Here is a 72,089-nt window from a genome sequence, read left to right on the forward strand (position 1 = left end):
AACTCAGGGGGAAACCTAAGGCTTTTCTGGTTCACTGTGTGTTCTGTGCGGGTTTCTTTCCTGGGATGTTCAATTATAAGTTTGTCATCATCAAAAAGGGGGAAATTGATAGGTTACAAGTACCTTGCTTTATGTTTTGATGATCTAAGAAACTTACTATCAAGAACCAGATAAGGAACCAGTTACATATCCTCAAGACCTTAAGATCGAAAGGTTTTAGCTTGGAATATGCTTCGACTCTTCAGAGTTAGAGGAATAACAGAGGGAACAAATAACTATCGTTTCCCGAGGAAACTGTATAACTCAACTGCCCCAGCTATAAAGTTGCTGCCTGCACATGCTACAGTGTAGAAACAGTGCAGCAATCAACTTTATGGGGAGTGTCTTTTACCTACCTTAGTTACATCATCCCAAGTGATGTCACAAGTGCATTACTAACATCAAGGAAGGTAAAACAAAGGACTTGTTCACTTAGAGAATTCATCGAAGCTCCATCACGATCATTGATCATCAAGCAATCAATTCTTAAGTGCATGAAGAACAAAGAGCAACACTACTACGGACCAGTTCCCCACAGTAAGTCATTGTATGTCCTTAGTTGAGTTGTAACTTTGTAATAGTTCTTCAATTATAATTCCTACTTAGCTTGTTTAGATGTATTCTATAGGAAACCCTTTGTAAACCTTAAACCTTTGTGTTTGAGTCTTGGCTAGAGTTAGTCGAATTGTAAAGTCTTTGTAATAGAGTTATTACAAAGTGGCTTGTAATAGAGTATTACAAGTTAGTGAGGGATTAAGATATTAATTCCTACGTTGCAGAGGTTGTAATCTAAAAGTTGCTCAGTAGTGAAGTTGAAATCCTACAAGGGTAGATCGTGGTTTTTAATCCCGTTGAGCTGGGAATTTTCCACGTAAAAATCCTCTTGCCATTTACTTACTGCAGTGTGAGAGTGTTATAGTGGAACTGATAGAGAACTTGATTCTCTATAGAGTTTGGTAGACCCTTATATTCTATCACTCTATATATACATTGACACTATGAGGAGCAAGTCTACGTTCATCGTCTCCTACAGGAAATCAAAACTCTAGTTATGGATGACATCCATCATACAAAAGTTTGAACCGTCCCTCATGTTCTCGTCTTCCCTCTTACCATACAAATTAAAGGAGTCCAGAACCCATTTGTTGTTCTTCCCTCTTACACGAAAATGCGTGTAAAAAAAAGAGCTACCTAACTATATATAACGCTCTTTGAAAGAGCGCTATACCTTAACGGACATTTTGGGCGTCAAGGTATAGCGCTCTTTAAAAGAGCGTTATACATATAACACCTTTAGGAAGAGCGCTATATATGTATAGTGCAGTTATAAAGAGCACTATATATGTTTTGTGGGCGCGCCAATAAGTCTCCTGCGTTTAACTGACATAACAATAAGTCAAATGTGTATAGCTCCCTTTAAAAGAGAGCTATACCTAAAAAAATTCAGCCCCCCGAGCTACGCATTGCCTTATTTAAAGGCGTTAGGATTTTACAAAAATCCATTCAAAAATATTCCTAACTCCCATTCAAATTTTTCTTCTTGTTAAATTCTCAAGCATTTTTTCATAATGTCTGAAGAGCGAAAAGTAAGGGTTTCATTATATTGGGGGGGGGGGGGTGAGGTTGTGGTGGCGAATAACTCTGTGAGCTATAGTTTATCTCCACAGTGTCATGTTAAGTTGCCACTTACAATGGAGTACGATATATTGGTATCGTTGTTATGTAATAAAATGGATGTGAGGAAACGTTCGGTGAACCTTAAAGTAACCGGAAGATATCCGTATTCCGTCACTCATCAAGGGGTTGCTTGTTACGCTGAGTTAAACATCGACGATGATGAAACTTTGAGGGATTTTTTGAGGACTTCGGTTGAATACCGTGAATTTCTTGTGATAAAAATGTTGGAAATATATGTCAAGGTCGAAGATGTTTGCAATAATGAGGTTGCGCATAGTAGGGATAACCCTCAGTCATCGGGTGGTTATTCTGGAGCAGTTTTTGCTGGACAGGTTTCGGATGAAAGAGTTTGCCCTGATTTAAACTTATCACCACCGACGAATGAGGAGCGAGGAAATAATTTCTCTCCTGCATTACATAATCCACAAGACGAGTGGTAAGCTTAAATTCTCCTTTGTGTTACAATATATATTTTTATTGTATTGAATTTGTATTAACGCTCACATATTTCATAGGGAGTACTGGCCAGATATGACTTTTACAAGTTATGAACCCACAGCCAGTTGGAATATGCATAGTTCTAGTGTGTTGGATCATGATGGTCCATCCGGGAGTCATCACCAACAGGATAATGTCCATCAAGGAATGTCAGCACATTACGACTTGTAAGTGAAGTGATACAGCTATATGGAAAGAACTTATTAATTTCAGTAATGATGTTTATTTTGTTGTTTCTGCAGTGAAAACGAGAAAGTTGAACCACCTGTCCTGACTCAATTGCCCGAAGATGACATATTAAATTGGGATCTGGCAGATGCACAGACTGAGGAAGAGAACAGTGATTATGACAACAATGTCGATGATTCCGGAGATGACACACCCTTCCCTCGTAAGGATGGTGATGAGGAGGAAGAGAATGAAGGACCTGATTTGACGAGGGAGTATGATCCACCCCCCGTTAGACCAAGAGTGTGTGAGTTCCAAGTGCCGTTTCATTCAAGGAAGATTCCCTACCTTGGTCATTTTCCAAGTATGCCGGATGTGGATGCTCTGACAAGGGATTTTGATGAAATTCGGACAACAATGTCTGGCAAAGGGCATGCTTTTTCCTGATAAAGTGCGCCTAAGCAGGGCGGCGAATATGTATAGCGTAAAAGAGTGTCGTGAGATGACGGTATGGGAGTCAAGTCTGGATGTATACAAGGTTGTTTGCCGTAGATGGTTTACGGGTTGTCATTGGATGCTGCGTGCGAGCAAGAAGAACACAGGTCTGTAGAAAGTGGGTAAATATATTCCCACGCACAGATATGAAATGGACACATTCAATGTGAATCACTACAACTTGGATATTGACTTGATTTCTCTTGTCCTTATTCCACACCTTGAAGCGTCCATAAGGTATAAAATCAAAGAGTACATTACATCAGTCCACCAGGAATATAGCCATACCATTACCAAAAGAAAAGCATTTCTCGGACGCAAACGTGCGTTTGAAATTGTTTATGGTAATTGGGATAAGTCATTTGCAGCTCTACCTAGGTACATAGCCACTCTGCAACACTTTAACCTCGGGACGGTTGTTGAATGGAAGCTTGAGTGGAGTCCGGGAAGACCATAATATATATTCAATTACATGTTCTGGGCATTTAAACCAACAATTGATGGTTTTCCAAATTGCCGACCGGTAATATCCATAGACGGCACTCATGTCTATGGAAAGTATGATATCAAGCTGTTGATCGTCGTTGCAGTAGATGATAATGGACAAATATTTCCTCTAGCTTTTGCTATTTGTGCCAATGAAATCCAAGAGACGTGGACGCTGTTTTTGAACCATTTGAAAGAGCACGTTGTCAAATAGCATTCCGGTATTTGTCTAATATCTGATCGGCATGGTGGTATCTTAAGTTCTGTACAGCATTTGCCCGAATGGCAAGAACCTTATGCCTACCACTGTTACTGTGTGAGGCACCTGAAGGCCAATTTCCAGAAGGCACATCTCAACAAGGATCTGCATGATTTGATGTGGATGGCAGCAACAAATCACCAAGAGCATAAATTCCGGAGGCACATGGAATCTATCAGGCAGGAAAACGAGAGAGCCTATGGTTGGTTGATGCGACATGAGGAATCTATCCAGCGTATGAAGGTCACCCGGCAGATCAGCATCAACATCATCAACAGGGGCCTCAATGCCCCCTTGCTGGGGACCACCTTCTCTCCGCCCACCACGACCCCGTAGGGCAGCCCTGCCTCGTGGGGCACCCCTATCTCGTGGGGCACCCCTACCTCGTGGGGCACCTCTACCTCGTGGGACACCCCTACCTCTCTGTTACTGCTCTGGCGCCACATAAGCAGGGTCGTGTCCTACGCGCTGATCCTCTTGGGCTCACTGTAGTGTCCGGGCAGCCACCTCTGCAAGCTGCCGACCATAATCGTGCAAAGCGGCCGGTTTCTCGCCTACATGCTACTGCATCTGCAATCCCATCTGGTAGACTATATTTAGGCCAATAGCCTGCAGAACATATAAAATATAAACTACAGAACACTATGTTATAGTTATATAAGTAATAATACCAGAAAACATACCAGTGCCTCGTGCCGCCCGGCGTATGGAACGTACCGACCGCTAGCTCGATGAATGGGATTCCCGATGAAAAGTCGGGTAACGCGGCGTTACCAGGGCATATACTCATGAATGGTATCTGTCTGGCTCTGTGAAAGGGGGGCTGAATCAGGTCAGCTCGCTGGTCCCAAGTATCGACCTGTGCCTCTAGCCATGCCACATGTGCGTCGTCCACCCTAGAACGATCATCCCGCTGATAATGTGTGGGCTCCCATGTGGGCCCTCTCAGTACAAGTTGCGGACGGCCAAACTAGCGAAGTACCTACTCCGTGGCATAATTCTCCACAATATCGAGGCACATCAGCAGGACGGAAGTGCTCCAAATCAGTCGGCCGACCGAGCAATAATCGGGAAGGTCACCTATCAAGTCGTCATTGTATGGCATCCAGATGAACTATTAAATAACAACAGAAAACGTGAGTATGCGCAACACATGTGAAGCTATACCAAGTAAACTTAGGTATACATTTACATGTGCGCCCTCCAACATATCGAACAAATCCCTGCAAAGGGGGAGATTATGCAGAGCCTCGTAGATATGTACATATCTCCAAATGTTGTCGAATAACTGTCAAACTTATGCTACTGGCCCCTGAGTGTGTAGTCTCATCCTGTGGCCTGAAACCAGTGAGCTGCTGCAACATGTCCAAATACTGCTCACGCGTCATCTCTCTCATGGCCTGAGGCAGTGCAACGGGCAGTCTATCAACGGGCAGCCCATATAAAACCTCCACGTCTTGCAGCGTTATGGTGGCCACACCAATGGGCAGGTGGAATGTGTGCGTCTCCGGCCGCCACCGCTCTATCAGGGCTGTGACCAAAGACCAGTCGAGTTGCAGCCACCCGATCTCCAAAATCCTGTAGAAGCCCGTAACCCGCAGGCGATGGACTACACAGGGATGGAGATCTCTTTCCTTCATAAAATCCCACATGTCGTCCACTCTCCTGGAGCGGAGAGTCTGGGCCAGTAACTCTCCCTCCCATACGTGAGCGGACCTATGATCGCCCTGTAACACTAATAGCTCATCGGAGAAAGGTCCTGGATGCATAGGCGGCACATCCATGTCGTCTATTGTAAATTAAACAACATTAATTGTATGTTTGATCTGTAAATTAAATAATTAATTTTTAAAGTTATACAATATTTAATTGGACAGAGTATATTTCTATGGGTTCCAGGCTCGATATTTGAGGCCTAGTAGCACCAAGCTATCCTGAATTCTTGTATGTGTCAATTTTATTAGTTTTATCTTAGGAACCGATTAGTCTATTTTGCTTCATGCATGCCATAGACTCTATTTATTATGAACTTTATTTTATTTGGAGAATTAGCAGTTGAATATAACATTTAGCTTTGGGTCAGCAAATACACTTGACAATATTTTGCAAATGAATTATCACTTGAACTTCAAGTACACATTTTCTCATACGATGATCTAGATATACTCATAATAATTCATTACATGCATTCCTTTTTCAGCTGCCCATTTTCTCTCCTATTGTTGGGATCACCAACATATATCCCTACCCTTATTTGGGGATCCATCTTTGTGCATTGTAGTGGAACAATTTAATCATATAGCACATTCATAATTCTAGATGAAAATTATTTGGTTCCTGACCTTGAACCGATTGTGATAGATTTTGGTAGTTTTGTTCTCATAACCAATGGTTTAGTTATAATTGGAGGCATATAATTTCTGCTAAACCAATTTGGATTTAAACCAGTATTATCAAGATAAATTATCATAATTTATATTCTGGAATTGTGCTCTAATAATTTGAGCAATCAATCTTGCAAAAGCCAAACTGCAAGTTAATAACAAATGCACATGTGACCATAGAATAGATGCATATATTAAAATCATATAATAGTAAACATCCCACATGGTAGGTGACTAGGCCCATATATTTATCACCTTTTATTCGTTCCAGAAACCAAGGGACTCAATCCCAACCTTAATTGGTATATCATGAGAATAAGCAGCATAAGTGAATTCTTGAAGAATCTTATATTTCTTCAATATATGCCACTGTAATTCTCAATTAATTGTTCGCATCATAATTGAACCGAGATGGTCAACCGGTCATGCCAACTAATATTTGTTTCAGTAAACCTCTAGTTTACTTGTGACATATGATTCTATCATCATGCTTATATTTGTATAGTACAAATAGAAAAGAAATCGGGTAATCTTTCATATTTACCCGTTATGATTATAGAAACATGAAGATATTCAATATTCATTTCATTTATAGTCTCAATATGCCAACCACTTTAACTTATACATTTGAAACTCAAAACGTTTCTTTTGAGACTTTACAATATCAATGTCGTGAATAATTTTATTCATCCGGGTAGTAACAAATTAATTTTTCTGGAGCTCTTAATAACTTTTGTACTACAAGATCTTTTGTCACACCATTCATATAGTAAATGTCTTCTTCACGGAGAAAATTATATCATAATAAATTATCATGGTCAAAATCATCATAAGCAAAATCATTTCTTGCTTTAATTTTTGCCTTTAATAACCTTTTATAAGGCACAACAAAATATTTTTTGGTATATCACATGTACGCGACCAATGACATATTCATGTAACCAAATAATAATATTTATTCTCTTTATTTCACTCAAACTTACCTTAAAGGTGAGTTGTGTGGTATTCATCTAATCATGCATTTGTGATGACCCAAAATATCATCTTTAAATTAAATAGATAATTCTGTGTTCTAAGACCTCGAAAAGCACTGTTTATCATTCCTCGACTTGCGTGCACAGTCCGTAAAATTTTCTGGATAGTTTTTACGTGAAAAATGGATTAAAATATGAATTAGAGATTTAAAACTCAACTTAGTTGACTTTGGTCAATATTTTGAGCAAACGGACTCGGATCAGTGTTTTGACTATTCCGGTAGGTCCATATCGTGAATTGGGACTTAGGCGTATGCCCGGAATCAAATTCGGAGGTCCCTAGCCCGAAATATGGAATTTTAATGACCGGATGTCGAACTATGTGCAAACCACCTCAGAAAAGAATTTTGATGATTCCAACAGCTCTGTATGGTGATTTTAGACTTAGGAGCATGATCGGAATTTTATTTGGAAGTCCGTAGTAGAATTAGGCTTGAAATGCCGAAAGTTAAATTTTTTGGAAGTTTGACCGAGGGGTTGACTTTTTCATATCGGGGTCGAAATCCGATTATGAAAATTTGAGTACCTCCGTTATGTCATTTATGACTTGTGTGCAAAATTCAAGGTAAATCGAATGTGATTTGATAGGTTCCGGAGTCATTTGTACGAATTAGAAATTTCAAAGTTCATTAGGCTTGAATCTATGTGTGATTCGTGTTTTAGTGTTGTTGGATGTGATTTGAAGGCTCGACTAAGTTCGTATGATGTTTTAGGACTTGTTGATACATTTGGTTGAGGTCCCAGAGACCTCGGGTGAGTTTCGGATGGTTAATAGATCAAATTCAGACGTAGAAGAAATATCTTAAGTTTCTGCCCTATGTTGTATTCGCACCTGCGGAAACCGTATCGCAGGTGCGAGCTCGCAGATGCGAGCCTGGCAAGCGCATATGCGCAAATGGACTATGGGGCAATGGTCGCAGGTGCGAGGGAAATTCCACACCTGCGTGAGCGCAGATGCGGAGGGACCCGCGCAGAAGCGGTTTGCGCAGGAGCACAAACAGGCGCGCAAATGGGGGACTTCTTTCGCACATGCGGTTGGCGCAGAACTGGCCAAGTTGCCGCAGATGCGAAAATCCCTGGACAGTACAAAAACAGAGGGGTTCCGAGCTTTTGCCATTTTTGGGCATTTCAAGCTCGGGTTAGGGGATTTTGAGCAAGGTTTTCACGGGAAAACTTGAGGTAAGTCCCTTGTGATCATTTCTACTCCATAATATTGAATTATCACTAAATAATGTTTTTGAGGTGTAAATCGGGGGTTGGAACTTAGGGATTTGAAAATAAGATTTGAAGCTTTGAGGGTCGAGTTGGGGCCAGATTTTGATAAAATTAGTATGGTTAGACTCGTGGTTGAATGGGCTTTCGGATTATAACTTTTGTCGAGTTCCGAGACGTGGGCCCCACGGGCCATTTTTGAGTTAATTTCGGATATTTATTGAAAAATATAGTAATTGCTTACAGAATTAATTCTATAATTTTTGTTGACTGTATCGAATTAATTATGACTAGATACGAGTCGAACGGAATCGGAAAATCGAGGAAAAAGCATACTACTTAGTTAAATTGGAGCGAGTCGAGGTAAGTGAGTTGTTTAACCTTGTGAGGGGGAAATTTACCCTAGGATTGGTATTAATTGTAATGAGATGAAAGTCGTGTACACCAGGTGACGAGTGTGTACACAAACTAAATGTGAAGGATTATGTTTTTAAATTGTGAAGATCACTGTTGCATATTAATTAATTTATTAAATCTTGTTATATTCTCCATCATTGATTTGATTTGTATACTTTAAATTTGCTTGACCTTTTCTTGTTAATTGTTTTACATGTTTGAATGAAACTTGGTTTCTTTTATTCTGTGCATTATTTGAAATTGATTTTCCTTAAATTAATTATTATTAATATGAATTATTTGACATTTTAAATTTGGTATTGAAGCAACTTATTAAAGATTTTGAAATATTATTTTGCTAAATTATTTATTCCTGAATATTTTTGTAAGATTTTTCTACTCATTGTGATGGAGCTGTGGGCTCTTTATTGTGGAAAAATAATATTATAGATGATTTATGTTGGCATGAGCCGTGAGCTCTTTATTGTGGAAAATATCGTTGATTTATTTTGGCAAATTGAAATATTTGGGCACTTGAGGTGAAAATTGTGATATTGTTATGCATTCGGTGGTATAAGGTCTGGATAATAAAATACATGCAGTGAGATAAGGGTGGCTTGATACGCATGGTTAGTAGGGGAAATTACTAGAAAGATGGCTACAACGTGGGATTCTATTTCGGGAAATAAATATTTTCTTTAAAATAAATTGTGAAGGCTCCCGCGGTGAGATAAGAAAATGGGATATTGTGAATTTATTTATGATTTGGGACTACGAGGCGGTACCTCGGTAGTGCCCTTGTTGATATTGATTTATGGCCATAGTTGCCTTCGATTAATTGTTGTGATTTTTATAAATTTGAAAGGAATTCTGTTTTGATTCCACGAGATATTATTTGCAATTATTTGGTGTCATTAAATGCGACATACTATTTGATTCATTTCGATAGTCATTTTATCTTATTAAATTATTTAAATATTTTTCCATGTCATTATCTATTCTCCAATAGGGCCTGACCTAACCTCGTCACTACTCTATCGAGGTTAGTCTTGGCACTTACTGGGTACCGCTGTGGTGTACTCATACTACGCTTCTCCATATCATTTTGTGCAGATCCACGTACATCTTACCAGTCTAGACGTCAGTGAGTTACCTGCGCACGGAGACTTCGAGGTATATCTGCCAGCGCCCGCAGACTTCGGAGTCCCCTTCTATTATTTTATGTTGCTTCCTTATTTTTCTTTAGACCTTGATACATAGAAACATTGAGAATAAATTTTTAGAAGCATGTGACTTATTTCTACCGGGTTTAAGGAGTTGTAATTATTTGAATTATAGTTTATTTATTTCAGATATTTATGATTATTCCGCATTGATAGGCTTACCTAGTCTGCTTACCTAGTCTTAGAGACTAGGTGCCATCACGACCTCCTACAGAGGGAATTTGGGGTCGTGACAAGTTGGTATCAGAGCACTAGGTTCATAGGTGTTATGAGTCACAAGCAGGTTTAGTAGAGTCTTGCAGATTGGTACGGAGACGTCTGTACTTATCTTTGAAAGGCTATGGAACTGTTAGAAAATATTCACTTCTTTGATTCCTTATCGTGCGCCTTTGTTGATTTCAAAGTTCTAAACAATTGTCTTTCTATTCTCTCATAGATGGTGAGGACACGCACAACTGGATCTGATGATCAGACACCCGCGCCCCCTATTGGAGCCGTAAGAGGCCGGGGTCGGGGTAGAGGCCGAGCCAGAGGTTGAGGAAGACCACGTGGTGTAGCCAGAGTACCTGCACGAGCTGCTGCACTAGAGCCACCGGTAGCTCCAGTTGGAGAACAGGCACCTAAGATGCCTATTACTACTCCTGCACTTCAGAAAACTCTTGCCCAGTTTTTGAGCATATTTGGCACTCTAGCTTAGGCAGGGTTAATTCCACTTGCTCCTGCCACATCTCAGGCTGGGGTAGAGTGCAGACTCCCACTGCCCGTACTCCAGAGCCACGGGTCCAAGTTGACCATGCCCCAGAGGTTAAACCAGTGCAACCATTTGTCCCAGTTTGGCCTGAGATTAGGACAACAGTTTCAGAGGGGGAGCAGTTTAAGCTCGAGAGGTATAAGAAGTACCACCCTCCTACTTTCAGCGGTTTAGCTTCAGAGGATGCTTAGGGTTTTCTGAAGGAATGTTACTGTATCCTTCGTACTATGGGTATTGTGGATTCCAGTGGGGTTTCTTTCACGGTATTCCAGTTTAGAGGAGCAGCCTACCAGTGGTGGCAGGCATATGTTCTTAAGGGAGTATGTTCCTCAGAGTCTTAGGTCATGGCGAGCAGAGTTTGAGCAGTTGCGCCCGGGTTCTATGACCGTATCAGAATATGCGGTCTGATTCAGTGATTTGGCTAGGCATGCACCAGCCTTAGTTGCTACTGTTCGAGAGCGGGTTCGCAGATTTATTGAGGGTATTCACCCTAGTATCAGATACAGTATGGCCCGAGAGCTAGAGATGGACATTACATACCAACAAGTGGTGTCAATTGCTAGGAGATTGGAAGGTATGCGGACTCGGGAGAGGGAAGAGAGGGAAGCTAAGAGACCCCGAGATTCTGGCACATATAATAATTCTCGTGCCCCAGTTGCAACCCATCATGGTAGAGGTTATGTGAACCGTCCTATTCATTCAGCACTTCCAGCTTCCAGTGGTATTCCGACTACTCCCAGACCTCAGGTTCCATATTATGCACCAACAATGTCTTCTGTACCTCCTGTATGGGGTTCTTTCAGCGGACAGTCTAGTCGATCAGGTCTGAGCTAGTCCCAGCAGCCACGTCCTCCGAGGGCTTGTTTTGAGTGTGGTGACACTCATCATATCATGAGGGATTGCCCCATACTTAGGAGGGGTTCACCTCCACAGATTTCTCAGGACCCACCTATTCTACAGGGTCCTCAGGCTTCTCAGGCCATAATTATTACACCAGTTGCTACTCCACCTGCACATCCAGCTAGAGGTGGAGGTCGGGCAGGTAGAGGTCGCCGTAGAGGGGGAGGCCAGACAAGATATTATGCCCTATCTGCTAGGACAGATACGGTTGCATCCGATTCTGTTATCACAAGTATTATTCCGGTCTGTCATAGAGATGTGTCAGTCTTATTTGATCCAGGCTCCACTTATTCTTATGTGTCATCTTATTTTGCCCCGTATTTGGGCGTATCACGTGATTCCTTGAGTTATTCTATTTATGTATCTATTCCCGTGGGGGAATCTATTATTGTGGACCGTGTGTATCGGTCGTGTTTAATTGTTATCAGTGGTTTTTAGACCAGAGCTGATTTATTATTGCTCAGTATGGTGGATTTCGATATTATTTTGGGCATGGACTGGTTGTCGCCCTATCACGCTATTCTTGATTGTTACGCCAAGATGGTAACGTTGGCTATGCCAAGTCTACCATGGCTAGAGTGGAGAGGTACGTCGAATCATGTTCCTAGTAGGGTTGTTTCATTTCTTAAAGCTCAACGAATGGTTGAGAAGGGGTGTGATGCGTATCTGGCCTATGTGAGAGATGTTAGTATTGATTCCCCCATTTTAGAGTCGGTTCCTGTAGTAAGGGAGTTTCCTGATGTATTTACAGTGGATCTTCCGGGTATGCCACCCTACATGGATGTTGACTTTGGCATTGATTTATTACTGAGCACTCAGCCCATTTCTATTCCACCATACTGTATGGCCCCAGCAGAGTTGAATGAATTAAAAAAATAGTTACAGGAATTACTTGATAAGGGTTTCATTCAGCCTAGTGTATCGCCTTGGGGTGCTCCTCTCTTATTTGTAAGGAAGAAGGATGGTTCTATGCGGATCTGTATTGATTACCGCCAGCTGTACAAGATTACCGTGAAGAACAAGTATCCATTGCCACGTATTGATGAACTATTTGATCAGCTTCAGGGTGCCAGAGTATTCTCTAAGATCAACTTACGTCCAGGCTATCATCAATTGAATATTCGGGAGCCTGATATCCCGAAGACTACTTTCAGGACTCGGTAGGATCATTACGAGTTCCTTGTGATATCGTTTGGGCTGACCAACGCCCCAGCAACATTTATGCACTTAATGAATAGTGTATTTCAGCCCTATCTTGATTCCTTCATCATTGTGTTTATTGACGACATTCTGGTGTATTCCCAGAGTCGGGATGATCATGAACAACACCTGAGGACTGTGCTTCAGATTTTGAGAGAAAAGAAGTTATATGCAAAATTTTCAAAGTGTGAATTCTGGCTTAATTCAGTGGGATTTTTGGGTCATATAGTTTCATGCGAGGGGATCAAGGTAGTTCCAAAGAAGATTGAAGCAGTGCAAAGTTGGTCCAGACGGTCCTCAGTTATGGAAATCCGGAGTTTCCTTGGTTTGGCTGGGTATTATCGCCGATTTGTAAAGGGTTTCTCTTCTATTGCTGCATCTATGACCAAATTGACCCAGAAGGGTGCTCCGTTCAGGTGGACCGAGGAATGTGAGGAGATCTTCCAAAAGCTCAAGACAGCTTTGACTACAGCCCCAGTATTGGTATTACCTAGAGGTACAGGATCTTATACTGTGTATTGTGATGCGTCGCGTATTGGTCTCGGCGCAGTGTTGATGCAAGACGGTAGAGTGATTGCCTACGCATCCAGACAGTTAAAGGTGCATGAGAAGAATTATCCTATATATGACCTGGAGTTAGCAATTATTGTTCATGGCTTAAAAATTTGGCGGCATTATTTGTACGGTGTCCATTGGGAGATCTACACCGATCACCGGAGTCTACAACATCTGTTTAAACAGAAGGATCTTAATTTACGACAGTGAAGATGGTTGGAGTTGCTTAAGGATTATGATATCACCATTCTCTATCATCATGGGAAGGCCAATGTGGTGGCCGATGCCTTGAGTCGTAAGGCGGAGAGTTTGGGCAGCTTAGCATATTTACCGGTAGCAGAGAGGCCTTTAGCCTTGGATGTTCAGGCCTTGGCCAACCAGTTTGTTAGACTAGATGTTTCCGAGCCGAGTCGAGTTTTGGCTTGCATGGTTTCTCAGTCTTCTCTTTATGATCGTATCAGGGAACGTCAGTATGATGACCCCCATCTACTTGTCCTTAAGGATACAGTTCAGCACGGTGATGCCAAGGAAGTCACTATTGGAGATGATGATGTATTTTGGATGTAGGGCAGGCTATGTGTGCCTAATGTAGACGGTTTGCGTGAGTTGATTCTCCAGGAGGCTCACAGTTCGCGGTGCTCCATTCATCCGGGTGCTGCAAAGATGTATTAGGACTTGAGCCAGCACTATTGGTGGAGGCGAATGAAGAAAAACATAGTGGGGTATGTATCTCGGTGTCTACATTGTCAACAGGTGAAATATGAGCATCAGCGACCGGGTGGATTACTTCAGAAGTTAGAGATTCCAGAATGGAAATGGGAGCGGATCACTATGGATTTCGTTGTTGGGCTCCAACAGACTCAGCGGAAGTTTGATGCAGTTTGGGTGATTGTGGATAGGCTGACCAAATCAGCTCATTTCATTCTTGTGATTACTACTTACTCTGCAGAGCAGCTGGCTTAGGTATATATTCACGAGATTGTCAGACTTCATGGTGTACCGGTATCTATCATCTCTGACCGGGGTACACAGTTTACCTCACGGTTTTGGACGGCAGTACAGTGTGAGTAGAGTACTCGGGTAGAGTTGAGTACAGCATTTCATCCTCAGGCGGACGGGCAGTCCGAACACACTATTCAGATACTTGAGGATATGCTTCGTGCGTGTGTGATAGATTTTGGGGGTGCTTGGGATCAGTTCTTACCACTTGCGGAGTTTGATTACAACAACAGTTACCAGTCAAGAATTCAGATGGCTCCGTATGAGGCCTTATATGGTAGGCAGTGCAGGTCTCCAGTGGGTTGGTTCGAACCGGGCGAGGCTAGACCATTGGGTACAGACTTGGTTCAGGATGCCTTGGAAAATGTTAAGTTGATTTAGGATCGACTTCGTATAGCCCAATCTAGACAGAAGAGTTATGCGGATCGGAAGGTTCGTGATGTTGCATTCATGCTTGGTGAGCTGGTATTGCTCCGAGTTTCGGCTATGAAGGGTGTGATGAGGTTCGGGAAGAAGGGCAAGTTGAGCCCTAGGTATATTGGGCCTTTTGAGATTCTTCAAAGAGTTAGAGAGGTGGCTTACAGACTTGCGGTACCACCTAGCCTTTCTGCAGTTCATCCGGTATTCCATGTTTCTATGCTTCGGAAATATCACGGCGATCTATCTTATGTTGAGGAACCAGTGGCTATTTTAGATATGCAGGTTCGAAAGCTGAGGTCAAAGAGCATTGCTTCCGTGAAGGTTCAATGGAGGGGTCATCCGGTCGAGGAGGCGACTTAGGAGATCGAGCATGATATACGCGGCCGTTATCCAAAGTACTATTTATCATTCCTCGACTTGTGTGCGCAATCCGTAAAATTTTCTGGAAGGGTTTTATGTGAAAATTGGATTAAAATATGAATTAGAGCTTTAAAACTTAACTGAGTTGACTTTGGTCAACTTTTTGAGCAAACAGACTCGGATCAGTGTTTTGACAGTTCTGGTAGGTCCATATCGTGAATTGGGACTTGGGCGTATGCCCGGAATAAAATTCCGAGGTCCCTAGCTCGAGATATGAAATTTTGATGAAAAATTAAAAATTAAAGTTCAAATAGTGACCGGATGTCGAATTATGTGCAAACGACCCCGGAATAGAATTTTGATGATTCCAACAGCTCAGTATGGTGATTTTGGACTTAGGAGCATGATCGGAATTTTATTTGGAAGTCCGTAGTAGAATTTGGCTTGAAATGCCGAAAGTTAAATTTTTTGGAAGTTTGACCGAGGGGTCGACTTTTTGATATCGGGGTTGAAATTCGATTCTGAAAATTTGAGTACCTCCATTATGTCATTTATGACTTGTGCGCAAAATTCAAGGTAAATCGGACGTGATTTGATAGGTTCTGGAGTCATTTGTATAAATTAGAAATTTCAAAGTTCATTAGGCTTGAATCTATGTGTGATTCGTGTTTTAGTGTTGTTGGATGTGATTTGAAGGCTCGACTAAGTTCGTATGATGTTTTAGAACTTGTTGGTACATTTGATTGAGGTCCCGGGGCCCTCGGGTGAGTTTCGGATGGTTAACAGATCAAATTCAGACTTAGAAGAAATATCTGAAGTTTCTGCCCTCTGCTGCATTCGCACCTGCGAAAATTCTATCGCACGTGCGAGCTCACAGATGCGCAAATGGACTATAGGGCAATGGTCGCAGGTGCGAGGGAAATTCCGCACCTGCGTGAGCGCATATACGGACGGACGCACGTATAAGCGGCTTGCGCAGGAGCACAAACAGGCGCGCAAAAGCGGGCAAAGGCGAAAATGCGGGACTTCTTCCGCACATGCAGTTGGCGCAGAAACGGCCAAGTTGCCGCATATGCGAAAATCTTTGGACAGTACAAAAACAGAGGAGTTCCGAGCTTTTGCCATTTTTTGGGCATTTCAAGCTCGGGTTGGGCGATTTTGAGCAAGGTTTTCACGGGAAAACTTGAGGTAAGTCCCTTGTGATCATTTCTACTCCGTAATATTGAATTATCGTCAAATAATCCGACTAGATTACATGTTTTTGAGGTGTAAATCGGGGGTTGGAACTTAGGGATTTGAAAATATGATTTGAAGCTTTGAGGGTCGAGTTGGGGTCGGATTTTGATAAAATTGGTATGGTTAGACTTGTGGTTGAATGGGCTTTCGGATTTTATAACTTTTGTCGAGTTTCGAGTCGTCCATTTTTGAGTTAATTTTGGATTATTATTGAAAAATATAGTATTTTCTTACAGAATTAATTCTATAATTTTTGTTGACTGTATCGAATTAATTATGACTAGATACGAGTCGACTAGAATCGAAAAATCGAGGAAAAAGCATACTACTTGGTTAAATTGGAGCAAGTCGAGGTAAGGGACTTGTCTAACCTTGTGTGGGGGAAATTTCCCCTAGGATTGGTATTAATTTTAATGTGATGAAAGTCGTGTACACGAGGTGACGAGTGTGTACATGGACTAAATGTGAAGGATTATGTTTTTAAATTGTGAAGATCACTGTTGCATATTAATTAATTTATTAAATCTTGTTATATTCTCCATCATTGATTTGATTTGTATACTTTAAATTTGCTTGACCTTTTCCTGGTAATTGTTTTACCTGTTTGGTTGAAACTTGGTTTCTTTTATTCTGTGCATTATTTGAAATTGATTTTCTTTAAATTAAATATTATTAATATGAATTATTTGACATTTTAAATTTGGTATTGAAGCAACATATTAAAGATTTCGAAATATTATTTTGCTAAATTATTTATTCCTGAATATTTTTGTAACAATTTTCTACTCATTGTGATGGAGCCGTGGGCGCTTTATTGTGGAAAAATAATATTATAGATGATTTATGTTGGCATGATCCGTGAGCTCTTTATTGTGGAAAATATCGTTGATTTATTTTGGCAAATTGAAATATTTGGACACTTGAGGTGAAAATTGTGATATATTGTGATATTGTTATGCATGCGGTGGTATAAGGTCTGGGTAATGAAACGCATGCGGTGAGATAAGGGTGGCTTGATACGCGTGGCTAGTAGGGAAAATTACTAGAAGTCATGCGGTGTGATAAGGATGGATAAAACGCGGGATGCTATTTCGGAAAAAAATATTTTCTTTAAAATAAATTGTGAAGGCTCCCGCGGTGAGATAAGGAAATGAGATATTGTGAATTTATTTATAATTTAGGACTACGAGGCGGTACCTCGGTAGTGCCCTTGTTGATATTGATTTATGGCCATAGTTGCCTTCGATTAATTGTTGTGATTTTCATAAAGTTAAAAGGAATTATGTTTTGATTCCACGAGATATTATTTGCAATTATTTGATGTCATTAAATGTGACATACTATTTGATTCATTTCCACAGTCATTTTATCTTATTAAATTGTTTAAACATTTTTTCATGTCATTATCTATTCTCCAGTAGGGCCTGACCTGACCTCGTCACTACTCTACCGAGGTTAGGCTTGGTACTTACTGGGTACCGCTGTATTGTACTCATACTACGCTTCTCCACATTTTTTGTGCAGATCCAGGTACATCTTTCCAGTCTAGACGTCAGTGAGTTACCTGCGCATGGAGACTTCGAGGTATATCTGCCAGCGTTCGCAGACTCCGGAGTACCCTTCTATCATTTTTTGTTGCTTCCTTATTTTTCTTTAAACCTTGATACATAGAAACATTGAGAATAAATTTTTAGAAATTTGTGACTTATTTCTACCGGGTTTTGGGAGTTGTAATTATTTTAATTGTAGTTTATTTATTTCAGATATTTATGATTATTCCGCATTGATAGGCTTACCTAGTCTTAGAGACTAGGTGCCATCACGACCTCCTACGGAGGGAATTTGGGGTCGTGACAGCATTGCATGTCTTTATTCATTACTTTTATCACATATTGCCATATTCACCTTTAGGAATGGGTCTTCATTCTCAATGCTTATCACAAGTCACATTCTCTTCAATGAATGGATCATAATCAACGGCGTGCTTTATTATTTTTCATACCAATTTGATGGTAAACATTGCCTTCACATTTTGAAGGACTATTTTGAGAACCCTTATTATTCTCCTCATAGTGATGATTATTATTATTTTGATCTTTGGAACGCCCATGTTCATTATTCAACCACTTGTCTTTATTTAGATTAATTATGTGCCACTACCATATTCACTTTAAGAATGGAGAAAATCAAGTGGGACAGATTTCATAATTTTTATCAAAAAAAAAAAAAATTTGTTCCCCTCATTCATCATCGTATAACCAGTTTGGTGCAATGGGACCTGAACCCAATTGTCACGACCCCAAATTCCCTCTGTAGGATGTCGTGATAGCACCTAGTCTCTAAGACTAGGTAAGTCTATCAATGCGGAATAATAATTGAAATATAAATAAATAAATCTGCAATTCACATAATTACAACTCCCAAAATCCGGTAGAAATAAGTCACAAACTTCTAAAATTTATCTTCAATGTCTCTATATATCAGAGTCTAAAGAAAATAAGGAAGCAAGATAATAATGATAGAAGGGGATTTCGGAGTCTGCGGTCGCTGACAGATATACCTCGAAGTCTCTGTACACAGGTAGCTTACCGATGTCTGGGTTGGTAAGATGTACTTGGATCTGCACAAAAAGATGTACAGAAGCATAGTATGAGTACACCACAGTGGTACCCAGTAAGTGCCAAGCCTAACCTCGGTAGAGTAGTGACGAGGTCAGGTGAGGCCCTACAGGAATAATAAACGACAAGGTGAAATGTTTAACAATATAATAAAAATATAATGACAATGGAAATGAATCAAGTAAGTAGTATGTCACCAATTAACTATGCAAAATAATGGCAAATAATACCTCGTGGAAACAAAATAAAATTCTTTTGAACTTCAAGAAAACCACAACAATAATCAAAGGCAACTGCGGCCAAAAATAAATATCAACAAGGGCACTCCCGAGGTACCGCCTCGTAGTTCCAAATCATAAATAAATTCACAATATCTCATTTTCTTATATCACCGTAGGAGCCTTCACAACTTATTTTAAGGAAAATATTTTTCCCGAAATAGCATCCCGCATTTTAGCCACCCTTATCACACCGCATGACTTCTAGTATTTCCCCTACTAGCCACCCTTATCTCACCGCATGCGTTTCAAAACACAGACCTTATACCACCGCATGCGTATCAATATCACAATATATCACAATTTTCACCTCAAATGCCCAAATAATTCAATTTTCCAAAATAAACAACATCAATAATATTGTTCCACAACAGGGAGCTCACGGCTCAATCACAACGAGTACAAAAAATCTCACAAAAATATTCGGGAATAAATAACTCAACAAAAATAATATTTCAAAATTTTTAATACGTTGCTTCAATACCAAATTTAAAATGTCAAATACTTCATATTAATAATATTTAAATTAAAAAAAATCAATCTTCAGATAATGCACAAAAAAAAGAAACCAAGTTTCAACTAAACAGGTAAAACAATTAGTAGAAAAAGGTCAAGCAAATTTAAAATATAAAAATTAAATCAATGATGAAGAATATAACAATGGAAAATTATTTAATTAATATGCAACAATGATCTATACAATTTAAAGACATAATCTTCCACATTTAGCCCGTGTACACACTCGTCACCTCGTGTACACGACTTTCAACACATTACAATTTATCACTTCAATACCGATCCTTGGGGAAATTTCCCCCAAACAAGGTTAGACAAGTCACTTACCTCGACTTGCTCTAATTTAATCCACTAGTAGGCCTTTTCGATACAGTCAACAAAAATTATAGGAATTAACTTCATAAGAAAAAACTACATTTTTCAATAAAATACGAATTAAACTCAAAAATCGCCTGTGGGGCCCACGTCTCGAAATCCTGCGAAACTCAGAAAATACGATAACTTATTCAATTACGAGTCCAACCATACCAGTTTCACTCAAATCCAACTGTAAATCGACCACGAAATCTCAAAAATTCATTTCTAACTTGGCCTCGATCCTCTGCTTTATAACTTACAGTGTTGTTAGGTTGCCCTCGGCTTTCGATCCTCGACCTTAGATACTGCGCCTTCGATCCTCGGCCTTCGATCCTCAGCCTCCATCCTCGGCCTTCGATCCCCGGCCTCCATCCTGGACTCGATCTTCGTCATTCAATCATAGGCCTCCGTATTCCGCCTTCGATCCTAGGCCTCGGTCTTTGGCCTTCGATTTCTGCCCTCAAAATTTCCAGCAGAAAATACTGCAGCAGCTTTTGCAACAGCTGTTTAACTCCAACTTTTGAACCGTTAACCATCCGAAACTCACCCGAGGCCCTCGGGACCTCAACCAAATACACCAACAAGTCCCAAAATATCGTACAAACTTATTTGAAACCTCAAATCACATCAAACAACACTAAAATCACAAATCACACCCCAATTCAAGCTTAATGAAACTTAAGAATTTCCAACTTCTACATTCGATGTCGAAACATATCAAATCAAGTCCGATTGACCTCAAATTTTGCACACCAGTCATAAATGAGATAACGAAGCTATGAAAATTTTCAAAACTGGATTCTAATCCCGATACCAAAAAGTCAACTCTCCGGTCAAACTTCCAAACTTAAATTCCTATTTTAGCCATTTCAGGCATAATTTAACTACGGTCTTCCAAATAAAATTTCGAACACGCCCCTAATTCCAAAATTACCATACGGAGCTGTTGGAATCATCAAAATTCTATTCCGGGGTCGTTTGCACATAAGTCGACATCCGGTCACTATTTGAACTTAAGCTTTAAAACTTGGAAATAAATGTTCTAATTCATTCCAAAACCTCACCGGACCTAAAGCAATTACTCCGGCAAGTCATATATCAGTTATAAAGTATAGAATGAGCAGTAAATAGGAAAACGGGGCTACAACTTTTAAAACGACTAACTAGGTCGTTACATCCTCCCCCTCTTAAATAAACGTTCGTCCTCGAACGAGTTTATAATTATACCTGGAGTCTCAAATAGGTGTGGATATTTTCTCTGCATCTCCCGTTCAATCTCCCAAGTAGCTTCTCCTTCTGGATGGCCTCTCCACTGCACCTTCACGGAAGCAATATTCTGTGACCTCAGCTTTCGAACCTGGCTATCCAAAACAACCATTTGTTCCTCAACATAAGATAGATCCTTGTCCAACTGAACTGAACTGAAGTCTAACACATGAGACGGATCGCCGTGATACTTCCGGAGCATAGAAACATGGAATACCGGATGAACTGCAGAGAGACTAGGTGGTAGTGCAAGATTGTAAGCCACCTCTACAACTCTCTCAAAAGGCCCAATATACCTAGGGCTCAACTTGCCCTTCTTCCCGAACCTCATCACACCCTTCATAGGCGATACCCGTAGCAAGACCCGCTCACCAACCATGAATGCAACATCACGAACCTTCCGATTTGCATAACTCTTCTGTCTAGATTGGGCTGTACGAAGTCGATCCTGAATAAATTTAACCTTTTCCAAGGAATCCTCAACCAAATCTGTACCCAATAGCCTAGCCTCGCCCGGTTCGAACCAACCCACTGGAGACCTGCACCACCTACCATACAAGGCCTCATACGGAGCCATCTGAATAATTGACTGGTAGATGTTGTTGTAAGCAAACTCCACAAATGGAAAGAACTGATCCCAAGCACCCCCAAAATCTATCACACAAGCACGGAGCATATCCTCCAGTATCTGAATAGTGCGCTCGGACTGTCCGTCCGTCTGAGGGTGAAATATTGTGCTCAACTCAACTCGAGTACCTAACTCCTACTGTACATCCCTCCAAAACTGTGATGTAAATTGCGTACCCCGGTCAGAGATGATGGATACCGGTATGCCATGAAGTTTGACAATCTCGCAAATATAGACCTGAGCCAGCTGCTCAGAAGAATAGGTAGTCATCACAGTAATGAAATGAGCTGACTTGGTCAGCCTATCCACAATTACCCAAACTGCCTCAAACTTCCGCTGAGTCCGTGGAAGCCCAACAACGAAATCCATAGTGATCCGCTCCCATTTCCAATCCGGACTTTCTAATTTTTGAAGCAATCCACCTGGCCGCTGATGCTCATATTTTACATGCTGAAAATTGAGACACCGAGCTGCATACTCAACTATGTCTTTCTGCATCCCCCTCCACCAATAGTACTGTCTCGGGTCCTGATACATCTTTGTAGCACCTGGATGAATAGAGTACCGCGAAATGTGAGCCTCTTGGAGAATTAACTCACGCAAACTATCTACATTAGGTACACATAGCCTGCCCTGTATCCGTAAGATACCGTCATCTCCAATAGTAACTTCCTTGGCATCACCGTGTTGAACTGTGTCCTTAAGGACAAGCAGATGGGGGTCATCATATTGACGCTCTATGATACGATCATAAAGAGAAGACTGAGAAAGAACATAAGCCAAAACTCGGCTCGGCTTGGAAATATCCAATCTAACAAACTGGTTGGCCAAGGCCTGAACATCCAAGGCTAAAGGCCTCTCTGCTACTGGTAAATATGCTAAGCTACCCAAACTCTCCGCCTTACGACTTAAGGCGTCGGCCACTACATTGGACTTCCTGGGATGATATAGTGATATCATAATACTTAAGAAACTCCAACCATCTCCGCTGCCGCAAATTAAGATCCTTCTATTTAAACAGATGTTTAGACTCCGGTGATCGGTGTAGACCTCACAATAGACACCGTACACAGAATGCCGTAAAATCTTCAAGGCATGAACAATAGTTGCTACCTCAAGGTCGTGGACCGGATAATTCTTCTCATGTACCTTTAACTGTCTGGACGCGTAGGCAATCACCCTACCGTCTTGCATCAACACTACACCGAGACCAATACGCGATGCATCACAATACACATTATAAGACCCTAAACCCATAGGTAATACCAATACTAGGATTGGAGTCAAAGTAGTCTTGAGCTTTTGGAAGCTCTCCTCACATTCCTCGGTCCACCTGAACGAAGCACCTTTCTTGGTCAATTTGGTCATAGGTGCAGCAATAAAAGATAAACCCTCTACAAATCGGCGATAATACCCTATCAAACCAAGAGAACTCCGGATCTTCGTAGTAGAGGACGGTCTGTACCAACTCTGCACTGCTTCAATCTTCTTCGGATCCACCTTGATCCCTTCGCATGAAACTATATGACCCAAAAATACCACTGAATCAAGCCAGAATTCACACTTTGAAAATTTTGCATATAACTTCTTTTCTCCCAAGGTCTGAAGCACAGTTCTCAAGTGCTACTCATGATCCTCCTAACTCCGGGAATACATCGAAATGTCATCAATAAATACAATGACGAATGAGTCAAGATATGTCTGAAATACATTGTTCATCAAATGAATAAATGTTGTTGGGGCGTTTGTCACCCCAAATGATATTAAAAGAAACTCATAATGGAAATACCGAGTCCTAAAAGCAGTCTTCGGGATATCTGGCTCCCGAATCTTCAACTGATGATAGCCTGAACACAAGTCAATTTTAGAGAATACCCTAGCACCCTGAAGCTGATCAAATAGGTCATCAATACGTGGCAATGGATACCTTTTCTTCACTGTAACCTTGTTCAGATGGCGATAATCAATACACATCCGCATAGAACCATCCTTCTTCTTCACAAATAAGACAGGGGCACCCAAGGCGATACACTAGGCCGAATGAAACCCTTTTCAAGCAACTCCTATAACCGTTCTTTTAATTCTTTCAACTCTGCTGGGGCCATACGATATGGTGGAATAGAAATAGGTTGAGTGCCCGGTAACAAATCAATGCCAAAGTCAATATCCCTCTCGGATGGCATACCCAGAAGATCCACTAGAAATACATCAGGAAAATCCCTTACTACAAGAACTGACTCAACGGTAGGAGTATCAATACTAACATCTCTCACATAGGCCAGATACACATCACACCCCTTCTCAACCATTCGTTGAGCTTTAAGGAATGAAACAACCCTACTAGGAACATGATACGAGGTACCTCTTCACTCTAGCCACGGTAGACTTGGCATAGCCAACGTCACCGTCTTGGCGTAACAATCAAGAATAGCATGATAGGGCGACAACCAGTCCATGACCAAAATAATATCGAAATCCACCAAACTAAGCAATAATAATTCATCAATGGTCTCAAAACCACTGATAACAATTAAACACGACTGATACACGTGGTCCACAATAATAGATTCACACACGGGTGTAGATATATAAACAGAAGAACTCAAGGAATCACGGGATACGCCCAAATACGGGGCAAAATAAAATGACACATAAGAATAAGTGGAGCCTGGATCAAACAAGACTGATACATCTCTATGACAAATCGGAATAATACCTATGATAACAGAATCATATGCAACGACCTCTGTCCTAGCAGGAAGGGCATAATATCTGGCCTGGCCTCCCCCTCTAGGGCGACCTCTACCCGCCCGACCTCCACTTCTAGCTGGATGTGCAGGTGGAGTGTTAACTGGTGCAGAAATCATGGCCTGAGAAGCTTGAGGACCCTGTAGAATAGGTGAGGCCTGAGAAATCTATGGAGGTGCACCCCTCCTAAGTATGGGGCAATCCCTCATGATATGATGAGTGTCACCACACTCAAAACAAGCCCTCGGAGGATGTGGCTGCTGGGACTGGCTCGGGCCTGATCGACTAGACTGCCCGCTGAAGGCACCCCGTACAGGATGTACAGAAGATACTGGCGGTGCATGATATGGGACCTGAGGTCTGGGAGTAGGCGTAATACCACTGGAAGCTGGAAGTGCTGAATGAATAGGATGGATCACATAACCTCTACCATGACGGGCTGCAGCTGGGGCACGAGAATTATAATATGTGCCAAAATCTCGGGGTCTCTTAGCTTCCCTCTCTTCCCTATCCCGGATCCGCATACCTTCCAATATCCTAGCAATTGACACCACTTGTTGGTATGTGATGTCTATCTCTAGATATCGGACCATACTGAATCTGATACTAGGGTGGAGACCCTCAGTAAATCTGTGAACCCGCTCTCGAACGGTAGCAACTAAGTCTGGTGCTCAAACTCTGTGCGCCATGCATCTCTAAGACTCTGAGGAACATACTCCCTTAAGTACATATCTAAAAATTGAGTTCAAGTAAGTGAAGCTGCCTCAACCGGACTATCCAACAGACATGCACGCAAATTTTCGTGTACTCTACTAGTGTGTGTGCCAAGACCTGGTGTCACAAGTGTATGAGCATCTAGTAGATTATACAAAATTATAAATATTGTCTGAAAGGAAATAGATAGAATAAAATCCCTAGAAGAAGCATTAGTTGCTGCAGAACGGCTCAAAAAGTAGCTCACCACTAGGCCTCTGGATAACGCGGGTGCACGCCGATAGGTCCAACGATAGCACATGTCTCAGGTTCTACACAAAAAGTGCAGCAAGTGTAGTATGAGTACGTAAACAATGTGTACCTAGTAAATATCAAGCCTAATCTCGAAGAGGTAGAGACGAGATGGTCGACTTTGACACTCACTAAGGGTCTCGACTTGCGTGCACAGTCCGTAAAAATTTTCGAAAAGTTTTCATGTGAAAAATAGATTAAAATGTGAAATATAGCTTTAAAACTCAACTAAGTTGACTTTGGTCAATATTTTTAGCAAACGGAACCGGGTCAGTATTTTGACAGTTCGGATAGCTCTGTATCGTGATTTGGGACTTGGGCATGTGCCACGGGGTTGACTTTTTGATATCGGAGCTGGAATCTGATTCTGGAAATTTGAACAGCTCCGTTATTTCATTTATGACTTGTGTGCCAAATTTGAAGTCATTCCGAATTTATTTAATATGTTTTGGCACGAGATTTGCAAATTGAAAGTTAAAACTCAAAGTTTGAATCGGGGTGTGAATTGTAATTTCAGCGTTGTTTGACGTGATACGAGACCCCACGTAAGTCCGTATTATGTTATTAGACTTGTTGGTATATTCGTACGGGGTCCGAGTACCCCGAGAGTGATACAGATTGAAATCGGATCAAGAACTGGACTTAAGCAAAATCTGTATTTTTCCTTCTGCTGTAATCGCACCTGCAGATTTTTCTCGTAGGTGCGAGCTCGCAGATGCGACCGGGCGTGGCTGGGCAAAAATCCACAGGTGCGAAAACCTGCACGCACCCGCGCGTCCGCAGAAGCGGACCAAATGATCGCAGTAGCGAAGGCAGCGCAGGTGCACATTTTTCCTCCGCAGGTGCGAAGCCTCGTCTGGCATCCCCATTTCGCAGATGCGAGATTTTTCTCGCATGTGCGAGCCCAGGCACCGCAGGTGCGGAAATGCCTGGGCAGTGTCTATATCGAAGAGTCCGACATTTTTACTCATTTTGATCATTTTGAGCTCGGTTAAGGCAAAAGTTTGGGCGATTTTCATGGGAAACATTGGGGTAAGTATTCCTTATCCTATATTGATTATATTTCATGATTCCATACTCGTTTATATCATGAATCCGTGAATTTAGGAAAGAAAAATCAGATTTTTCTAAAATCTTCCAAAAACGAGAGATTTAGATTTGAAGGTCCATTTGGTATCCGAACTAGACAATTTTTGTTTGGTTGAACTGGTATCTGAACGGGTGTTCGGATTTTGTGTATTTTTTCGGGATTTGAGACATTGGTCCCACTGTCGAATATTTAAATGAATTTCTAATTTTTATCCGAAAAATTTGTAAATTCATATGGAATTAATCCCTATGATTAGTATTGAATATATCGAATTGTTTGTGAATAGAATTGAAGCTTTCGGAGACAAATTTAAAAGGAAAAGTCACGGTTGAGTAATTGATTGGAATTTTCAAAGCAAGATAAGTGTCGTGGTTAACCTTGACTTGAGGGAATAAAATCTTTAAATTATTTTTTTATTTGAATTGCATGTGAACGACGTATAGGCAAGGTGACGAGTGTCTATACGTCGTCAAATTAATTGTTCGCCTGCTTACTTGAAAAATCATAAATTATTTTAAATCATGAATTAATTATTATAATAATTATTTTTCTCCTATTCTTTATCAAATATTAATTCTTGAAATTCCTGCAATAATTGTTACATGCTATTTGAATTATGTGCCTTAATTGTTATTTGACATTTAGCATATTAAGTATTAGACTGCATATTTTCTCTCTGATTTTCATAATAATTTGCTATTTGTCATTGTTTGTTTCATAATTAAATAATAATTATTGTATGCTTATTGTCTTATAAATTTTATATCAATTGTTGCATTTATTTGGGAAATTTCTTCTATAAGAATTGGTAAATGAATATGTTGGAGGAGCGGGTTGCATGCCACAATAGAATTGATTATTAAAAGTCCATATTGGAGGATCGGGTTGCATGCCGCAACAGACTTATTAAAAAGTTCATATTGGAGGATCGGGTTTAACACCACAATAAACTTATTAAAGTCAATATTAGGGGATCAGAATGCCCGCCACAACAGACTTATTAAAAAGTCTATATATAATTGATTGAAATAAATATATGACAGACTTCATTAAAATAAATATATTGGAGGAGCGGGTTGCACACCGCAACACAACTGAATGTGAATATATTGTGAGAGCGGGTTGCACGCTGCAACAAAATTGAATGTGAATATATTGTAAGAGCGGGTTGCACGCTGCAACAGAATTGATGAAAATGATAATTGGTTATGACTGCTGAGTTGGTTTCAATTATTATGAATGAGTTACCTGAACTATTTCTATTATTGTTGTTGTTACTAATATTGCGTACAGGTTAATGTAAGTGACCCGCCTTAACCTCGTCACTACTTCGTCGAGGTTAGGCTCAACACTTACCAGTACATGGGGTCGGTTGTACTGATACTATACTCTGCACTTCTTGTGCAGATTTCGGAGTTGGTCCTAGCGGCGCACCATAGACTTGCTCGGATTTCAGCTACCAGAGGAGACTTGAGGTATAACTGCATTGCGTTCGCAGTTTTGGAGTCCCCGTCTATTTAAATTTAGCAGTGTATTTATTTCCAGACAGCTTATTTTATTCAGACCTTTATTTGTATAATTCTAGAAGCTCGTGCACTTATGACACCAATTCTGGGATGGTATTTAGACATTGATATTTTTATGAATTATTCACTGTATTTCAGACGTTACTTCCGTAATTGTTCTTTGTTATTAATAAATTTTAAAATTATTTTTAAAATGGATAATAGTAATCTAACATTGGCTTGCCTAGCAAGTGAAATGTTAGACGCCATCACGGTCCGAAGGTGGGAATTTCGGGTCGTGATAGTTGGTATCAGAGCACTAGGTTACATAGGTCTCACGAGTCACGAGCAAGCTTAATAGAATCTGAAGGATCGGTACGGAGACGTCTGTACTTATCTCTCAGAGGCTATGAAGTTTAGGAACAATATCACTTCTTTATTATTCTGTCGTGCGATTTTATTCTATTATCGATGATTGAACCATTCTACTATTATTCACTCGCAGATGGTGAGAAGACGTAATACCTTTACCGATGGACAAGGACCAGAACCCCCAGTGGAAACTATGGCCAGGGGTAGAGGTCAAGGCCGAGGTCGTGCTAGAGGACGAGGTAGAGCTCAGACCAGAGTTCGAGTAGCTGCACCTGTTGAAGAACCTCAGGTGGACCTTCAGGAGGAGGTTCTAGTTTAGAATGTACTGTTGGACTAGTTCAGGTCCTGGAAGGATTCATAGCCACTCCAGTACTTCAGGACGCTCTAGTCCGTTTGGTAAGTCTTATGGAGGGCGTGGCTCAGAATGGTACATTTCAAGTGGCACCAGCCGTCTCACAGGCTGGGGAAGGAGCACCAACTCCCACTACTCCCGCTCCGGAGTAGATGGCTCCCCAGAATCAAGCTCCATCAGCCCCGCCAGTTGGGATAGTTCAGTCAGTTGTTGCGGCACAGATCGATGATAGGCCCGCCATGTCTTTTAAGGCCTTATTGAGACTGGATAAGTTTACCAAGCTCTTTTCAGTTCACTTCAGTTGTACACCTTCTGAGGACCCACAAGATTATCTTGAACACTGCCACGAGGTGCTGCGGAACATGGGTATAGTTGAGACCAATGGGGTTGATTTTGCTGTATTTCAGATGATGGGTTCCGCCAAGAGGTGGTGGAGAGATTTTACATTGACCCGACCTGTCGGATCGCCTGCACTTACCTGGGAGCAGTTCTCTCAGCTATTTCTAGAGAAGTTCCTCCCTATCACACTAAGAGAGGAATTCTGCACGCAATTTGAGCGTTTACAGCAGGGCGGTATGACTGTTACTCAGTATGAGTCCCGTTTTGTGAATTTGGCCCGTCATGCTCTCCTTTTACTACCTACGGAGGAAGAGAGAGTGAGGAGGTTCATTGAGGGACTCACTCACCCTATCAGACTTCAGATGGCCAAGGAGACCGGAAGAGAGATTTTTTTTTGGGCGGCTGCCAATGTCGCAAGGAGGATCGAGATGGTTCTTGCACAGGAGAGAGGGAAGAGGTCCGATAAGAGGCCTCTTCAGTTCGGTGGTTTAAGTGGTGCCTCGTCTGGAGACAGAGGTAATTTTGGTAGGGGTCATCCTCCCAGACCGTTTCATTCAGCACTTCATGTATCTCTCGGTGCTTCAGGGAGTCACAGTCCTATTATGCCTTACTCTGGGCAGCCACCATTCAGTGCACATTCAGCTCCTATCAGTGCATCACCACTCCAGAGTTACTACAACGGTTATCCAGACCATTTGGGTCAGCTTCAGCTTCAGCAGCCATGACATCAGGATGGGTATTATGAGTGTGGGAACATTGGTCAAATCAGGAGGTATTGCCCTAGATTAGCGAGTAACAGATCTCAACAAGATTCTCGTGCTATCATACCAGCACCGGTTGCTTCACCACGTGCTCAGCCAGTTAGAGGTAGGGGTCAGGCAGCTAGAGGTGGAGGTCAGGCTATTAGAGGTGGAGGTCAGGCCATTAGAGGTGGAGGCCAGACCATTAGAGGTGGAGGCCCAGTCAGAGGCCGTCCCAGGGACGTAGTTTAGAGTGGTGGGGCCCAGCCCCGATTTTATGCTTTTTAAGCTAGGCTTGAGGCCGAGTCATCTGATGTTGTGATCACAGGTATTATTCCAGTTTTCCATAGAGATGCTTTAGTTCTATTTGATCCAGGATCTACTTATTCCTATGTGTCCTCCTATTTTGCTTCATATTTGATAGTGCCTTGTGATTCTTTGAGTGCTTCTATGTGTGTATCTACACCGGTGGGAGACTATGTTGTAGTAGATCATGTCTATCGTTCGTGTGTGGTTACTATTGGTAATATTGAGACTAGTATGGATCTTCTACTTCTTGATATGGTAGATTTTGATGTCATCTTGGGTATGGATTGGTTGTTCCCTTATCATGCTATATTGGATTTTCATGCCATGACAGTGACCCTAGCTATGCCGGGGTTACCTCGGTTAGAGTGGAAAGGAACTCCTGGTCATTATGCCAACAGGGTTATTTCTTATATGAAAGCTCGGTGTATGGTGGAGAAAGGGTGTCTTGCCTATTTGGCTTATATTCGCGATCCCAGTGTGGATGTCCCTTCTATGGACTCAGTACCAGTTGTTTGTGAATTTCTATAAGTATTTCCTGCAGATTTGCTGGGGATGCCACCCGATAGAGATATTGATTTCTGTATTGATTTGGCTCCGAGCACTCAACCCATTTCTATTCCACTATACCGTATGGCCCCGCCAGAGTTGAAAGAATTAAAAGAGAAGTTACAAGAGTTGCTTGATCTGGGATTCATTAGACCTAGTGTCTCGCCCTAGGGTGCACCAGTATTATTTGTAAAGAAGAAAGATGTCTGTATACGGATGTGTATAGACTATCGGCAGTTGAATAAGGCTACTATCAAAAAAACAATCTGCTGCCAAGAATTGATGACTTATTTGATCAGCTTCAAGGTGCCAAGGTATTTTTGAAGATCGATTTGAGGTCTGGTTACCATCAGTTGAAGATTAGGGTATCTGATATCCCTAAAACAACTTTTTGAACCCGGTATGGGCATTACGAATTCCTAGTGATGTCATTTGGGTTGACAAATGCCCCAGTAACATTTATGTATTTGATGAATCGAGTGTTCAAGCCTTATTTGGATTCTTTTGTGGTTGTATTCATTGATGATATCTAGATTTACTCCAGCAGTCGAGAAGAACATGAGCAGCATCTTCGAAGTGTGCTTCACACCTTGAAGAATAATCAGTTATATGCCAAGTTTTCAAAATGTGAGTTTTGGTTAGACTCAGTTGCCTTTTTGGGGCATGTTGTATCGGCAGAATGCATAAAGGTGGATCCTAAGAAGATTGAGGCTGTTTAGAATTGGCCTAGACCTACTTTAGTTACAGAGATCCGGAGTATCCTGGGTTTAGCAGGTTATTATCGTCGGTTCATGGAAGGGTTTTCATCTATAGCAAACCCATTGACCAGATTAACCCAGAAAGGTGTCCCATTCAAATGGTCAGACGAGTGTGAGTTGAGATTTCAGAAGCTCAAGACCGCTTTGACTACGGCGCCAGTGTTGGTATTACCCACAGGTTCATGATCGTATACGGTATATTGTGATGCATCTCACATTGGGCTTGGTGCAGTATTAATGCAAGATGGCAAGGTAGTTGCATATGCGTCGCGGTAGTTGAAAGTTCACGAGAAGAATTATCATGTTCATGACTTAGAATTGGCAGCCATTATTCATGCGCTGAAGATTTGGAGGCATTACCTTTACGGTGTCTCGTGTGAGGTATTTACTGATCATCGTAGCCTTCAGTATCTGTTCAAACAAAAGGATCTTAATTTGAGGCAGAGAAGATGGTTGGAGTTGTTGAAAGACTATGATATCACCATTTTGTATCACCCCAGAAAGGCCAATGTGGTGGCCGATGCTTTGAGTAGAAACGCTGTGAGTATGGGCAGTCTTGCATGTATTCCGGTTGGTGAGAGGCCATTAGCTGCAGATGTTCAGACTTTGGCTAATCAGTTCATGAGGTTAGATGTTTCAGAACCCAGTCGGATTCTAGCCTGCACAGTCGCTCGATCTTCTTTATATGAGCGCATCAGAGAGAGGCAGTATGATGATCCTCATTTACTTGTTATTAAGGATATGGTGCGACACGGTGATGCCAAACAGGTTGCTGTGGGGGGAGATGGGATTCTGCGAATGCAAGGTCATATTTGTGTGCCTAATGTGGATGGGCTTCGCGAATTAATTCTTGAAGAGGCACACAGTTCCAGGTATTCTATTCATCCAGGTGCCGCTAAAATGTATCAGGATTTACGGCAACATTATTGGTGGAGGAGAATGAAGATGGATATAGTTGCATATGTAGCTCGTTGTCTGAATTGTCAGCAAGTTAAGTACGAGTATCAGAGACCTGGTGGTGTGCTTCAGAAGTTAGAAATTCCTGGGTGGAAGTGGGAGCATATCACTATGGATTTTGTTGTTGGGCTCCCACAGACTCAGAGAAAATTTGACGCAGTTTGGGTCATTGTGGACAGGTTGACCAAGTCAGCACATTTCATTCCAGTGGCAGTTACCTATTATTCAGAGAGGTTAGCTGAAATTTATATTCGTGAGATTGTCCGCCTACACGGTGTGCCCGTGTCTATTATTTCAGATCGATGTACGCAATTTACCTCATATTTCTGGAGGGCTGTACAATGTGAGTTAGGCACGCGGGTGGAGTTGAGTATAACATTTCATCCACAGACAGACGGACAGTCAGAGCGCACCATTCAGATATTGAAGATATGCTTCGCACTTGTGTTATAGAATTTGGAGGTTCTTGGGATCAGTTCTTGCCACTTGCAGAGTTTGCTTATAATAATAGCTACCAGTCGATCATTCAGATGGCTCCATATGAGGCCTTATAAGGAAGGCGATGCCGATCGCTAGTTGGTTGGTTTGAACCGGGAGAGGCTTGGTTGTTGGGTACCGATTTGGTTGGATAAGGTCAAGATTATTCAGGATCGACTTCGCACAGCTCAGCCTAGGCAAAAGAGTTATGCCGACCGTAAATTTTGTGATATTGCATTCATGGTTGGAGAAAGAATATTGCTCCGAATTTCACCTATGAAAGGTGTAATGAGGTTCGAAAAGAAGAGCAAGTTGAGCCCTAGGTATATCGGACCCTTTGAAATTCTTGAAAGTGTGGGTGAAGTAGTCTACAGGCTTGCATTACCACCTAGTTTATTAGCGGTTCATCCGGTGTTCCATGTGTCTATGCTCCGAAAATATCATGGTGATCCGTCCCATGTGTTAGATTTTAGCTCAGTCCAATTGGACAAAGATTTGACTTACGAGGAGGAGCCGGTGGCTATTCTAGCCCGACAGGTCCGACAGTTGAGGTCTAAGAGTTATCCTTCAGTTCGGGTGTAATGGAGAGGTCAGCAGGTAGAGGCTTCTACCTTGAAGTCTGAGTCGGACATGCGGAGTAAATATCCACACCTTTTCTCCAGCTCAGGTACTTTTTCTAACTCCGTTCGAGAACGAACATTTGTTTTAGAGGTGGAGAATGTGATGACCCAAAAAGTCATCTTTAAATTTAATAAGTAATTCTGTATTCTAAGACCTCAAAAAATACCATTTATCATTCCTCGACTTGCGTGCGCAGTCCGTAAAATTTTCCAAAATGTTTTCATGTGAAAAATAGATTAAAATGTGAAATGGAGCTTTAAAACTCAACTGAGTTAACTTTGGTCAACATTTTTAGCAAATGGACCCAGATCAGTATTTTGACAGTTCGGATAGCTCCGTATCATAATTTGGGACTTGGGCATATGCCCGAAATTTAATTTGGAGGTCCATAACTCAAGTTATGGCCATTTAACAGAACTAGCAATTTAAAGGCTAAAGATTTTTAAATTTGACCACGGAGTTGACTTTTTGATATCGGAGCCAGAATCAGATTCTAGAAATTTGAACAGCTCTGTTATGTCATTTATGACTTGTGTGCCAAATTTGAAGTCATTCCGGATTCATTTAATATGTTTTGGCACGAGATTTGAATATTGAAAGTTTAAAACTCAAAGTTTGAATCGGGGTGTAAATTATAATTTCAGCGTTGTTTGACGTTATACGAGACACCGAGAGTGATACGGATTGAAATCAGATCAAGAACTGGACTTAAGCAAAATCTGTATTTTTCCTTCTGCTGTAATCGCACCTGCGGATTTTTCTCGCAGGTGCAAGCTCGCAGAAGCGAGCTTTTGATCGTAGATGCGCCCGGGCGTGGATGGGCAAAAGTCCACAGGTGCGGAAACCTACACGCACCTGCGCGTCCGCAGAAGCGGACCAAATGATCGCAGAAGCAAGAGCAGCGCATGTGCTTATTTTTCCTCCGCAGGTGCGAGGCCTCGCCTGGCAGGCCCATTTCGCAGATGCGATATTTTTCTCACAGATGCGAGCTCGCATGTGCGAGCCCAGACACCGCAGGTGCGGAAATGCCTGGGCAGTGTATATATCGAAGAGTCCGATATTTTTACTCATTTTGGTCATTTTGAGCTCGGTTAAGTCGACATTTTGGGCGATTTTCACGGGAAACATTGGGGTAAGTGTTCCTTATCCTATATTGATTATATTTCATGATTCCATACTTGTTTATATCATAAATCCGTGAATATATGGAAGAAAAAATAGATTTTTCTAAAATCTTCCAAAAACGAGAAATTTAGATTTGAAGGTCCATTTGATATCGGAATTGGACAATATTTTTATGGTCGAACTCGTATCGGAACGGGTGTTCGGATTTCACGAGTTTTTCCCGAGTTTTTTCGTAAAATTATTAAATTCATATGGAATTAATTCCTATGATTAGTATTGAATATATCGAATTGTTTGTGAATAGATTTGAAGCTTTCAGAGACAAATTTAAAAGGAAAAGCTATGGTTGAGTAATTGATTGGATTTTTCAAAGCGAGGTAAGTGTCGTGGTTAACCTTGACTTGAGGGAAGAGAACCCTTAAATTATTATTTTTATGTGAATTGCATGTGAACGGCGTATAGGCGAGGTGACGAGTGTCTATACGTCGTCAAATTAATTGTTTGCCTGCTTACTTGAAAAATAATAAATTGTTTTAAATCATGAATTAATTATTATAATAATTATTTCTCTCCTATTCTTTATCAAATATTAATTCTAGAAATTCCTGCAATAATTGTTACATGCTATTTGAATTATGTGCCTTAATTGTTATTTGGCATTTAGCATATTAAATATTAAACTGCATATTTTCTCTCTGATTTTCATAATAATTTGCTATTTGTCATTGTTTGTTTCATAATTAAATCATAATTATTGTATGCTTGTTGTCTTATAAATTTTATATCAATTATTGTATTTATTTGGAAAATTTCTTCTATAAGAATTGGTAAATGAATATGTTGGAGAAGCGGGTTGCACGCCGCGACAAAATTCATTATTAAAAGTTCATATTGGAGGATCGGGTTGCACGCCGCAACAGACTTATTAAAAAGTCCATATTGGAGGATCGAGTTGCATACCGCAATAGACTTATTAAAGTCAATATTGGGGGATTAGATTGCACGCCGCAACAGACTTATTAAAAAAGTCTATATATAATTGATTGAAATAAATATATGACAGACTTGATTAAAATGAATATATTGGAGGAGCAGGTTGCACGCCGCAATAGAACTCAATGTGAATATATTGTGAGAGTAGGTTGCACGCTGCAACAGAATTGAATGTGAATATATTGTGAGAGCGGGTTGCACGCTGCAACAGAATTGATGAAAATGATAATTGGTTATGACTGCTGAGTTGGCTTCAATTATTATGAATGAGTTACCTGAACTATTTCTATTATTGTTGTTACTAATATTACGTACAGGTTAATGTAAGTGACCCGCCTTAACCTCGTCACTACTTCGCCGAGGTTAGGCTCAACACTTACCAGTACATGGGGTCAGTTGTACTGATACTGCACTCTGCACTTTTTGTGCAGATTTCGGAGTTGGTCCTAGCGGCACACCATAGACATGCTCGGATTTCAGCTACCAGAGGAGACTTGAGGTATAACGGCATTGCGTTCGTAGTTTTGGAGTCCCCGTCTATTTAAATTTAGCTGTGTGTTTATTTCCAGACAACTTATTTTATTCAGACCTTTATTTGTATAATTCTAGAAGCTCGTGCACTTGTGACACCAACTTCGGGATGGTATTTAGACACTGATATTTTTATGAATTTTTCACTGTATTTCAGACGTTACTTCCGCAATTGTTCTGTATTATTAATAAATTTTAAAATTGTTTTAAAAATAAATAATATTATTCTAACGTTGGCTTGCCTAGCAAGTGAAATGTTAGGCGCCATCACGGTCCGAAGGTGGGAATTTCGGGTCGTGACAAAACTTAAGCATGTTTAGGATGAAGTTTTAGCAAATAAACTAAAAATTTTCAGCTTGTTTATACTGAAATTTCGGATAAAACTCAGGACAAAACTGTAGACTGCGTACAAAACTTCAGCATGTTTTGGTATATAGTTTTAGCAAATAAACTAACTAACTTCAACATGCATTAGTAAAAACTCTTTAGAAAATTACATACTGCAAGACAAAAACTTAAGCATGTTTAGTCTGAAGTTTTAGCAAATGAACTAAAAAACTTCAGCATATTTAGTCTGAAGTTTTAGCAAATGAACTAAATAACTTCAGCATGTTTTGTCTGAAGTTTTAGCAAATGAACTAAATAACTTCAGCATGCATTAGCAAAAACTCATTAGAAAATTACATATTACAAGACAAAAACTTAAGCATGTTTAGTCTGAAGTTTTAGCAAATGAACTAAATAACTTAAGCATGTTTAGTCTGAAGTTTTAGCAAATGAACTAAATAACTTAAGTATGTTTAGTCTAAAATTTTAGCAAATGAACTAAATAATTTAAGCATTTTTAGTGTGAAGTTTTAGCAAATGAACTAAATAACTTAAGCACGTTTAGTCTGAAATTTTAGCAAATGAACTAAATAATTTAAGCATGTTTAGTCTGAAGTTTTAGCAAATGAACTAAAAAACTTCAGCATGTTTAGTCTGAAGTTTTAGCAAATGAACTAAATAACTTCAGCATGTTTAGACTGAAGTTTCGGATAAAATTCATGACAAAACTGTAGACTGCAGGATAAATAACTTCAGCATGCATTAGCATGAAGTTTTAGCTTCAATGTGAAACAACTTCATGCTATATTAGCATGAAGTTTTAGCTTTAACATGAAACAACTTCATGCTACATTAGCATATAGTTTTAACTTCAAGGTGAAACAACTTCATGCAAGTGTGATTCTGAAGATGAATCTGGACAAGTTTCTGATTTTTTTTATAAAGTTGCTGAGAGGAGAAGAGGAGATCGTTTTATATCTTTTGTCAGGGGCGTAATTGTCATATTATTTCGATTTTTTTGTGAGATGGCTACCAAATCAATAATTTAAAAAATAGGGTACAGGTTAAAAGGTGGTACAAGTATAGGGTATGGCTGCAAATCTCCCGAAAAATTATGGGCTCAGTGGTAATCAAATGGGCCGGGTCTTGCTTTCTTAGTTTTTGAGGTTTGGCTCAGCCAAGTATTGGGAGATTTGCACAAATATGACACTTTTTCGCACTGGTCTTAAATTTTGTCCCCACTTATAGAAGTTATGCAAAAAGAGCCCTTTTAACTTTACTGAAAGATAGAAGGACAAAAAATACCCCTCCTCCTCCGGTAGTAACACATCAGGGGCCAAAAAATACGAAACCGTGTAACTTATATTCATACGCAACTCCGCACTCAAGTACGTAAAACAGAAACAACTACTCCCAAATATTAAAATCCAACTACTTTTTTTTCCTACTCATTCAATTCAACAATGAATTATCGGAGTTATTACTCGTAGTTACTAGTATTACTTTAGGATTTTACATTTTACAGAGTCTTTATAAACCTATATAACTTTCATTAACCACTAAGTCAAGTTAACTAAACATAGATTAAACCAAAATATAGTATAGCGTACCAAATAATAAGTTATAAAACGTTTAATTGTTTCACATCACTTGACCCTATGATCCGCATTAGTTTTACATTAAAATTGTAGTGCATGTGCATCGTGATCTTCAAATCCTAAATCCCCTTTGTACGTAAAGATATTACGGTTCCAGGTCTTGATATATTGTTTGATTGATATTTGACATGTTTTTTAATACTACTAGATATCGACTAAAACTATATTTTACAATGTAGCCATATGCGCTTGAGAGTTTTGTTTAGGGGAGAATTTCGGGACAAGTGTTAGCCTACCACTTATGTTTGCCTCTTTGAGAGGTTGTTCTCTCAATATTTTGTACTCTCTTTTATATAGTGAATTGCTCATTTAATTTTCGCTTGTGGACGTAGGCCAATTAACCGAACCACGTTAAATGTTTGTATCTTTTTTCTTATATTTCTCTTTTGTTGTCTGATTTGTCGTCGTTCAAGTATTGTTTTACTAGCTTCCGCATGACACCTGGCTTTTCGATCCTAACACGCTCTTCGTCGAATTTTTCCCTAGGAAAAACACTACTAGAAAATGGCTATCTTCCGACTGCCAAAACTGCTTCTGCGACCGCAAACCGGTCACAGAATGGACCAGAAGAGCCCAGTTCTGGGCATCAGTTTTGCGATCCGTTTCGCGGCCCGCGTACCCATTCTGCGATCCATTATGCGACCGCAGACCTGCTTTCGGAGAGTTATTTTTTCTATTTTCATAACCTGATCTCATTTTAATAAATAGGCTTTGGGACTCATTTTGGAAAAACAATCTGACATTTTTAGAGAGAAGGGAGAGTGTTCTAGAGAGAGGAAGAAGCTCAAGTGCTTTGTTCATCAAGATCTTGTTCAAGCTTTGAAATCCAACAAGGAAATATCACAAGATCTTCACCCAAGAGGTAAGGTTCTAACTCCTAGTCTTCAATTTCGAGTTTGGGTAAAGATAGGTGATTAAGAATATGATTCTTGGGTGTAATAGTATTATTTATACATATCAGTAAGGTTTATGGAAAGATTGTTGAGTTCAAATGGGTAAATATTGGGTTAAAAATTGTAGAAATCTTCAAAGACTTTAATTGAAGATTTGAGGGTCGAGTTGATGTCGGAATTTGGTAAAATTTGTATGGTTGGACTCGTGGTTGCATGGGCGTTCATAATTTGTAACTTTTGTTGGGTTCTGAGATGTGGGCCCTACGGGCGATTTTTGAGTTAATTTTGGATTTTATTAGAAAATTAGTATCAGCTTATGGAATTAATTACAATAATTGGTATTGAATGAATCAAATTAATTATGGCTAGATATGAGGCTTTCGGAGACCAATTCTCGTGGAAAGTGCATAGCGGAATAAAAAATTACACGGTTTGAGGTAAGTAACAGTTTTAAATCTGGTTCTGAGGGTATGAAACCCCGAATTATTGGATTATGTGAGTATTCTGGAGGTGACGCACATGCTAGGTGACGGGCGTGTGGGCGTGCACCGTAAGAATTCAGACTTGGTCCATTCCGTGAAACTGTAAAGTTGTATAACTTGTTGCTAGCTATATGCTCTCTATGTGTTATAGAGATTTGACTGCAAATTATGTGATAAATCATGTTTAGGCAATATGTTGGTACTGTTGGGACCCACAGAGGTCGTGTACATGTTGAAATACCTGTGTAAATATTATTTTGTACTCAGTCACAGTTTACTTGTTTATTTTATATCACTCTCTATTGTTCATTATTGATGAATTATATCGTTGTTGTTTGGGATGATTTCTTGATTATTGAGAGCCCGAGAGACTACAGAGATTTATGCCTGAGTGAGGCCGAGGGCCTGATTGTGAGATATTATATTATAGCACGTGAGTTGTCCCTGCAGATCCTTATATTATACTATAGCACGTGAGTTGGCCGTGCAGCACGTGAGTTGGCCGTGCGGATCCTTATATTATACTATAGCACGTGAGTTGGCCGTGCAGCACGTGAGTTGGCCGTGCAACACGTGAGTTGGCCGTACGGATCTAGATATTTATATTATGGCATGTGAGTTGTCCGTGCATCACATGAGTTGTCCGTGCAGAGCATAGTGCTTGGGCTGTAGGAGCCCCTCCGGAGTCTGTACACCCCCAGTGAGCGCGGGTACCCATTGAGTGTGAGTGCTGAGGGCTGAGAGCCGAGTGATTGAGCTGTTGTGATGAGTTGAGTGAGTGTTGCCTGAGAGCCTATACTTGCTTTTCTTTTGTTGTTGCACTTGATTTCTATCTGCCATTGTTGTAAAATCTCTGAAGGATTTATATCCGGATTACATGAATTTAAACTGTATAAAATTTATTTGATTTAAACTGGCAGATTTGAAAGCATGTCTATTCTTTGTTGGAATTACTGAAAGTGAACTATAATTGTGTAGCTCGTCACTATCTTCAGTTCTTTGTTTATTATTGTTACTTACTGAGTTGGTTGTTCTCATACTACACCATGCACTTCGTATGCAGATCCAGGTGTTTCCGGACATAGCGGGTGTTGATTCTTTCGCACAACTGATTTTTCGGAGATTCTGAGGTAGCTACCGTATTTCGTAGACCTTGCCTCTCCTCCCCTATCTCCTTATTTACTGTATTTGGTCTCAGACTGTTACAGACCGTATTTTTCAGACTTATATTCATAATTAGATGCTCATGTACTCAGTGACACAAGGTTTTGAGAGTGTTTGTATCTAAAATTGTGAGGCCTTTTATTAAATTCAAATTATTATATTTTTTAAACTTAAAGGACATTGGGGATTATTAATGTTATCGGCTTGCCTAGTTTCGAGATAGGAGCCATCACGACATGTCATATTTTGGGTTGTGACACTAGCACCATTCAATCTAGTCTAAAACATTACAATCTCAATCAAATGTAAACATTACCAAGTCTAAACATCCCACCACAACAAATAATAATTTCTCAAACATCACAACCACAATAAACTAAAACTCATTATCCCCGCCATCCTCGCCATTCAAAGGATCAAATGGACGTCTGCTCATAAATTTCTCCACTAGACTCTGTAATTTGTTAAACTTTTCGCGATCTTCTTTCCGTTCCTCCTTCAACTCTTCAACTTCTTTTCGTAATGCTTCCACCTCTTCGTGATCCTGCGAATAACTCGCATCACCAGACAACAATGTCGTAGAATGACCTATGGAATGTTGTGATCCAAGATCGTAGGTTCTATCTTTCTTTGCGCCACCAACCCTGCACATGCGTCCATATTGAAGTTACATTATTGAGTGACACTTGGGTTGAGCTACCATCCTCGAAATCGGGTTGACTTTTACGTGATTCCTCCAAACGTTGTTGATAGGCTTTCTGAAATTAAAATCACGTTAAGCATTAAATTGTGTAATACTAATAGAAAGAAGAAGCAGACTAGGAAGAAATTAGTAGTTGTTTACATCGGTGTAGTTCTTGTAGACATTACTGTAAACATAAATTTTAATTTATGACAGGATCTTGAACATGATAATCTTACACAAAATTATACAGAAAACCTACCTGAATCGTAAGCTATCATCATAAAACAAAAGCGTTAATTCAAATTGATTTCTCACCCCTTGCCCTAGATTTCGTTACCGCCAACTTTAGTGATGGAAGAGAGAAAATAAAATATGGTAACCCTAATGGGTGGGGAGAGGACCAATTTATAGAGGTTCTCCTTTAATCTGGTACGTCCATCAAGTAACCGATCGGACTGATGAGATTTACTCATAAATTAAATATTAATTATGGGCCTTAAACATATTGGACCACCAAAACGTAAGAAAATCTTACATTCTCCCACTTGGCCCAATAATCACATAATATTAATATTTAATATAGGAATATTAGTTGCGCATAAATAAATCTCTTCTATAATGTTCACCATAAATACCACAATATGATAAACTAGTAAATGTGAGTTATGATGGTTATATATAATTTGTCTACATACTTCCTTCCATATACTACAACATTAGTAATTTATCGCATCGGGTTCGGAAGCTATAAAATATTATGGTCCACAATAATGTCTCATTGAGACTTATCCTGCAACATCTCAAAACAATAATGTGTACACCATTATGAGAAACAGAAAATCATTAATGTATATCAGAAATACGTAAATGAGATCAGAGTGTCAAAAATCATAAATACATCAATCATAAATACAACCAAGACTCATTCTATATACATGTTCTTTAAATGTCTTTGGCTGTAAACCGTTCATTACCGGATCTACAATCATGAGATTAGTTCTAATATGCTCAAGTGACATGTTTGTTTATGAACTTCCTCCTTGACGGTAAAGTACTTTAATTCCATATGCTTTGCACCTTTGGAGTACTTATCATTCTTTGAGAAGTATATTGCTGCAGAATTATCACAGTAAATGTTTAGCGGCTTGGTAATGGTGTCGACAACCCCAAGTCCTTAAATAAAGTTTTGCATCCATAATTCATGAATTGTGGCTTCAAAACATGCCATAAATTCAGCTTCCATCGTGGATGTAGAAATGCTAGACTATTTGGCACTCTTCCATGATATTGATCCTTCAGATAATTGGAACAAATAACCAAACGTGGATTTTCTAGTGTCAATACATCGAGCGAAATCTGAATCCGAGTATCCAACAACTTCCAAATGCTTGGATCTCCTATACATGAGCATGTAATCCTTCATTCCTTTCAGGTACCTCAAAACTTTCTTTGCAGCTTTCCAGTGATCAATTCCTGGGTACCTCAAAACTAATATCCGGTTTTGTGCAAGTCTGAGCATACATTAGATTACCAACAATTGAAGAGTAAGGAATTGATTCCATTTTCTTTCGCTCTACATTATTATTAAGGCATTGCATGAGACTAAATTTGTCCCTTTTTTGAATTGAAACAATTCTTGCTGAACAATTGTTCATATTAAATGTCTCTAGAATTCTTTCGATATAGCCTTTCTGAGACAATCCCAATAATCCTTTTGATCTATCATGGAATATTTCTATTCCTATCACATAGGATGCCTCACCCATATCTTTCATTTCAAAATTCTTAGAGAGAAAATCTTTAGTCTCACGCAATATGCCTAAATCATTAGCAGCAAGTAGAATATCATCAACATATAGGACTAAAAATATAAACTTGCTCCCACTGATTTTTTGGTATATACACAGATCAATGGTATTTTCCACAAATCCAAAAGATGTTATGGTATCATTAAAATTTATATACCATTATCGTGAGGCTTGTTTAAGTCCATATATTGACTTCTTCAGTTTACACACTATTTGACCTTTTCCTTTAGTTTCGAAACCCTCTGGTTGGTCCATATAAACTTCCTTCTCGAGGTATCCATTAAGAAAGGAAGCTTTCACATCTATTTGGTGTAACTCTAAATCATAATGAGCCACCAAAGCCATAATAATTCTTAACGAGTCTTTCTTTGAAACCGATGAAAAGGTCTCTTTATAATCAATGCCTCCTTATTGAGTATAACCCTTGGCAACAAGTCTGGCTTTGTATCGTTCAATATTGCCATTTGAATCACGTTAGGTCTTAAAGACCCATCTACACCCGATTCTTTTAGAACTTTCTGGCAATTCAACGAGATCCCAAACTTTATTATATTCCATAGATTTTAGCTCTTCCTTCATGGCATCAATCCATTTGTCAGACTTATTACTTTCTATGGCTTGTGAAAATGAAACTAGATCCTTATTAAGACCAATGTCAAAATCTGACTCTTGCAAATAAACCATGTAATAATCCGAAATAGCCGATTTTTCTAACTCTGAGAGATTTTCTTAATAGCATTTCTTGTGGTTCATTTGTGTTAGATGTTTATGAGTTAGTTTTTTAATGAAGTGTTTCATCCAAATATTGCTCGGTGTTGTCAAAGTATTCTTCAACAACTGGAATAATATTTGGTATTTGTGTGGAAGTAGGCACATTCGTGGGTAATATAATATTGACCCTCACCTATTTTATTTTCACACTTTGCTTTTCAACACTCCCACTAACTTCACCATTCTTAATGAATTTTGTATTACAGGTTTCAACAATTCTCGAACTATGATTTGGACAGTAAAACACATACCCTTTAGATTTCTCTAGGTAACCAATAAAGTAACCACTTACTATTCGAGAATCTAATTTCTTTTCTTGTGGATTATAAACTCTAGCTTCCATTGGAAAACCCCAAACATGCAGGTGTCTTAAACTAGGTTTTCTTCTTGTCCACAGTTCAAAATGGGTCTTTGGAACTGCCTTACTAGGAACCCTGTTTAATAAATATACAGCGGTTTTAAGAGCACACATCTACAATGATTTGGGTAATGAGGAATTACTCATCACGCTCCTAACCAAATCCCTAAGTGTTCGATTACGCCTTTCTGCAATACCATTTTGTTGAGGTATTCCTGGCATAGTATACTGTGCACATATGCCATGTTCCTAGAGGAACTTTGCAAATGGACCTGGACATTTTCCCAATTCATTATATTTTTCATAATATTCACTACCTCTATCTGACCTAATAATTTTCACCTTTTTATCTAATTGCCTTTCAACCTCATTAACAACCACCTTGAGAGCATTTGTTGCTTGAGACTTTTCTTTCAGCAAATAGATGTATCCATAACGTGAAAAATCATTGATAAAAGTGATAAAATATTTCTCTCCACCAAAAGATGGAACATCAAAGGGTCCACAAATATCGGTGTGTATAATTTCAAGAAGTTGGGTGCTTCTTGTGGCACCTTTCTTACTATGCTTGGTTTGCTTTCCCTTAATGCAATCCAAACATATAGTAAGATCAGTAAAATCTAGATTCGGAGGAATCTCATTCTTTACTAATCTTTCTAACCTTTCTTTGGATATATGACCCAAACGTCTATGCCACAAGTAAGCAAAACTTTCATCTAGTGAACTACGTTTAATTCTAATATTATAAGAAGGGATTCAGAAAAACCAATATCGAGTTTTAATTTATATAAACCATCACTAAGAAAACTAAAACCATAAAAAATAGCATTCTTATATAAATTAAAACATCCATTTCCAAACTTTAAATCAAATCCAGAAACATCAAGTCTTGAAAGAGAAATCAAATTCCTAGAAACTGAAGGTACATAAGAGTCTGTAATAGATCAAGGTGACGCCCAGTCTCCATGATCAAATGATAAGTCCCTATGCCTTCAATTTGAGCCTTCTTACGATTTCCCATGAACAAGAAATCTTTATTTGGATTTGTAGTTTGGATCGTAAGGAATCCCTGCAATGTAACAGATACATGAGCAATTGCACCAGAATCAAGCCACCAAGTATTATTAGGAACTTCTATTAAATTTGATTCGAAACATACAAAAGCACTAATTGTACCTTTCTTTTCGAACCAAGATTTATGTTTCAAGCAATCTTTCTGATAGTGTCCTTCCTTGTTATAGAAACGACATGTATCTCCCTTATGTTCCTTGTTAGCATCATGTGGAGCTTTAGCGGGTGCTTTCTTCTTCTTGAACTTGTTGGCCTTCACTTTAAGTCCTTTGCCAGCTCCTTGACCCATGAGGTTAATTTGATGACTCCCTTGTTTCTTAAGTATTGACTCCTCCTGAGTAAGCATACTGGACAATTCACTAACATTTCACTTATCCTTAATAGCGTTATAGTTAATTTGAAAAGGTCCATACTCAGGAGGCAACGAGTTCAAAATAAACTGAACCAAGAAGGAATCATCCACTTTCATCCCCAAGGTCTGAAGTCTTGCTGCAATGTTATTCATCTCGATGATATGGTTTTGCATACTACACGACCCATCAAATTTCATGGTCGTGAGTTCAACCATTAGTGTACCAGCGAGAGACTTTTCTCCTGAATGAAAACGTTCTTCCACAAACTTCATGTATTCCCGGGCACTTTATGTTTTTGGAATAGTACTCTTAATGTTGTTGGCAATATTCATTCGCATAAACATAAGGCTTAGCCTGTTAGAGCGTTCCCATGCTTTATGGAAAGACTTCTTATCCGCACTGCTCGAATCAGTAATGGCAGCGGGCTTATCATTCAGCAGAGCCAAGTAAAGATCCATCACACCTAAGTGGAACTGGACTTGTTCACGCCATTCAGAGAAGTTCAATCCGTTGAACACAGTAACAGACGAAGCAAGCGAATGAAAAGGAATAGCTGCAAAATAGATAATACATGCTCACAAATCAATATGGATTTAACAAAACAGTTAAAGCATATTGCAATTCTCCTTTGGGTAAATACTACGATACACTATCATAATTTAAGTGCCATTTAGTCTTTAATAGGTAACTAAATATTTTTAACCAAATATATATGCCATCTTTAGACAGACAATATATATTTGCCTAAAGAATATTAATTTTACCTCATCATATTCACTATTCATAGAATAATTGATTCGCCTTTGGGTAAATCCTTAAGTTCTAGCAATAGTGAAAATTAATTTATCCACTAATTTTTAATTATTGGCATTTCATTAATTTTATGGATAAATTATAATTTTATGTATGCATATTTTTCATGAACGTACTAGTTTGGACACTTTGGTTACTAACAAACTATATAAACATAATTGCACATATAAAATAAATATCTGAAGATTGTATGCATGTGAATACTTTAAACAATCTAGTTTGATCACTTTGGTGACTAACAAACTATGTAACTTTAAACACACACATAAATAATCAATGGCCCAAATATTAAAAAAGTATCCTAAAGAAACAAACATAATTCCATGACGACAATTATAAAATAGGGACATAATGGGATAACTTAGTAACAACATCAATACCTTATATTTCAATCCCAGATGCAACGGCGTTTATAAACAGGAACATAAAGCGACGTATATTCAATTTATTCATTCTTTATTGATTGTTTATTTATTTAATTTATTAAATAAATAATCATAAACAACCCTAACTGAATCAAGCTGCCGAGGACTTTATGCTAATACTATCTATTTGGGTTGATCAAAGTTAGTAAACTGACCACATAGGCACAAGTGTCCCTATTGTCACTTGCTCTGTTAAGAGCAATCTCAAAGATACAACGACCATGTAATTTTATAGAATCTGGTTTTAGAAAATAACATTTCTTATTAGAGAATTTATATATACTGTAAGCATAAAACTTTATCCAGTTTGACGGTACATCACATACGTCATGAATTAATATCTTTATAATCGAAAATTATCAGTTCAAACAATCTGCGCTCTGATACCACATGTAAACATAAATTTTAATTTATGCCATGATCTTGAACATAATAATCATATACAAAATCGTACAAAAAACATACCTGAATTGTAAGCCATCATCGTGAAGCGAAAACGTTAATTCAAATTGATTTCTCACCCCTTGCCCTAGCTTTCGTTACCGCCGACTTTAGTAATGGAAGAAAGAAAATAAAATACGGTAACCTTAATGGGTGGGGAGAGGATCAATTTATAGAGGTTCTCATTTAATCCCATACGTCCATCAAGTAACCGATCGGATGGATGTGATTTGCTCATTAATTAAATATTAATTATGGGCCTTAAACTTATTGTGCCACTAAAACGCAAGAAAATCTTACAATTACTTGTAGCAAATTTTAGTTGGTTAAGATTTTCATCATGAACTGCACTTGTAGACATTACTTTAAAGCATCTCCATTGGTGATCATAACCGTCTAATGTAGTTCTAAATACTTTTGTATTGAACCTGTTGTTTTATACGTCAATACCATACAAGGGGGAGGGTGATTTGTGTGGTATCCAATTTTTCGCGTGCACAGATTATAGAAGGGCCTGGTTCTTATATGTGTTCCTTATCCAACTTTTGCAGAATAATAAGTGCAGAAATTAAAGAACACAAGGAATTTTACGTTGAAAATACCTGGCTCAAAGGGTGAAAAAACCACGACCTACTTTCCAGTAGGATTTTCACAAAACTCTTTACTAAATCAGTGAGCCAAAATAGCATTTAAAAAAACTCTTTTGTAAATCTAGGATTACCTCTAATCCCTTGTAGCAAACTAGCCTCTAGCTATTTGCAACAAACTTCAAGTTAACTCTAACTTGAAAACGCAAAGTACCTATTACAAATGCTTCTAGATAAAGCTGAAAACGTACAAGTTAAAACCACCTACTACAAATAACTAGACTAAAAGACAACAGTTGGAACTGATTCTTCTAGCTGGTTCAAGTAGCGTCAGATTCGCACACTCAAATATCACTCGAAGTTCAAACCACCTTGCTCTCAATTCTTTCTTAACTTCTGCTTTTGTGCGTCACTATACAATATGAACATTCTTCAATATATAGGAGTTAGTAGATAAAGAATTAACTAGAATCTTGATGCTACTCTTCCTTGGTGGAAGAGTTCTAGTTAAACTCAACTCCTAAATCCTTCCTTATCTTAGATACTGTTCTTACTGAATAAGGAGTCCTTCTACTTATTGTTTTTGCAATCTTTTCGACTAGGAGATATCTCATTCTACCAGAATACGCTAATTTCCTGCATATGCACCTCACGTGCCTTGACTCCGCCGGTGTCTATGTCTGCCAGTGATGGACCTGGTTCATATCTAAGTTGCTTTGTCAATCTTCAAAACTATTCTCTTCCTTGGGCCAACACATTCCCCCCTTTTGATGGTGACAAACTTTGTGCGTCCATAAGCTTAGAATTGTTTCAACTTAATCCAACATTGACACATATTAGAGTATTAAGCACTTATCATAAAGAACCAGGGTCATTTAGGTTATAAATATCACTTGTTCATAGCACATCTTCTCCCGTTTGGCATCATTGAAAAGTTGCAAAAAGATGTGTGAGTCCCAAATTTTATAAAAATTACTCATGGCCACTGGGGCAACTGCAAATTCATTCATGGATCAATCATCAGTAATCAACTAAGAATTCAAACTATCAAAGAAATATAGATGGTGCATAAGAACAAAAGCAGCAAATTTCATTGATAGAAGGTACGGATCTTCCACTATCCACAAAATAAAGCAAAAACATTTAAAGCATGAGCAACAAAAAGAAAAAGTCCCGAATCTGGGTCACTGAATTTCTAGGTAGGCTAGGAAACTAAGGCTTGGAAGAACTAGGGGCTTGGGTTTTGGCTTGGAGAAGACTCAACATATCGTGAAGAAATCCCTCATTCTTCTCCCTTTCCTCTGTAAGCTCAACTCTGAGAACATCCCTATTAGATTCAACCTTAGCCAAACGAGTCTTCAGCCTTGCTATCTCAGCATCCTTTGCCTCACTCTCCTACACTAGGGCTCTGACCTTACTATTTATAGGTGTCCTTTTCAATGAACCAGGTTCATTGGGGATGACCTGAGTCTTATAATCACAAGTAAGAAGAGTATTGATCCCAAAATGGTCTTTGTTTGTGGCCATCTCCGCCTTCTTCAATGGCACCTTATAATGAGAAAAATGAACCCAGGCCAGTTTATCTGCCTCCCACTGTCCATATACTATATCAAGACCAAGTCCATGTAATTTGCAATATACCTCATTTCCTACCTTGGCAACACGCATTTGTTGATGAATTCAAAGATCACCTTGTGGGGTGGCTTAATTTCACTCTTATAGACTGCCTTGGGCTCACTCTCTTCTTCATTTTCACAAAATTTCCTTGTGATAGCCATGGCAATTGGAAGAGAATCCAGCATCAAAAGTGAGTTCTTCAGCAGAGGGGATGCCAAGTATTTCACCGAGTTCTTCAGCATCAAAAGTGATTTGGACCCCTTTTACTAGGCTGGTGACTCTGCCTTCCTTGAACTCAAAATTGGCCATGAATTCCACAATCTCATTCCTATCTAGTCTCCCATCCAACTGAAGGACCATGTCCTTCCACCCCTATATCTCAAGCTTCTCCAACAGCAAAATCATTCTTTCTTCTTCCAAGTCCTTCAATAATCTCCCCTTCAGAATTGTTCTTTTACCAAACTTTGTTAGCTTGTAATTCTTACCATCAAACATATCCTCCTCTTCACCACTCCAATCATTTTCTTCAGTAATTTTCACTTGCTTGGCTTTCACTGCACACCTAGTTCGCTTAGCCAAGGTAGAGGGTTTAACAGACTTAGAAACATATGAAGACTTCTTTGAGGAAATCTTGGCTTTCTTTGGCTTAGGGGTCTGAACCTCTATCTCTGCCACTTTTTCACTTTGATGAACCAGGTCCATCTCATCCAACTCAACAACCTCAACAGGCTTAACCACTTTTCTTTCCCTTTTCCACTCTTTTCTTCTTACTTTCCTCTAAAACTTTCTGCAACTCCTCCTCACTTTGCTTCAACTTTCTCCTTGTAGTTCTTCCTCTTGGGAGAGGAATTTCAAAAGTCTCAGAAGGAGAAGCCTTCCTTTTCTTGTTGGCTCTTGCTGTGCCAGGGGTCGTTGTTGTAGGAGTTCTTTTCTTCTTGGGTTTGTAACTATCACCTATCTTTTTCAAGAGATCAGCCAAGGTTTCCTTAGCAGATGAACCAGGTTCGTCTGCTTGCTTTCCAAGATTTATTATCCCTTCAGCGGCTTCTCCAGATTCACTTCTCCCTGTTTTCTTGCTACTTTCTTCCACCTTTTCTGGCTCAGTTCCCTAGATAGCCATTCTAACAGTTTTAGAGGTGGGTGAAGAATCAGCCACTCCTTTCCCTTTTTCTCTCTCATCACTTCGTACTCCCTCACTCTCCTTTTCTTTATCTATTTTATTGTTACCTCCTCTCCTTCTTGAACCAGGCGTTTCCACCTTTACCACAAACCCAACTAAAATGAACCTATTTTCTAGATTTTCAATAACATCAGAGATGACACCAGAAGAAAGGTTTGTGACAAATGTTACCTGCTCAGAATCGGAAGACCCAGGTTCTTCCCCCTCAGTCGCGGACTTGAAAGAGTCATTAGAATTTTGGGAACCTTGGGCTTGACTTGGTTGAAGCTGGGTATTTAATTTTCTTGAAACTACACCTCCAGCCATAGTTTTTCGAGTAAGCATTTTCACTCGCCTTCTCCTAGGTTGAGGGGTAGTGCTAGGCTGAGGGGTAGTGGGAGAAGAGGAAGGGGTAGGTGGAGAGGGTGTACTAGGATTATCACCGGGGTTATCCATTTTTTAGTATGGTTCTGTAAGGGAGGGGATGGCTTGATTGAATTGTGAAGAAAGAAAACAATTTCGACGGTTATCAGAAATTGTGAGGAAGTGGCAGGGATGATGATGAGGGATTTAAAGGGAAAGGGTAGTTAATGCTTAACGGTAGCTTTTTGTAGTCAAGTAGAAGTCTAATCAACCTGAAATTCAAGGTTTAAATAGACGGTAAAGGCCTTCCTAGTATCTAGGTATTTTAATTTGGTGAGGATTCTTGTTAAACGGAACTGGTTTAATCTTAATTGGATAGGCTTTGAAGAATTTGGACTTGGGTAGGACTCTGCTCATAATTTAAATATTAGTATTTCAAATTGTGCAGAGTGTAGAAAATATACCTCGCTATTCAGATGAACCAGCACTGATGAGCCTGGTGCTTTACTGAGAATCCTCATGTCTCAATTTGCCAAAATTAAAAAAATATCATTAGAGACCGGTGAGTCATATTAACACATGGCACATGAGTATACTATTTACAGTATGAGACTGAGAAATAATTAATCTGGTTATTTACACAAGATCCATATTTTCTAACCAAAAAAAAATTCATTTTTTTTTCATGTACAATCTGAACTGGTTCACTTAGGTGATCTTAATCATCCCTAATTCTAACTTGTTCCTTTCAAAGTGCTCTCTACTTAGTGCTTTTGTAAAGATGTCAGCAATCTGTTTATCAGTAGCACAAAACTCTATAGTGATCAATCCCTTCTCATAATTGTCCCTTAAGAACTGATGTCTAATATCTATGTGCTTTGTCCTTTTATGATGAACGGGGTTCTTTGTCATACTAATAGCACTAGTGTTATCACAAAAGATAAGGATACATCTAACATCGATTCCAAAATCTTGCAATTACTGTTTAATCCACAATAGTTGAGCACAACATGAGGCTGCAGCCACATACTCAGCCTCAGCAGCAGATAAGGCCACATAATTCTGCTTTTTAGTGGCCCAAGACACAAGGCATGAGCCAAGAAAGTGTGCCATACCTGAGGTGCTCTTTCTTTCCACTAGAAAACCTGCATAGTCAGTATCAGCATATCCCACAAGATTAAAATTACTAACTTTTGGATACCAAAGACAAAGATCAGTGGTGCCTTTTAGGTATCTCAATATTCCCTTTACAGCAGTCAAGTGAGATTCCTTTGGATTTGACTGAAATCTTGCACAAAGTCCTATACTGAAAATAATGTCAGGTCTACTAGCAGGGAGATACAATAATGAACCAATCATTCCCCTATACAACTTCTAATAAACAGATAAACCAGGTTCATCTATATCCAACTTTGTGGCTGTTGCAATACGAGTGTCGATTTCTTTGGAATCTTCCATTTTAAACCTCTTAAGAAACACTTTTATATACTTCTGTTGATGGATCATAGTTCTATTTGAATCTTTTTTAATTTGTAAGCCTAAAAAGAAAATAATCTCACCCATCATGCTCATTTCAAATTCACTCCCCATTAGTTTAGCAAATTCTTTACTTAGTTTATCAGTAGTTGCTCCAAAGATTATGTCATCTACATATATCTGAACTACCAAGAGATCTTTACCTTTTTCTTTCAAGAACAAAGTGCTGTCAATTTTACCTCTTTAGTAGTTATGCTCAAGCAAAAACTTTGATAATCTTTCATACCATGCTCTTGGACCTTTCTTGAGTCCATAGAGTACTTTGTCAAGTTTGTACACATGATTGGGATTTTTCTTGTTCTCAAACCCTGGAGGTTGCTTGACAAACACTTCTCCCTTCAAATAGCCATTTAGGAAGGCACTCTTGACATTCATCTGGTAAAGGGTGAATTCCATGTATGCATCAAAGGCTATGAGGAGCCTTATAGCTTCCAGCCTTGGCACTGGGGCAAAAGTCTCATTATAGTTTATGCCTTCCTCCTGACTATATCCTTGAACCACCAATCTTGCTTTGTTTCTTGTAATAGTTCCATCTTCATCAAGTTTATTTCTGAAGACCCACTTAGTGCCAATTACTGATCTATCCAAGGGTCTTGGTACCAGATGCCAAACTTGACTCCTTTCAGATTGGTTGAGTTCATCTTGTATTGCATTTACCCAGTGTGCATCCTGCAAAGCTTCAGCAACATTTTTAGGTTCGATAAGAGACAAGAAAGAATCAAAAGCACAAAGATTCTTTTAAGAAGATCTGGTTTTGATTCCAGAGGTTGGATCAGTGATGATATTCTCAATAGGATGAGAACTTTGATATCTGTAAGGTTTCACAACCAACTGGTTACCCCTTGATGTTCCCTCAATGTTTTGTTGCTGTGGAACAGGTTCAGGTACAGGTTCCTCTGAAGTTTGAGAATTGTTTTGTTATATCCCCATGTCATGTTGCCGGGGATAGATGAACCCGTTCCATCACCTATTCCTTCCTCCAAAGATGCTTCAGTCTGGGCTGTGGTTTCATTTAAGTGTTTAACCAGCCCAATTGCTTCATCATCCTATTCCTGTCTCTCATAAAGAATGTTACTTTTATCAAAAACCACATGTACACTTTCTTCAACACACATAGTTCTTTTGTTATAAACTTTATAAGCTTTACTATGTGAAGAATATCCCAAGAATACTCCCTCATCACTTATGGGATCAAACTTACCTAGGGAGTCCTTACCATTATTGTGCACAAAGCACTTGCATCCAAATGCCCTAAGATGAGATATGTTTGGTTTTCTCCCGTTAAGTAACTCATAGGGAGTCTTCTCTACTAGAGGTCTTGTCATGCACCTATTTATAATATAGCATGTAGTATTTACAGCTTCTGCCCAGAAGCTATGGGGAAGCTTACTAGAAAGAAGCATAGTCCTAGCCATATCTTCAAGAGTCATGTTCTTTCTTTCAACTACTCCATTTTGTTGTGAAGTTCTAGGGGCAGAAAAATTATGATCTATGCCATGCACATCACAAAATTCAGAAAATTTAGCATTTTCAAATTCAGTACCATGATCAGACCTAATTGATGCAAGTTGATTTCCTAATTGTTTCTGAGTTTTTCTAACAAAGGAAGTGAGCATGTCAAATGCTTCATCTTTAGATGTTAAAAACGGTGTCCAGGGAAACCTAGAATAATCATCAACCAGCACCATCACATATCTCTTACCACCTCTACTTAATGTTCTCATTGGACCACAGAGATCCATATGAACCAGTTCCATCGTTCTGGTGGTACTTACCACTTTCTTGCATTTAAAAGAGGATATTACCTGCTTCCCCCTTGCACAAGCCTCACAAACTTTGTCTTCCTTGAACTTAATGTTAGACAGTCCTATCACCAAGTCCTTGGAGACTAACTTGTTGAGTTGACTTAGACTTGCATGTCCAAGCCTCTTATGCCAAATGAGGGAATCACTATCCAGCACACTTAAACAAGTTAGTTCATTCTCTGAGAGTGTGGACAGATCTATAATATATATATTATTCACTCTTTTACCCTGCAAAACAATCTTGTTAGTGATAAGATTTATCACAAAACATTTAGTAGAGGTGAATGCTACCAAGATACCTCTATCACACAATTGTGACACACTGATTAGGCTATACTTCAAGCCGTTTATTAAGTAGACATTCTCAATGGAATGAGAGTCATCCTTACCTACCTTACCAACCCCAATGATTTCACCGTTCTTTTCATTTTCAAAGGAGACATTTCCTCCTTTGAGGTCCTCAAGTGAAAGGAACTGGTCCTTGCTTCCTGTCATATGCTTTGAGCAGTCACTGTCCATGTACCATATTTGGCTGCTCCCCTTCATTTGAACCTACAAAGTCAGTATTAAGGAAATCTTCCCTTGAACAAAATGTATGAACTCAAGAAAGGAAATCTTCTTACTGGTTCCTAGTTTCAGTTTTAGATTTTCAGATTTTAACTCAAGAACATTTGCTTCAAATGTATGAACCTGGTTCTTCAGAGCAGTATTTTCAATCACAGTCTCACTAACTCTGAGTTCCAGGTTCTTACACTTTGCTATTAAAATCACACAATCCTTAGACAACTGTTCTTTTTCTTTATTTATTACCTCAGATTCATCAATGAAGTCTAGCAATAATTCAGAGAGTTTTTCTTTAGACAAAAACTTAATCTTGTCTTTGAGATGAATTATACTTACCTCAGATTCCTCATGAGATTCCCCATCTGATTCTCCAGTTACCATTAGTGCTTGTTCATCTCCATCTTCATCATCTGATTCCTCATCTGAACTTTCTCCCCAAGCAACAACCATAGCCTTTGTTGATCCTTTGTTCTTCTTGGGATGAACCTGTTCCTTCTTCTTGTTCCTTCGTTCAGATCTTTCCTTCTTCCATTCAAATTCCCATTGAGGATAGTTCTTGATGTGATGATCAGTCTTCCCATACTTATAGCAGCCCTCATTGGTCGTTTTTTCAGGAACCCTTGCTTTGTTGTAATTTTCACTTCTTAAAGAACCTTTTCCTCTCATAAGGTATTTCTTGAAGTCCTTGGTGATCATAGCCATTTCATCTTCCTCCAGATCAGCACCTTCAGTGATTCTGAGTGCCAAGTTCCTTTCCTTCTTGGGCACATCCATCTTCATGGTCTGCCTTCTAAGTTCATAGGCAGTGAGATTTCCAATCAGCTCATCCAACCTAAGAGTGGCAATGTTTTTTGACTCCAGAATGGCAGTGATTTTGCTCTCCCATGAGACTGGCAAAACCCTTGTCAAAATCTTCTCAACTTTATCTTCTTCAAGAATAACCCTTCCAAGAGACTTAAGTTCATTTGTTAGTGTGGTGAACCTTGTATACATCTCTTGGATGGTTTCTCCTTCCTTCATAGTGAAATTCTCATATTGAGAATATAGTAACGTTCCTCTGGACCTCTTCACCTGAGGTGCTCCTTCATGAGCCACTTGCAAAGTGTCCCAAATTTCCTTAGCAGTAGTACAACTTTGAATTCTGTTGTACTCGTCTGGACCAAGTCCACACACGAGCCATTTCTTGGCCTTAGCATTCTTCTCCCATTTCCTCGAGTAGTCAGCAGTGCAGTCACCTCTTGTTTTTGGCACCTCTTCTCCTTCGGCATTTATCTTCATGGTAGCCAGTGGACCATCTGTGACAATGTCCCATAGTTCATAGTCTTATCCTATGATGTGGTCTCTCATTCTGTTTTTCCACCAGGAGTAGTACTGGCCATTGAAAAGTGGTGGCCTAGCAGTGGATTGCCCTTCCCAGTTTTCGGGTGGTGCACTCATCTTGATCTTCTCCTAAGGTGTTAGCCTCTTCATGGATAACCTGCTCTGATACCAATCGTTGTTTTATACGTCAATACCACACAAAAGGGGGTGTGATTTGTGTGGAATTCAATTTTTCGCGTGCACAGATTATAGAAGGACCTGGTTCTTCTATGTGTTCCTTATCCTACTGCTGCAGAATAATAAGTGCAGAAATTAAAGAACACAAGGTTTTTTACGTGGAAAACACCTGGCTCAAAAGGTGAAAAAACCATGATCTACTTCCCAGTAGGATTTTCCCAAAACTCTTTACTAAATCAGTGAGCCAAAACAGCATTTACAAAAACTCTTTTGTAAACCTAGGATTACCTCTAATTCCTTGTACCAAACTAGCCTCTAGCTATTTGCGACAAACTTCAAGTTAACTCTAACTTGAAAACACAAAGTACCTATTACAAATGTTTCTAGATAAAGCTGAAAACGTACAAGTTAAAACCACCTACTACAAATAACTAGACTAAAAGACAACAGTTGGAACTGATTCTTGTAGCTGGTTCAAGTAGCGTCAGATTCGCACCCTCAAATATCACTCGAACTGCTTGTAAAATTGCCTCGCTATTTTGCTCTCAATTCTTGCTTAACTTCTGCTTTTGTGCGTCACTGTACAATAAGAACATTCTTCAATATATAGGAGTTAGTAGATAAAGAATTAACTAGAATCCTGATGTTACTCTTCCTTGGTGGAAGAGTTCTAGTTAAACTCAACTCCTAAATCCTTCCTTATCTTAGATACTGTTCTTACTGAATAAGGAGTCTTCTCCTTATCATTTTTGCAATCTTTTCGATCAGGAGATATCTCATTCTACCAGAATGCACTTATCTCCTGCATGTGCATCTCACGTGCCTTGACTCTGCCGGTGTCTATGTCTGCCAGTGATGAACCTAGTTCATATCTGAGTTGCTTTGTCAATCTTCAAAACTATTCTCTTCCTTGGGCCAACATAAGCGCTTTCATTGACTATTCACTTTATTATACTATACTATTACATAAAGATATGATTTGCTTTAACTTAAAACTCAATTCTGCTTCAGTAAGGGAAAAACCAAAAGACAGAAAGAAAAAAGGAGAAAGTTGTTGATGGACAATTAAAAATCCTTTTAATACCCGAATTAAGGGTGATACATCATATATCCATATACGAAATACACTCTATTCACATCCCCATGTTGCAGAATGATAGCTAGACTGCCAACTCGTGAACAAGCTTATGTCGATGCGTTGAAATTTTTGGCATATTGTTATTATACTATTGACTGATGCTTACTAAGTTTATAAGGATAGTCTGTACTAAACCATAGAGGTCCATCCGAAACAGAAGTCTTTTTCTCAGTTTATAGGTGCACATTTTAGAGTGCTACTTTTTTAACAGGGGTTTCTCCCCCAAAATTTTCTGTTTACCTTAAGTACTGGTCGTTATTGATGCTACTAGTTATAATTACAGTAACTTAAATATAATTAAGAGTAATTAAAAAGCTGCAAGATAATCCTAGCAACCATAAGAAAATTTAACTAGGAAAAAGTCAAGAACAATTTAATAAGGGAGTAGAAACGATTACGAATGCATGATCTTATTAAGTTAATCCGTGCGAATACTAGCTCACATGTTATATATAGTGCTAAAAAGAAAGCTAACTGAGAATCTGAATCAATAATGTCTATATTCACATTTTGACCAAAGGATATGATTGTGCTTTCTAATATTACTTCGCTAACATCGATGAAAACCTAAATAGGCCACACAATCTCCTTGACAGAAATAATCATTTTGAACATATAGTAAGAATCAAAATGGAAACACTTTGTCCAAATTTTCTACAGAACATATAACATTTTGAACTAGCAAATACCCCTTTTGAGAATTTCTCTCAAGATTCTACAATCATGACCACTACAAGTCCTCCAAATTTACTATTTTGGTTCGACAACCCATAAAGTCAGTATTAAGGAAATCCTTAAGTAAACACCAACCGAAAGATGTTAAATTCATTGATTACTAATAGTTTAACTCACAAGAGTTACTTGTGCTAATCTTGTAAGAATCAGGCTAAGTGTTATCCCAATGCAAAACCAAAATAAGAAACTAGAGAATCTTGTAGTTAGGATCTTACATATATATGTCCTCGCAGCACGCGGCTCGACCCATTCTCTTGTCCCATTCTTTTTCTTTTTCATATGTTTGTCCTCAAAGATCTCAGCATAAGTCACATGTCTCTCTTTTTCCTTTTCCTGCAAAAAAAAAATAAATAAGTTAGATACAGTTCAATCGCATCTAGTTAAAATCAAAGCAAATATAATAAGAATGTTACCATTCTCCTTCGATGGGTCTCCATACTAACTGAACCCCAGTGTGCAATGAGCCATCCGTATTGGAGGTTCGGGCAGCTTTTGCAGCGTTGCTCCTCTTGTTAAATTCTTCAGAAGCCCATATCACATTAAGGCTATCTCATATGACTTTTAGTATGCAACCAGGCATCTTGCCATTGAGCCGAGCTTTATACAAGAGATTTTAAAGCCTATCGACACCTTTTTTTTGGATGCTTGCTTAGGATGCTTTCTTGCAGCATTGGCGTTTCTTTTAATTAAAGGTGCTAAACTTGGTGATAAATCAATTACTTCTTCAATTTCTCATCTACCTTTTGCCACACTAATGGCGTTGTCATGATCATTTTATCGATGATTCTGCTTTACCATTCATACGATTATCATCAATCAACAGAGCTAACCTCTATGATGGTGTATACGGTCGAAATCTACTACTCATACGGACTGGTCGAGGCAATAATACTTCGATTGAAAGGTATCTGCCTAAGGTCAAGTCGAGGTTCGAAGTAAGGGTGTCATGAGTCGAGCTCCTAGACCGATCAATGACAAGCTCGGTATCATTATCGAGCTCATATCCAAATCGAACTACGAGGCAAAGCAAAGATTATCGAAGACGTATAGACCGACCAACATTTACCCCGAATATTGAGACTCCAAGTCAGAATTGAGCTCGAACCAAGGTCGAGGGTTCGATCCAATACCGAGCTCGAGCCAGTATCGAGCTCACAGACAAGCGCCGTTGCAACTGCATTAGGGGAGAGAATCTTGATGGGAATCGAGGAAAAGATAATTTATCATGGGTTCTCCACTATATATTTTTTATTATAGATAAAGTAGGATCCCTCTACTATAAAGAGGGGAACCATTGTAAGCACAGGGGGACATTGTAACAAAAGACTACTTCTCCTATTGAAAGATAAATCCCTTGAGTTTGTTTTACTTTGTCATATTCATTTTTCCTGCTCGCTAATTTATCTCCCGTTTCTATAGTCAAGAATCCGCACATTTTTATTTCTCTGTACGATTTATGTCAAGCTATATCACATATCCTTAGAACCACTTATAAATTTAACTATATCCAATTTTTCGGGTAAACAGTTTGGCGCCCACCGTGGGGCTAAGGATAACAGTATTTGTTTGATACAAATCTGCAACACACATCAGTTTACGCTCGTCTTTCGGGGGTGCCTCTGACTTCGAACTAGCATTCGAAAACCCTCAATTAATGACTTTACCTGCCGATAACGAAGACGGCCTTCAACACAAAACCAATAACTTGAAGCCCAGAGCCGGAAGGTCGCTTATCGATGTCATTGAAGCTCGAGTCAAAGTACCTAAAGCTCGAGCCGAAGTACCGCTAGATGTCAACTCGTATGTGGCCTTTGAGGCAAACCAACGTTCCGAGCCTAAAAATAGCATTCATGGCAGTACTCGATCTGTGGCTCGAGACTCCCATAATGTGGAGGAGAACGGAGTCATCTTGCGTATGATCTTTGAAATGTTGAAAGCCCAGTAGGTAGCGATAGCTCAGTTGCAGAGCCAAACCCAGCTACCAAGCAGACTGGAACCCAGTCCACCTCGAGAAATTGCCCACCGAATGGAGCCATCCGTAGTAAGGTCGAACGAGAAAAAATTGGGGACTACTCCCGAAATTGCTAAAATACTCGAGGAACTCACAAAGCGAATCCAAACCAGCAATAAGAAAGTAGAAACATATAATTCCAGGGTCGATCAAATCCCAGGGGTTCCGCCCATGATAAAAGGGTTGGATTCCAAGAAATTCGTACAAAAGCCTTTTCCCTCGAGTGCAGTCCCAAAACCAATCCCTAAAAAATTTCGTATGCCCGAAATCCTCAAATATAACGGTACGATCGATCCCAATGAACACCTCACCTCTTACATGTGTGCCATCAAGGGTAACGATTTTGAAGACGATGAAATCGAATCCATGTTGTTAAAACAATTCGGAGAGACCCTCTCGAAGGGGGCAATGATTTGGTATCATAACCTGCCACCAAATTCTATCGGTTCATTTGCCATGTTAGCAGATTCATTTTTAAAGGCACACGCCGGTGCCATAAAGGTTGTAATGAGGAAATCAGACCTTTTCAAAGTAAAACAAAGGGATAATGAAATGTTGAGGGAGTTCATGTCCCGATTTTAAATGGAACGCATGGAATTGCCACCGGTCATGGACGATTGGGTCGTCCAAGCTTTTACTCAAGGGTTGAACGAGGGAACCTTTATGGCATCATGTCGGCTGAAACAAAATTTGATCGAGTACCTGGCAATAACTTGGGAAAATGTGCACAATCGATATCAATCAAAGATCAGGGTCGAAGACAACCAGTTAGGAACTCCTTTCGGATCCGCACATCCAAACAGATCGGCTATTAAAAACCAGAGGGACATCGATAGAGAACTGAGGTCGAACATAGATCGATACCAACCATACGTCATAGATAGAATGAATAATGGACCGACACACAATATCGTCCGGAACAATCGTAGCAGTGATCGAAGACAGAATTCTCGGGGACTGATGAGCAAGAATGGCTTTGACAAACATACCGGTCCTAGAGAGGCACCTCGGTTATCGGAGTATAACTTCAGCGTAGATGCATCGAGTATTGTATCGGCAATTGGAAGAATCAAAGATACTAGGTGGCCCAGACCCATGCAAACTGATCCAAGAAACCTGAATTCTATGTGCGAATATCATGGTACGCATGGCCACAGGACCGAGGACTGCAGGCAGTTAAGGGAGGAGGTAGCCCGTCTATTCAGTGAAGGCCAGCTTTGAGAATTCCTCAGTGATCGAGCCAAGAATCACTTTAGAGAAAGGGACTCCAACAGAAAGGGCAAACAAGAGCAACCTCAACATATTATTCACATGATCATCGGCGGGGTCGACACTCTACAGAGACCCGCACTCAAACGCAATAAGGTATCGGCCGCAGGGAAAAACTGAACCCGAGATTATGTGTTCGAAGGTACTTTATCATTCGAAAATGAAGAAGCAGAAGGCATCTCTCAGCCCCACAATAACGCTCTGGTAATTTCTATCCTATTAAATAAAGTTCAGGTTAAGTGTGTTATGGTGGATCCAACTAGCTTTGCGAATATCATCTGATCAAGGGTCGTGGAGCAGCTCAGTCTGCAGAATCAAGTCGTGCCCGCAGCTTGAGTCTTAAATGGCTTCAATATGGCCAGCAAAATGACTAAAAGGGAAATTATTCTACCAGTGAACGTGGCTGGAACCATCCAAAACACAAAGACATAATCGAAGATGACATGAGATATAATGCCCTACTTGGAAGGCCTTGGATCCACAACACGAGGGCAGTACCTTCGACTCTCCACTAAGTAGTGAAATTACCAATGTCAGACGGCGTGAAAATAGTGTACGGGGAGCAGCATGCGGCGAAGTAAATGTTTGCAGTCGATGAGGTAACACCGACATCAACATTATCATCCCCAGAAAGATCGAGCATTAGAAATGTACGAGAGGCCAAATAGAAATCACAGCCGCCAGTCTCGACCAATTAGGTAGAGCAGGAAACAGAAGATGACGAGCAAGATTTCCTGACTCCCCAAACTTTTATAACCCCCGAGGATTCCGACGCCACCAAATCGACGGTCGAAGAGCTGGAACAGGTTATATTGATCGAACATCTGCTAGAAAGAAAGGTATACATAGGAACAGGATTGACCCCCGAACTCAGGAAAAAACTTATTCAATTTCTTATTGGTAACATAGATTGCTTTTCTTGGTCCCATGTAGACATGACAGGAATCCCACCATCCATAACTATGCACCGGCTGAGCTTGGACCCTAGGTTCAGACCGGTGAAGCAAAAAATAAGACCTTAGTCCGAGTTAAAGCACGCATTCGTGAAAGACGAGGAAAGTAAACTTCTCAAAATAGGGTCGATTCGGGAAGTAAAATATCCTGAATGGTTAGCTAATGAAGTTGTAGTCCCTAAAAAAGGGAACAGACTCAGAATATGTGTAGACTGTAAAGATCTAAACAAAGCATGCCCCAAAGATTCTTTTCCACTGCCTAACATCGATCGAATGATCGATGCCACAGCTGGCCACGAGATCCTTACTTTTCTCGATGCCTATTCCGGGTACAATCAAATTTGAATGTACCTAGAGGACCAAGAAAAAACTTCGTTTATCACCAAGTAACGAACATATTGTTATAATGTAATGTCCTTCGGGCTAAAAAACGCAGGAGCTACTTATCAACGCCTCGTGAATAAAATGTTCGAAAAACAAATAGGTGAGTCGATGGAAGTTTATATTAATGATATGCTAGTCAATTCCATGCGCGCATAGGACCATTTAACTCATTTGCAGGAGATGTTCGATATTTTAAGGAAATACAACATGAAGCTCAACCCCGAGAAATGTGCTTTCGGGGTTGGCTCGGGCAAATTCCTTGGCCTCATGGTATCAACTCGGGGAATCGAGATCAACCCCGATAAAATCAAGGCCATCAAAGACATCACCATCGTGGATAGTGTGAAAACAATACAAAAGCTAACCGGACGGATAGCTGCCCTAGGTCGATTCATTTCGAGGTCATCGAATCGAAGCCATAGATTTTTCTCTCTACTCAAAAAGAAGAACGACTTTGCATGGACCCCGAAATGCCAACAAGCTTTAGAACAATTGAAGCAATACCTATCGAGCCCGCCACTGCTTCACACTCTGAAGACAGATGAAAAACTTTACTTATACTTGGCCGTATCGGAATTCGCAGTAAGTGGCGTCCTAGTTCAAGAAGAGCAAGGTACACAATTTCCTATTTATTATGTAAATCGGACCTTAGGAGAAGGAGAGACTAGATATCCACACTTAGAGAAATTAGCACTCGCACTGATAAGAGCTAATAGGAAATTAAGACCATACTTTCAATGTCACCCCATATGCGTATTGAAAATTACCCACTTTGTAATATTTTATACAAGCCCGAACTATCGGGCCAATTGGCTAAATGGGTTGTCGAGCTCAGCGGGTACGATACCAAATATCAACCCCGTATGGCAATCAAGTCTCAAATTTTAGCAGACTTTGTGGCCGATTTCATGCCAGCCCTCGTACCCGAAGTTGAAAAGGAACTCTTGTTAAAAGAAGGTACATCATTGGGGGTTTGGACCCTCTTCACAGATGGTGCTTCGAATGTGAAGGGGTCCGGGCTTGGCATCGTGTTGAAACCCCCCACGGGTGGCATCATTAGGTAGTCTATCAAAACTTCTAGCTTAACTAACAATGAGGCCGAGTACGAAGACATGATTGCAAGTCTCGAGCTGGCAAAAAGCCTGGGAGCAGAAATGATTGAAGCTAAATGTGACTCTTTACTGGTAGTAAACCAAGTAAACAAAACCTTCGAGGTTTGAGAAAGAAGAATGCAGAGGTATTTAGACAAGTTACAGGTAACTTTGCACCGTTTTAAGAAATGGACTTTGTAACATGTGCCTCGAGAACAAAACGGTGAGGCCGATGCACTCGCAAATTTGGGATCATCGGTCGAGGAAGATGAGATCGATTCTGGGACTGTCGTTCAACTCTCGAGGTTCGTAATCGAGGAGGGGAACGCCGAGATAAACTCCACAAGCTTAACTTGGGATTGGAGAAATAAGTATATTGAATATTTGGGAAACGGGAAACTCCCATCGAACCCTAAAGAGTCAAGGGTCCTACGAACCAAAGCTGCTCGATTCACGTTGGCTGAAGATGGAACATTGTACAGAAGGACGTTCGATGGACCATTGGCAGTATGCTTGGGACCAGGAGACACCGATTATGTTTTACGAGAGGTCCATGAAGGCACTTGTAGGAACCACTCCGACGCCGAATCACTGATTCACAAAATCATCAGAGCAGGATATTACTGGGATAGCATGGATAGGGACACAAAGGAGTTTGTTCGAAGATGCGATAAATGTCAAAGGTTTGCACCGATGATCCATCAACCCGGAGAACAACTTCATTCAATCCTATCCCTATGGCCATTCATGAAATGGGGGATGGATATCGCCGGCCCCCTACCAGCGGCCCCAGGTAAAGCTAAATTTATTTTATTTATGACTGACTATTTCTCTAAATGGGTTGAAGCATAGGCATTCGAGAAATAAAGATAAAAAGAGGTTATAGATTTCATCTGGGATCACATTATGTGTCGATTCGGGATACCCGCAGAAATAACATGCGATAATGGTAAGCAATTTATCGGCAGTAAAGTAACAAAAATTTTTGAAGATCATAAAATAAAAAGGATATTATCGACATCGTATCACCCCAGTGGGAACGGACAAGTTGAATCAGCAAACAAGACTATCATCCAAAACATGAAGAAAATGTTGAACGAAGCCAAAGGGAAATGGAGAGAAATTCTGCCCGAAGTCCTATGGGCATATCGAACAACATCAAAGTCCAGTACAGGAGCAACTCCATTTTCTTTAGTGTATGGCTCTGAAGCCTTAATTCCAGTCGGAGAACCCAGTGCAAGGTTTCGACATGCATCGGTGGAATCAAACCATGAGGCAATGAACACTAGCCTCGAATTATTAGATGAAAAACGAGAAGCGGCACTCGTTCGAATGACTGCACAAAAACAACGAATCAAAAGGTACTACAATAGAAGAACCAACCTCCGCCACTTCAGGATCGGGAACTTAGTCCTAAGGAAGGTCACCATCAACACTCGAGATCCTAATGAAGGGAAGCTCGGCCCAAACTGGGAAGTACCCTATCAAGTCCTCGATATAGTCGGAAAAAGGTCTTATAAACTCGGAACAATGGATGGCAAACCATTACCAAGAAATTGGAACATATCGCTTCTCAAATGATATTATTGTTAGGGTATGATTTTTTCCTTTCTATTGTCTATATATATATATATATATATATATATATTCAACACTAACTCATTGAAGGAATTCGACAAAAGACATCGAGACCCGTGGTTTTAAAGCACGCGTTGTACTTTTTTTCCCTTAGTTCGGCTTTTGTCCCAAATGAGTTTTTCCGGCAAGATTTTTAACGAGGCAACAACTATGTGCTACCTGAGGGCAATTCAACAGTATCCGAGGCTTCTTCATAATCAACCTCGAATACTGGGGGGCTACCATCGAATAAATCAAGTTCGATGCAAGAAAGTTATTTCATATCAAATTCATGTCGGACACGGTCTCAACAGCGAAAAGTGTAAGGGCCAAATGGTCAAAACGAACCATGCCCACGTAGTTTTGCTCGAAACCCTGGCACAAGATACTAACACATGTATAATGACTTATAAAGGAAAACTTCTTCTACTCAGATATCTCATACTTTGAAAAGATCTTCCTACTTCATGATTCAAATAGGCTTAAGAGCCAACCACCATCAAAAGTATTTCGAGTTCGAGCAAACCACTCACTCGATCATAAAAAGCCTACGGGATATAATACTTCGAGTTCTAGTTCGAGCAATCACTCACTCAATTATTAAAGCCTAAAGGCTATCTTACTTCGAGTTCGACCAAATCACTCGACCATAAAAGGCCTACGAGCTACAATACTTCGAGTTCGAGCAATCACTCACTCAATTATTAAAGCCTAAAGGCTATATTACTTCGAGTTCGAACAAATCACTCGACCATAAAAAGCCTACGGGCTACAATACTTCGAGTTCGAGCAGCCACTCATTCAATTATTAAAGCCTAAGGGCTATCTTATATCGAGTTCAAGCAAACCACTCACTCGATCATAAAAAGCCTACGGGCTACAATACTTCGATTTCGAGTTCAAATAATAGCTCACTCGACTATCAAGCCTAAGGGCTATCTTACATCCAGTTCGAGCAAACCACTCACTCGATCATAAAAAGCCTACGGCTACAATACTTTGAGTTCGAGCTCAAATAATCACTCACTCGACTATCAAGCCTAAAGGCTATCTTACATCGAGTTCGAGAAAACCACTCACTCGATCATAAAATGCCTACGGGCTACAATACTTCGAGTTCGAATTCAAATAATAGCTCACTCGACTATCAAGCCTAAGGGCTATCTTACATCCAGTTCGAGCAAACCACTCACTCGATCATAAAAAGCCTACGGCTACAATACTTTGAGTTCGAGCTCAAATAATCACTCACTCGACTATCAAGCCTAAAGGCTATCTTACATCGAGTTCGAGAAAACCACTCACTAGATCATAAAAAGCCTACAGGCTATAATACTTCGACTTCGAGTTTGAACAATCATTCACTCGACTATCAAGCCTAAAGTCTATCTTACATCGAGTTCGAGGAAACCACTCACTCAATCATAAAAAGCCTACAGGTTGTAACACTCCGAGTTCAAGTTCGAGCGAGAGTTTGAGGCTTTGTTCTCTTTTAAATCAGACTGAAAGGGTTCCATTACTCCAAAGTTCAAGATAACTCAGCTCAAAGAACCGCCAAAAGAGAACTAGGTTGCAATAACAAAATCTTCACAAAAGAAAAAGCACGTTTAGACATAAAACCGAGAAGGCATCCAAAAGAAGCTCTATTATTAACAAAAAGGGATATGTACAAAGAGACCGGTCGAAAGTTCGCAAAAGGGAAACTAAGTCCTAACTGCAGCCGGTGTCAATATCTCCTTCAGGCTCCTCATCGGACCCTCCCCGACTGCCTTCCTCATCATTGTCTTCGTCGTCGAAGGAAACAAGCTGCCCGGCTTCAACTTCGAGCGCCTTAGCTCGGGAAATCTCCTCGGAAAGTTAAAAACCTCGATTGTGGGTTTCCTCGAGGGTTTCCCTCCGGGATTGGCACTTTGCCAAGTCATTAAAACATTGCTCTCGGTCACAAGCCTCCCTTAGCTGCATATGAGCAGCCTCGGCATCGGCCCGATACACAATAATAGACTTGTCCGCCATGACTTTCGATGACTCAACCTACACTTTGGCCTCAACAAGTCCTGTTTCAAGCTCCTCGATCCTCCTGGACTAAGCCGAACATTTTTTCTTGACGCCTCGAAGCTGAACATCGGCCGATAATAGTTTGGCCAAGATAGTTTCTTTTTCTGCGGCCAGGCGGTCGATAGTCTCCTTCCACTAATCACATTCGGCCTTGATTTGATCGACTTCTCCCCGAAGCAACCCAATCTTTTCAACTGTTTGTTGCAGCTGAGATAACGAAGGGTTAGCTTCCATAGTTGGGTCGAAACCATACTCTAACATAACGATGCTCACATGTTTATCTAGTTCGGCCTCTTCTTCACGAGCCTGGGCCAAATCTGCTTGGAGGTCCTTTATAACCTCGTCCTTTTGGCCGCAAAGAAGTTTCAGAGCATCTCTCTCCCCCGAGACCTTTTGAAGCTCGACTGCACACTGGCTAAGATCGGCTCAAAACTTGCTAATGGCCTACACAAAAGGGAAAAAACGCAAGTTAGGTTTAGAAAAAAAAAAACAAAGAAACCAAGCGCAGTAAAATAATTACCCGAGAAATAAAACGTTGGGCCTCTTCTAGAAGAATAGAAGCATCACTAATATCAGAGGCATCATCGACTCCAGTAAAGCAATCCCGAAAAGGATCCCCTACACTAGAGCCTCCGCCCATATCGGGAGTCTTCAATTCTCGAGCTTCCCTTAATGCCTCCTCAGAAAAGGTCGTAAGAGAAGGCAAATGACCCGCTATCATGGTCCCAAGCGAATCGCTCAGGTCATTCTGATCGAGCCTCGGGGTATCAGAACCGTCCCTGACCGGTGTAGCCGCCATCGGCTCAAAAGGTCTGGCGACCTCGATGGCTTTCGCAGATCAGACCCCTAGTGCCAGAGTATCCTCTTCTTCTTCTTCTTCTTCTCCTTCTTCATCTCTCAGTCGTTGGACCGAGTCCGTCGCTAGAGAGATTACCTTCTTCCTTACCCTTCGAGTTTTGGGCTTGGGGTCCTCTAACTGAGAGATAGTTTTTCGCTTTTTATCTTTCCCCGGTTTCGAAACCGGGGACTTGGTTCCTTCCTCACCACTTGAAGGCCACAATACGGCATCCTTGGTCACGTCTGCATGAAAGGAAGTCAGTAACTAATGGAGCATAAAAAATGTTTCAAAAAAAAAAAACATGGAAAGGGACCCTTAGCGTGATTCTTGGCCTCCCATCTACCTTTTGCCAAATCACGCCAAGCGCGTTCGGCATAAGAGGAAGTCGAGGCTAACTTCTGAACCCAATCCTCGAGGTCAGGTACCGCTTGTGGCATCCAAGGGACAACTGTATATCGGAGGGAGATATCAGACAGAATCAGAGAAAGATACAAAAAACAAAGTCTTATAAAAATCACTTACGGTTGAAATTTCATTCATTGGGGAACGACATCTTCTCTTCCGGGATAAGGTCATGGGACCTCACCCGAATAAAGCGGCCCATCCAACCCTGATCCTTGTCTTCATTGATGCTTGACATTAAAGGTTTCGTTGCCCGGCGGTGGAGCCTGATTAGTCCTCAAAAGATTTGAGGCCGATACAAGCGTATGAGGTGATTTAGAGAAAAATTCAGCCCCCCGGCCTTGCTGGAAAAGAAGCGAAGTATGATCACTATGCGCCATAGAGAAGGATGAATTTGGCCGAGGGTGACCTGATATCTTTTACAAAAATTAATGATCACTGGGTCGACAGGATCCAACGTGAAGGTGTAAGTATAAACACTTAAAAACCCCTCCACGTGAGTGATGATGCTCTCTTCGGGAGAGGGAATTTGCAGCACAACCTCGGGACCCCAGTTGCAGTCTTTCCTCACGGCCTCGAGATGCCCCTCTGTTATCAAGCACATGTACATCGACACATGCTCACATCGGCCCAGAACCAACGAAGGATTTTCAACCTTAAAATCGGTCTTTAGAATACACGGGCCAGGAACATACTCGTGGGGAGGCAGCTCCGCCGGCGCCATGTCGCCGAACGGCTGGGAAGAGGAAGCTTTCTCCTTCTGTAGTACGGTTTTTGAGGTTTTTGCCATTGGTATAAGTAAAAGAAAAACAAAGGAAGATAAAAGGATGATGGTGTCAAACACTGATGAAGGTGGCTCTACAAGCTGCGAAATAGAGCCAGAAAGAGTAAGAAAATTTGGGGGTTTTGATTAGAGTAACAGATTAAGTTTGATTTTGGGAACGGGCTATTTATGGGCTAAACAGAGGTGGTTCAATCTCACATAATGGCCGACATCGACTGACGTGCATTAAATTCCTTGGTAAGCTGTACCGAAGGGATAACTACCACGTGCGTCATGGTCGGACTCGATGCTGACGTCAGTATATATCTAATCACACCGTTGGAAATCATGTTGTTTCTCGTCACGTCCTTTCCGAGAAATGAGGGGACTATCTGTATACGGTCGAAATCTATTACTCAGTCATACGGATTGGTCGAGACAATAACACTTTGATCGAAAGGTATCTGCCTAAGGTCAGGTCGAGGTCCGAAGTAAGGGTGTCATGAGTCGAGCGCCAAGACCGATCAATGACAAGCTCGGTATCATTATCGAGCTCATATCCAAATCGAACTATGAGGCAAAGCAAAGATTATCGAAGACGTATAGACCGACCAACATTCACCCCGAATATCGAGACTCCAAGTCAGAATTGAGCTCGAACCAAGGTCGAGGGTTCGATCCAATACCGAGCTCGAGCCAGTATCGAGTTCACAGACAAGAGCCATTGCAACCGCATTAGGGGAGAGAATCTTGACGGGAATCGAGGAAAAGATAATTTATCATGGGTTCTCCACTATATATTTTTTATTATAGATAAAGTAGGATCCCTCTACTATAAAGAGGGGAACCATTGTAAGCACAGGGGGACATTGTAACAAACGACTACTTCTCCTATTGAAAGATAAACCCCTTGAGTTTGTTTTACTTTATCATACTCATTTTTCCTGCTCACTAATTTATCTCCCGTTTCTATAGTCAAGAATCCGCACATTTTCATTTCTCTGTACGATTTATGTCAAGTTATATCACATATCCTTAGAACCACTTATAAATTTAACTCTACCCGATTTTCCGGGTAAACATATGGTGTTCACTGGTATACTGGTTTGTGAAAACATCCTTTATTTTCTCTTCATCTCCACATTTTCGAGCACCTATAGCTTGCCAAAGTCCTGAGATTCTCATTCCACTCTTGACTAATATTTTGGCGTGTTCATCATTTTGTTAATCTTCCATGTATTGTATATGTACCATTAATTGTAAATATGAATATAGACTTTCACTTCGAAATATGAATATAGAAAGTCTGATTAATTAGTAGTAGGTCAGCTGGGGGAAGCACATGAATGAGATAAACTTTCCTGCTTGTTATTTTATATTGGTGGCTAAACTTAGAATTAAGATAAAACAGGATTTGCTTAACACATTTCTTTCGATATTATATAGTAGCTTAACATGACAAATATTGTTGGGAAGTAATTGCGGTTTTAAAACTATTGTACTTTTTTCCGAATGACATACTTCCCACTATAAAGTCACTCAAAAGATATATATATATTGCAGACTTATTCTTAGCCAGCGCAGGGCCTACTACTTAGTCCCGCGCAACTACTGCTAAAGTTCTCTATATGAAAACACTATTTCACTGCAAATCAATTACTTTAAGACAACTGATAACATACTACTTGTATCTTAGAAAAGCATGTTTGTGATCCTAAAAATTAAACAATCACTCTTTTGAGTAAGTGATAAATATCCCTTCACAACTCTTCTTTTGTTTTCCTCTCATTGCTATAACTTCACTCAGTAACAAACTTCGTGTCCAATTGCTTGAACAAAAAAACCTTAAAAATGGTCTGATCCAACCATCAGAAAAGAGCCCCTAAGAAGTGTCCAATTAATAAACTTTTCACTGATTAAAGAACTATTATTGATGTTTTACTAGCATGATTCATTCATCAGCATTCTCCAAATACATACATATCAAAAATGGCTGCTTATAACTTCCAATCAACTGGATAAAATATCATTCC

The 72,089-nt window shown here is 39.9% G+C and overlaps 1 long non-coding RNA gene across 1 annotated transcript; it reads right to left on the bottom strand.

Moving 5' to 3' along the window:
• Positions 1-41,392: 41,392 nt before the first annotated feature.
• On the bottom strand, positions 41,393-59,017 carry LOC138910608 (uncharacterized). The gene is made up of 2 exons (XR_011415740.1): positions 58,889-59,017; positions 41,393-41,701 (listed from the first exon to the last, which is right to left on the bottom strand). It is a non-coding gene; the product is annotated as an uncharacterized lncRNA (long non-coding RNA).
• Positions 59,018-72,089: the final 13,072 nt, after the last annotated feature.

The sequence above is a fragment of the Nicotiana tomentosiformis genome, chromosome 4 (genome assembly GCF_000390325.3).
Source record: "Nicotiana tomentosiformis chromosome 4, ASM39032v3, whole genome shotgun sequence".
NCBI classification, from domain to species: domain Eukaryota; kingdom Viridiplantae; phylum Streptophyta; class Magnoliopsida; order Solanales; family Solanaceae; genus Nicotiana; species Nicotiana tomentosiformis.